At 39.1% G+C, this 72,089-nt stretch overlaps 3 protein-coding genes, 1 non-coding gene and 1 pseudogene across 4 annotated transcripts; 3 read left to right on the top strand and 2 right to left on the bottom strand.

The window, feature by feature from the left end:
• Positions 1-9,861: 9,861 nt before the first annotated feature.
• Positions 9,862-10,794, bottom strand: LOC136175272 (olfactory receptor 5AR1). Its single transcript, XM_065945589.1, has one exon. The coding sequence runs from the start codon at positions 10,792-10,794 to the stop codon at positions 9,862-9,864; it is 933 nt and encodes a 310-aa protein (XP_065801661.1).
• Positions 10,795-20,214: 9,420 nt separating this feature from the next.
• Positions 20,215-21,168, top strand: LOC136176021 (olfactory receptor 5AP2). The gene has a single exon (XM_065946196.1). The coding sequence runs from the start codon at positions 20,215-20,217 to the stop codon at positions 21,166-21,168; it is 954 nt and encodes a 317-aa protein (XP_065802268.1).
• Positions 21,169-33,269: 12,101 nt separating this feature from the next.
• Positions 33,270-34,202, top strand: LOC136175060 (olfactory receptor 5M1-like). The gene has a single exon (XM_065945376.1). The coding sequence runs from the start codon at positions 33,270-33,272 to the stop codon at positions 34,200-34,202; it is 933 nt and encodes a 310-aa protein (XP_065801448.1).
• A 16,277-nt stretch (positions 34,203-50,479) lies between these two features.
• LOC136175657 (olfactory receptor 5M5-like) lies at positions 50,480-51,243 on the top strand (annotated as a pseudogene).
• A 4,434-nt stretch (positions 51,244-55,677) lies between these two features.
• TRNAC-GCA (transfer RNA cysteine (anticodon GCA)) lies at positions 55,678-55,749 on the bottom strand. The gene has a single exon. It is a non-coding gene; the product is annotated as a tRNA-Cys (tRNA).
• Positions 55,750-72,089: the final 16,340 nt, after the last annotated feature.

Raw genomic sequence — 72,089 nt, 5'->3', positions numbered from 1 at the left:
TCTATCAAATATTTCCTCATTTAGCATTTAGTTTAACCCTACCCTTTCCCCTAAATCTTGGTGTGTGGTATTCCTCTTTACAGGGGATCAATAAGTCTGATTTTATCTGACTACAGGCTTATTCCTGGTGGTCCTAGGCTGATTGTGTGAACAGGAGGAGAGCGATGGTCAGAAGCAGAAGATTTGGTCAAATGTGAATGAGGGAATAAACTCATTCATTCACTATGCAGTATTGAATGGCTATAGAAAATAATGCTAAATAAAAGAGAAATATGTCCTTTCCTTATGTATACATAAATATTTATAGTATACATACAATATGGACTTTTACATCAGCAAATTATCATAAATGGAATAGGGTAACGACTGATCAACGGGCAGTGACAGGCCAGCTGCGTGCAGAGATTGGAAGGAGAAGCAGTCACATTGAGAAGCGTTTTCTATGTAAAGGGGGTTTGTGGCAAAGCCTGGAGACAGCTTTCTCTATCTGAGGGGATAAAGAAAACTAGTGAGAAGCAGGAGGTGTGTGGTGAGCAGACAATAGCCAGACCATGCAGGACTAAGCTGATTGTGGTAAGGAGTAGGAATTTACTCTTAGAAATACATAAGTATTATCAAGAAGGGTGATATGACACAGCTAGTTTTGAAAGGTTTTTCTGAATGCTGTATAGCAGACAGATATACATGTGTGTATCACAAATGTGTGGAAACGATTCCTGCATTTTGAAGCTTTTCAACCATTGATGTTTTTAGAAAAGAATCATTCCTTAAATTAAGAGAATAACAAAAACAAATAAACAAACAAAAGCTTAAAGTTAACCTTTGAGTACAGACGTAGTGGTTTCTAAAATTTTATCACTTGCTTATTTCACAATTTAGAATAAAATAAAAAGAAGGCAATTTCTCTTTTACAGATGCCCAATAATTAATGCAACCATTTATTTTAATTGAATACAAAGGTTGTACACAATAAAAAAAAAAAGGACTATCTCTGATTAAACAGGTAAAGGAAACATCACTGGTTTAAAGAATGTTTTAAAAAGTTAAAAGCAGGGCGTTTTTATTTAAGACTTTGCAATTCCAATGCAGGGGTCATGGGTTCAATCCCTGGTTGAGGAACTAAGATCCCACATGCTGTGCAACCAAAAATAAATAAATTTATTAAAAAAGGAAAAAAAAAATCAATGTTCTCTTTATCTTTATCTAGATATCTCTAATCTCTCTGGAAGATATTTGTTATAAAATAGTTTTAAAGTGTATATATTATAAACCTGTCAAAATTTCTTCTGAAACGGTTTTCACTTTTTGGACATGCTGCATTAATTTTAAAAACAATAATGCAATCAGTGTAGGTACAGAAACACTGCTATCATGCATCATACAACATGGTACCAGCTTTCTCAATAGGTATCTTTGCCCTGTAAGAGAACAAAATTAATTTAACATTACTGTTAGAAAGCATGAGGGTTGTAAAATGCTGAAAAGGAGAAAAGTCACAGGGAAACAAATTATTTGTTATCAGTATGTCTGTTCCAAAATCATCTGAAAGTTGAATTGCTTCTTTGACATCATCTATTTTGCTGTTTTCCTTCACTTAAGCATCAGTAGTGCCTTTCTGGCCCATTTGAACTTTCAGTGGTTCAGCTCACCATAAACCATAGGCAATGGGGGCTTTCATCAAATCTTCACAACACAACACTGTCTGAATCTTGACTTATCAATTTAACCAAAAATATCAGATTGAATACAGCCATGTACGAGATCTTCATAGAGGTCTTCTTAATTCTCAAACCTCTTCTCAAATCTAATTACACTTATCATTTTCTACAATGCTGTAATTTCCCTCTTTGCAGAATACTGGACTAGGGACCAGTTGAAGTTAGCTCTCTTCCCAGCTCTACTATGTAAGAGCACATCAGCATGCCTTTGGGCCCCCAGCTGGCTCTGGGGGTAAAGAACCTGCTTGCCAATGCAAAAACGGCATAGAAGACACCAGCTCAACCTTGTTATGTCACAGGACTTGAGTATGAAAAGAGACTACCCGAAAGTTTCACAGTCTGCCAAGAAAACTCCCCGTGCTCAGTCTTGTCTGACTCTTTGTGGTCCCCTGGACTGAAGCCCACCAGACTCCTCAGCCCATGAAATTTTCCAGGCAAGAATACTGGAGAGGGTTGCCATTCTCTACTCTAGGGGACTTTCCCCTCCTAGGGGTTGAACCTGGATCTCTTGTGTTTCCTGCATTAGCAGCTGGTTCTTTACCACTGGCACCACCTGCTTCATATAAAAACAGTATGTGTTTTAATGTTATAGAAAAATTATATGTGCAGTGCTTTTCTAGCAGAAAGGACTGCTGCCATTAATTAAGACCCAAAATGCTTAAATGCACTACTTGGGATATTTTTATATTTTAATATCTGAATTAGGGCATTTTTGAGAGTAAAAGTTTGCACAATAGATATTTACTCCAAGATAGTAGGCAAATAAATAAATAAATAAAACTCTCAAACAAAGGGACAACTGGTATTGGTAATATTATCTTGCTTTGTTCTCACAAAAACTCCATGTTGTAGGTATTATTGGTACCATTTTACAGATGGGAAAAATCTGGAAGGTGATTTCAGGAGTGAGTCCTAGAAAAAGTAATAACTGATTTGTGACATAAAACAGAAGCATGTGTTTTCTAGGTGGGTTAGTTTTATCTGATGCATAGGACTAGAAGCAAGAAATTTTAAGGTATATTCGAGTTCAATGTAACTTGTAGTTCTAAGGGGTTTCCCTGGTAGCCCAGCTGGTAAAGAATCCACCTGCATCGCAGAGGACCCCAGTTTGATTCCTGGGTCGGGTAGGTCCCTGGGAGAAGGAATAGGCTACCCACTCCCTTGTTTTTGGGCTTCCCTGGTGGCTCAGATAATAAACCACCTGCAAGGCGGGAGACCTGGATTCCTTCCCTGGGTTGGGAAGATCCCCTGGAGGAGGGCATGGCAACCCCCTTCTGTATTCTTGCCTGGAGAATCCCATGGACGGAGGGTCCTGGTGGGCTACAGTCCTCAGAGTCACAAAGAGTCAGACTCGACTGAGTGACTAACTCTTTCTCGTACTTCTGAGAGGCGGGATGTCAAAGCAAATACCTAAGATGAAGCTGAAAATGCTGAATTTCAGGTGTCATCTGTGGATGGCATTCATAGCACTGATTTCATTATGGGCTCCTATTCCTGTCTCCAGAAGCCAGGTCTGGTGAAGAGGCTTATTTCACCAGCATTGGATCTAGCAGAGTTAAACACAAAGATATCAGAACAGCTGTTTTCAGAGCACCTCAAGCGGCTGCTTAGATTCGGAGCTTGGCTGTTTGAAGCGGTCTAGGCATCAAATATGTCAACTCACTCCGTTGTTTTCATAAAGTTTCTCAGTGTCCATTATGAGGTTTCTATTGCCATGGCAACACCCAAGCACATTTTATACAGTGTTTGTGTTTCAAGGCATTTATACACATATGTGCATAACTCTCACATCCACGGGTGCAACTTATCAATTAAAGGATTTGCTATGCAGAAGAGTAGGGTTTTTTCGGAGAAGGAAATGGCATCCCACTCCAGTGCTCTTGCCTGGAGAATCCCATTGACGGAGGAGCCTGGTGGGCTGCAGTCCATGGGATCGCAGAGAGTCGGACAGGACTGAGCGACTTCACTTTCACTTTCATGCATTGGAGAAGGAAATGGCAACCCACTCCAGTGCTCTTGCCTGGAGAATCCCATGGACGGAGGAGCCTGGTGGGCTGCAGTCCATGGGATCACAGAGAGTCGGACAGGACTGAGCGACTTCACTTTCACTTTCATGCACTGGAGAAGGCAATGGCAACCCACTCCAGTGTTCTCGCCTGGAGAATCCCAGGGGCGGGAGCCTGGTGGGCTGCCGTCTATGGGGTCGCACAGAGTCGGACACGACTGAAGCGACTTAGCAGCAGCAGGGTTTTTTTTAAGCAGTTCCGCAGATCAGAGAATTATGGCTTCTTGGAGAGTGGTATGTAAGCTGGTCCTTGAAGGAAGAGACAAGTTTGAATATTCCGAGGCGTGGAGTTCAGACAACTAGAGAAGCAGGAAGTAGACATGGAAGGAGTAGAGAGCTGGGAAGAATACAGAGGTAGAAAAATGTGAAGGCCATTCAAGAAATAATTTTATAGGAGAATTTTTGCAAAAACAAGCAGGGAGAAACAATATCAGAGAAGGGGTTTAAGGAAGAGGACTTAGAATACTAAGCAAAAGACTTTGGCAGTTTTACAGTTTCCATGCTAGGGAATGGGGTAACTATGAGATAGGATGAGGAATCTTAGACCCTAATTATGCCTGGTATCCTCTCTAAGGGGCTTCCCAAGTGGCACTAGTGGTAAAGATGCAGGAGTATAAGAGACACAGGTTCGATCCCTGGGTGGGAAAGATCCCCTGGAGGAGGGCATGGCAACCCACTCCAGTATTCTTGTCTGGAGAATCCCATGGACAGAGGAACCTGGCATGTTACAGTCCATGGATTCTCAAAGAGTCAGACATGACTGAGCAACTGAACTGAACTGATGAATGTCAACTAGGTGAAGTTAGAAATGATAGATAGACAGATAGATAGATTTACGCACCAATTGTTAAAAAAAAATAATCTCACCTGAGCTTTTATAGCTTGAGAATGGATAATCTGAATTTAGCCTCAGCTTTATCTCACTCTGACATCTTCTGTATTAATCACTCCTGCATCAGTTTTTATCTTTAGTTGCTCTTAATATGGTGTTTACCAGTTCTTTGTTGATTAAAGGGAATAGCCATTCAAAAAGATTTTGTAGTCTATTGTAGATAATATGATCAAAATAAAAATACTTACCTTTATTATGATTGTATTGATGGATAAAGTTTTTAATGTATGAAAGATAATTCAAGCCTTTGTAAACACCAGACATTTATGTATACTTATTTGAGCAAACTAATAGGATAGGTGAAGTGTAAATAATGCCTTCATTTTATTGTTGAAGAGACTACAGTACAGAGACATTGCAGGATTTATCTTACATGATTATTGGTGGGACTGACTAAGACTAAGGTGATCCAACTTCTATCCACTTTTCTCTTTCCATTATAAGTTGATATAATGCTTCAGCCACCAATTACATGGAATAAATTAGTTTCCTCCTTAACTGCATCACAGTTACAGTGATATTATTCTCAGTTAAGATATAAATGAAGCAAAAATAGGAGGAATTTATGTTTTTTAAATATATTTATGGGACATATTTTTAATAGAGATCACAGCATATTTTTGGACAAATGCCAACAAAGTAAGCATTATTATTCCCATTTAGTAGGTAAAGAAATGTAGGCTTATAGAGATGTATTAAGTTGTCCAAAGTCTTAGAAAGAAATAGTAGAACCTATATGAGGACTATTTTCAAATACTACAAAGCCTGAATCTTTGCCATTGGTCAGAGTGGAAAGTAGAGCCCTTGGATCAACTTTTGACTCTGTTACTTACATTCGACAAGTTTATTGATCTTTCTGAATTTTGGTTTTATCCTCTTTAAAATGGGATTAATGCTTACCACTATTCATTGTTGTAGGAACCTAAAGAAATTTAAAGTGATTCATTTACTGACTGGATACAACTATCAATTAAGAAAGAGAAAAATGAATTCTTTTTAACGGCTGAGTAATATTCCATGGTGTATATGTACCACAGCTTCCTTATCCATTCATCTGCTGATGGGCATCTAGGTTGCTTCCATGTCCTGGCTATTATAAACAGTGCTGCGGTGAACATTGGGGTGCACGTGTCTCTTTCAGATCTGGATTCCTCAGTGTGTATGCCCAGAAGTGGGATTGCTGGGTCATATGGCAGTTCTATTTCCAGTTTTTTAAGAAATCTCCACACTGATTTCCATAGTGGCTGTACTAGTTTGCATTCCCACCAACAGTGTAAGAGGGTTCCCTTTTCTGCACACCCTCTCCAGCATTTATTGCTTGTAGACTTTTGGATAGCAGCCATCCTGACTGGCGTGTAATGGTACCTCATTGTGGTTTTGATTTGCATTTCTCTGATGATGAGTGATGTTGAGCATCTTTTCATGTGTTTGTTAGCCATCTGTATGTCTTCTTTGGAGAACACCATGGAATATTACTCAGCCGTTAAAAAGAATTCATTTGAATCAGTTCTAATGAGATGGATGAAACTGGAGCCCATTATGCAGAGTGAAGTAAGTCAGAAAGATAAGGAACATTACAGTATACTAACACATATATGCGGAATTTAGATAGATGGTGGCGATAACCCTATATGCAAAACAGAAAAAGAGACACAGAAATACAGAACAGACTTTTGAACTCTGGGGGAGAACGTGAGGGTGGGATGTTTTGAAAGAACAGCATGTATATTATCTATGGTGAAACAGACCACCAGCCCAGGTGGGATGCATGAGTCAGGTGCTCGGGCCTGGTGCACTGGGAGGACCCTGAGGAGTCGGGTGGGGAGGGAGGTGGGAGGGGGGATCGGGATGGGGAATACATGTAACTATATGGCTGATTCATGTCAATGTATGACAAAACCCACTGAAATGTTGTAAAGTGATTGGCCTCCAACTAATAAAATAATATTTAAAAAAAAAAAAAGTAAAGAAAGTACTGATAGTTAAAAAAAAAAAAAAAAAAAAAAGAAAGAGAAAAAAAAAAGGTAATCCTTTAATAGCAAAGTCACTGAATATTGATTTGAGACATAGAAATGATATTCAGAGATCTTTCTGGTGGTGAAGCTACTGTTCTTTTCTTTTTAAAAAATTATGACATATACTACTTGGTTTGTAGTTAATGGGAAAGGAAAGCCCCATTTTTTTATTTTTCACATAGCATATAGGATTATTCATTGGATTATTAAAAATAAAAGCAAAAACACTTAAAACAGAAGGCTACATCTCTGGACTGTTTCAGGACTGCCAACTCTGCTGCTGCTGCTGCTGCTGCTAAGTCGCGTCAGTCGTGTCTGATTCTGTGCGGCCCCATAGATGGCAGCCCACCAGGCTCCCACCCCTGGGATTCTCCAGGCAAGAACACTGGAGTGGGTTGCCATTTCCTTCTCCCAACTCTACATCTGTGTATTAACCCCTGTAGTTTCCTCCATAATGTGACACCAGGGATATTTTAAGAACTCATGATATGATTGAGTGATTTTGAATCAGATCAATTTCGACTCATATATAATGACACCCATTAGAAAGACTGGTAAATTCTGAGGCTTCTATCCCTAAAACTCTCTGATGCTTTTCATGATGAGTGGGGATGCTCTATATTTTAAGGCAACCATTGTGTTTCCCTGACCTTTCACTATATTGGACTGGAGGAAGAGCTGAGATAGAAACATTTTAAGTATTTGAAATGGATGATGTGATGGAATTTCAACATATCTGAGAAAAACTTAGGTGTTCTTAGATCGCAGTGTCTGTCTTTACCCGATCCTGATACCAGCACTCTTGCTTTCTAATTCAAGGTTTGTAGGCTTCCCAGGTGCTCAGTCACTCAGTTGTGTCTGACTTTTTGGGACTCCCTTGGCCTGTAGCCACCAGGCTCCTCTGTCCATGGAATTCTCCAAGCAAGAATACTGGAGTAGGTTGCCATTCCCTTCTCCACTTCCCAGGTGGCACAGTGGTAAAAAAGAATCTGCCTGCCAATGCAGGAGATGCAAGAGATGGGGCTTCGATCCCTGTGTTGGGAAGATCCCATGGAGTAGGAAATGACAACCCACTACAGTATTGTTGCTGCGATGACTCCATGGACAGAGGAACCTGGAGGGCTACAGTCCGTGGAATCACAAAGAAATGGACACACGCGTGCACCCACACCATAGCATTGGGAACACACAAAGAGAAGTTGTATCCTCCTCTATCGTCAGTCATTGATACGTCAGAGTTAATGGAACTCTTCTTTGATAAGGGCCTTGGGATGATGGTGGAAAACATGAAGACTCCTGGCCCCCCCAAGAGGCTAGAGTTTACTTACAATTAGAAGAGAGGGAAAGGGAGGCAGAGGGGAAATTAAGGATGAGAGCTGGACATTACAGTCTTGCTAAAATTAGCCTTAGGGATTGATCCAAACTGTATCCTAGAGCTTCTCTGAGTACTGAAAGGATGGAGATATGTGAGGTTGACCAAACTCAGATGTCTACCCTTTTCAATATTAAGCAGAAGAGGTCATAGGGTACCAGTGATTATTAGGTGAAACCAACCACTTGGCATCAGGGAAAACTGAGGACAGAAAAAGAAATCTTGTCAATACTCACAAACCTAGTTAGCAGAGCCTGAGTCTCCAGCTCTTATTCTTGGGCTTTGCGTTGATGTTCAGTTGCTCAGTCATGTCCAACTCTTTGGGACCCCATGGACTGAAGTGTGCAGGGCTTCCCTCCCCTTCACTGTCTCCCAGAGTTTGCTCAAACTTATGTCCATTGGGTTGATGATGCCATGCAACCATCTCACCCTGTCACCCCCTTCTCCTCCTGCCCTCAATCTTTCCCTTTGCATAGCTGCTGATTTCATTGGTGGCAGGAGTTTCAGAGAGAGAAAGCATAGTAAACTCTCTCTGGAAGCACAGCAAACTCCTGTCCTTGGCACGTCTGTGTCTCATGTTTGTATCCTCCAGAGGCACATATCTAGCATTTACAAGGTTTTGCTGAATATATGAGTGAAAGGATCCTGGGATGAGTTAAGTCATCCTTAAAATCAGCCCCATTCCTCATGTATTTAGCTAAGTTTTCTTTCACAGTAGAGAAAATCTCAACATTTGAATCTATCATTCTTCATGACTCTGAAAAAAAATATTCTTTAGAGTGGTTATTTATTTCCTCTTTCATGTCCTGTCTCCATTCCTAATCAACCTGTGAGCCAATTTCAAAAACAGGAGCAAGCAAACAAACAAAAAAACATGCATGTCAGCAGTTAATGTGAGGGAGGGATAAATTGGAAGATTGGAATTGACATACACACTGCTGCTACTAAGTCGCTTCACTTGTGTCCAACTCTGTGCGACCCCATAGACAGCGGCCCACCAGGCTCCTCTGTCCATGGGATTTTCCAGGCAAGAGTACTAGAGTGGGTTGCCATTGCCTTCTCCAGACATACACATCACTATATATAAAATAGACAATTAGCATCAGGAAGTCTGCTCAATACTCTGTAATGACCTATATGGGAAAAGAATCTAAAGAAGAGTGGATATATGTATATCAGATTCACTTTAATGTATACCTGAAACTAACACAACATTGAAAATGATCTATCTTCCAATAAGAATTAAAAAGAAACAACAATAACAACAACAACAAAAAAAACTAATGGATCTTTCTCAGCTTGATTTTCAAAAATATTAGTTTATCTTTGCTTTAGATCATAGAGTTAAAGATTACTGAAAGTCCTTCGGAACTTAAGATTGACTTGGAGGGTATAATGCTTAGTGAATTAAGTCAGACAGAGAAAGACAAATAATGCATGATATCTCTTATAGGTAGAATCTAACAAAACAAAACCAACTAGTCAATATAACAAATATACAAAATAAATAAGCTACAAGAATATCTTGTACAGTGAAAGGAATATAAGTGGTATTTTATAATAACTATAAGTGAGGTATAATATTTAAAATTTTGGAATCAGTATGCTGTACATGGAAACATACAAAATGGCACATCAACTATACATCAATTTAAAAAAAAAATAGAAAATTGTCTCAGCAAGTAGTTGGTAACTTGTAGCGCTTATGGGAAAGCTACTAGCATTTTTTACTTCCTGCCACATCCTTCTACCACTGTAATTTACCTGTGTTGCTATTTTTTTCATTTTTGTTATTAATATTATTGAGGTTTCTTTCCAGTTATTTTCCTGAGGGCAGCCTTCACATCCTTGTTCCGTAAACTGTAGATCAAGGGATTCAGCATGGGGATGATAACAGTGTAGAACACAGAGGCCCATTTGTCTTGATCCAGGGAGTAGCTGGACGTTGGCCGCAGGTACATAAACATGACTGTGCCGTAGAAAAGCGTGACGCCAGTGAGGTGAGAGCCGCAGGTGGAGAAAGCCTTCATGCGGCCTGCAGCGGAGCGCATTCTGATAATTGCGACGAGGATGAAGGCATAGGAGATAAAGATGATGAGGATGGTGCTGAGTTCAATGAAGCCACAGAGACTGAAGAGCAAGATCTCGCTGACGTGGGTGTCCGAGCAAGAGAGGGCTAAGAGCGGTGGGATTTCACAGAAGAAGTGGTTGATGATGTTGGAACCACAGTAACTCAGACTGAAAGTGAGGGAAGTGTGGGCCCCTAAACTCACCAAGCCGGCCAGGTAGGAGCCCAGCACGAGAGCCAGGCAGACCCGCTTGGACATGAGAGCGCTGTAGTGGAGGGGTCGGCAGATGGCCACGAAGCGGTCATAGGCCATGGCAGCCAGGACATAGCACTCAGCGTCCACAAAGCCTACGAAAAACGCGAACTGGGTGGCACAGCTGGAAAAAGAGATGACTTTGCGCTTTGTCAGGAGGTCAGCCAGCATCCTGGGGGCAATGGCTGAGGAGTAGCCCAGGTCGACAAAAGAGAGGTTGCAGAGGAAAAAGTACATGGCTGTGTGAAGCTGAGTGTCTGCTATGATCAGGATAATCATCCCGACATTCCCCACTACATCCACCAGGTAGACCAAGAGGAAGACCACAAAAAAGATGATCTGCAGCTGAGGGTCTTGAGTGATGCCCATAAGGATAAACTCAGTCACCACTGAGTGGTTTTCTTTATCCATCTTTTCAATTTTATGTTTCTGGATTTGGCTTATTGTTTGAGGTGATTCTTAAAAATTCTCCAGGTAATTCGATTCAGTGATCCACAGGGTAAATCAAATGACTTTGGGGAAGGTGATGGCCGTGGGTTTTCTGTAGGAACTCAGTCAACATAGGAGAAGATGTTAATGTCTTGGGGATGGCACATCTTCTCCAAAGACCTTGGTGTTCTGAGGTCATTTACCATATAGTACCAAATGTTTGACCTGATTGGTGTGAATATATGCCTAATTAATTAGTAAGAAATAGTTTTGAGTGCCCCTTCTTTCTAAAACAAAGCAGACAACAAACATTAACTCTCATTGCAGATAGGCACACAAACACACACAAAAAGATCCCAGGGTCTCAGTATATAACACATCACACCACCCCACTCCCCACACACAAACACATACACAGAAAGTGAAATACTTGGAGCAGAGGGTGAGCAATATAAGATAAAGCAGCGAATAATAATAATTTTTAAAAGGCCAGAATGCTAACTGTATGCCAGAATTTTCATTTATTCCACACATTATGTAATTTCCTCCTCATCACAGCTCTATGAAGTAGGTGTCAACATTATCTCCATCTTGCGTCTGAAAAGAGCAAGGCTAGATACTAAATAGCTTCCATACAGTCAAGAGCCAGTAAGTGGCAGAGCTGGCCCTCAGTCTAGAATCTACTTTACTTTGTCACCTTCTGTGTATATATGATTTGATGGAAGTTACAGATCTTTATGTTTGTGCCCACCTTTCTTTCTTTCCTGTCTTGCCTATTATTCATGGGCATGGAATTAGTTCTTTGGTTTCTCTGATCTTTAGAAGCACCCAGGAATTTGTCATGGAGCATAACCAGGATGAAGACACTGCTGTGTCTTTGGATGATTTTATTGCCTAGCCAACAGCTTCAACTCAGAGTTAAGATTCAAGGATTCCTCTCTTAGGAGAACGGGGAAAGTGTTATCCATCTCTATAAACACACAGGAGCATGCATTGGTAAGTTTCTTTCTGTTTTTGTGAATATCTGGTCCATTAAAGAATTCTAAGAAGGGAGTGGGCAAGAGTAAACCAAACTAAACCAAAATATGAATTTAGAAATAAGTAACACCCTCTATGTAAACCTGAAAGAAGTCAGACTGAATCTACTCTATTTAGTTTATTGCTCAAGAAAGACAAGAAAGTAGAGTAGTATAGTGCATCTTTCACTGGGGTGTGGTCATTCATAATGGACATCCCGGGTGGTGCTAGTGGTAGAAAACCTGCCTGTCAATGCAGGTAGATGTAAGAGACCCGGGTTCAATCCCTGGTTCTGGAAGATCCCCTAGAGGAGGGCATGGCCATCCACTACAGTATTCTAGCCTAGAGAATCCCTTGGACAGAGGAGCCTGGCTGGATACAGTCCATGGGGCCACAGAGAGTCAAACACAACTGGAGTGACTTAGCATACAGCATGCATACATTCGTAATAAGCTAAATCTTGGTGTGATTGCTAGTAATACATCCATCAACTAAAGTAATTGTTTGAACTTGATGGATTGCTGTGAGATGCAGCTTCCTTATCTGCAAAATGAATGGGAGTGAGAATGCAACCTCTAGGGAGATTTCCAATTCTAGCAGTTTAAATTCTGACTTAGAATGAGGCATCTAAAAGTCAAACCCGTGGTGGTCTATATCTCTCTTGTAAACTTTAAGGTGGCATGGACCTGGTGCTAAGGAAATCCATGCCCAAAGGAGCTCTGAGTGGCCCAACACTCCACTCTGAGCAGGTCATATTTCTTTTCAGCCCCAAACACACGGACATGGGACCAACGTGTGTGGTTTTGTGTTTGTTTGTTTCTTACCTTTCGGGGAGAGGTCCGATGTCTTCTCTTCTCTCACTCAGTTATGCTGAGCAAATATTCGGAGAGGAATCCCAAGATGAGCGGTCACCCTCCTGGTGCCCCTGAGCCATCTGCTCATCCCACTGTTGCTTCTACTTGCAGGAAGTATTTAAGTGTCAGAGTCATCCCTTCTCCCAGAGGAAATATGATGAAATGGTGTTTGCACTCACAGGAGACTCAAAGATTTGATGAACTGTATTTCCCTATGGAATTTCACTCTCTCTCTCTTCAACTTTAATGATAAAAGAAGGAAACACATGGGAATTTTTTTTCAGCCTCTCTAGTTGTGTTAACTGAGTCAATGATGAATACTACGTGCACTGTTTTTACAACCCCCAAATGGCCTTCATGATATTACTTTGACTGTAATTTAGAAAGCCCTGCTTACTGATGCCTGAAGTCACTTCGAAGAGGATGAGTCTTTCCATGCTCCACAAATTGGCCATATTTTGTTGCTGTTTAGTCACTCAGTCATGTCTGACTCTGGGGGCTCCTGGACTGCAGCATGCCAGGCTTCCCTGTACTTCAATATCTCGCTGAGTTTGCTCAGATTCATGTCCTTTGAGTCAGTGAAGCCATCCAACCATCTCATATTTAAACTCTATTTCTCTATTTAATTTGAAAGAATCTGCAATAAGAGATTGAAATTTAACAACAACAACAACAAAACCCAAATTTTTGAAACTGATCTTTTTTAAGAGCCTGATGCTGCCATTGCAGCTAAGTCACTTCAGTCGTATCCGACTCTGTGCAATCCCATAGACGGCAGCCTGCCAGGCTCCCCCGTCCCTGGGATTCTCCAGGCAAGAACACTGAAGTGGATTGCCATTGAGAGCCTAGTGCATAGGGAAAGGAAAAAAAAAAAAAATGGGTGGAAGAAAATTAACATGCTTTGAGAATTTATTCATCAGAGATTCTGCAGGGTAATTTCCATATTTGGTCAATTGAATCTTCTGATGGTACCACAATTGCGATCAGAAAAGTCATATGAGGAAAAGTCATACCTTCGTTAGTCAGCATTACTTCCCTTTTGTGATGAATAAATGGCAGCTGGTTTTTGGACTTGGGAGCCCCATGGGTCTCCATGAAAACTGCATTACAGCTTGTCAGTGGTTTCTCTTTTATGGTGCCAATCTCACATTCTTATTTCCAAGGTGAATTCTCAGAAAACTCCATGGAGATCTCATCGCATCCTAACTTCTGATGGTTCTCATCTTGGTAGTAGGGAGATAAAATGCTGCCTGTTTTCTAAGATATTTATTTATTTGGCTGCACCAGGTCTTAGTTGTAGCATGTGGAATCCTCGTTGCTTCACCTGGGATCTTTCTTTGCAGGCATGGAGTCCAGCTGTGGCACATCGGCTCCGTAGCTGAGGCCAGCTGGTTCCAGCAGCTGTGGTGGGTAGGCTTAGTTGCTCTGGGGCATGTATGATCCTAGGTCCCTGATCAGGAGTTGAACCCATGTCCCCTGAATTGCAAGGAGGATTTTTATCCACTGGACTGCCAGGGAAGTCCCTGTCTGGTGCCTCTTTGAATGACTCTTAAACTGGGTTTAAAAATTTATTATTTTCTCATTCTGAAGCTCCTTGAGACTTTCTGCTTCACAGCTTGGGCTGACTAGGACCTACCCCTGTCCTGTCTGTGATTAATCACTCCTGGGTTGTTCGGCGGTCTCCTTCCACCACGGTGTTCTCACCTCGGGTCCTTTCAGCCGTATATCCTTTTCCATTCATCTCTTAGTGCCATGTGATCTTCCTTCCAACTTCCATCCACACTCTTGTATGATAATAAATTCACTATTCCTTGGAGAAAGGTTATTTATTTACTTACTAAGTAAACTTCACTGTTTGCCAGTTATGTTTCAGATTCTGTGTTGATAGGAGCCTACTGTATTTTCCCTCCAAGGAAAGGCTAAGATTTAACCAAAATAATGCAAATACTGTCTGAATTGCTAGAGATAAAGCAATGTATCTTTTAATTCTTTGTGTCTCCCAGCATTTAATGCAAATTATATTGATTACATTGTACTGAGAGAAGTTAATTGGGGTATCTTCTCAAAGTGACATAGACAATATAAATGATCATCATATGTTGATCAATTTATTTCAGACTCTTTATCTTTTATATGGAAGATACATTTAGCCAATGGGAAACTTGTAAGCATCAATCTAGGCTATATATGCTGATAACTATTTCTTACCCTAGACAGTAAGGAAGAGAGTCAGAATAGGGGAATCTCTTGCTTATCTGTCAGCTGTCTGTATGTATTTGATGTAACAATTCACATGCATTCATCCACTTATCTACAGATTCAATCTATGAGGTGGGTGTCGGTATTCCTATATAGAAATGAAAAAAGCTGAGATGTAAAGAGATTTGATGGATTATCCAAAGAAACACAATCAGTAACAGACAGCCAGGACGGAAAGTCAGGTCAATCCTTGTTCTTCCCACCTCCCTTTACCTCCTTTGATTAGTCCATCACCGTGATTCAGGTAGCATAATTCCCCCTTTGTACCCAAAGCCCTTATAAAAGGCAAGATCAGAGATTGAACTAACCTGCTCTTTTGTGGATATTTTTAATGTTCCCCAGGGGACCAGACCACTAACTGCTGGGATGACAGTAAAAGAGTTTTTAATGGTGATTAGAGGTGCTTCCCTGGTGTTTCCGTGACTAGGAATCTGCCTGGCAGTGCAGGGGACATGGGTTCGATCCCTGGTCTGGGATGATCCCATATGCCCTGGAAGGGGAAGACCTGGGACTGGAGCTACTAAGCCTCAGCACTGAGCACCCTGGAGTCCCTGAGCTACAACTACTGAAGCCCACACGCCGGAGCCCATGTGCGGCAACAAGAGACCTACCATGAGAAGCCTGCCTACTGCAATGAGAGAGCAGTCCCTGCTCATGGCAACTAGTGAAAGTCTGACATAGCAATGAAGCAATGAGTAAAAAAAAGAAAAAATCAAAACAGTGGTTAGAAATCCTCATCAGAAAATTCATTCTATTTAGTCCCAGATATCCCAAGGGTAAAGGAGAGGAACATGAAAGAGACATGTGATTCCCTTAGTCGCAGAGGGGGAAAAAAAAAGTATATTAAAATGAGATGACATGAGGAACACAGTCCCCAGAGCCATAAAAACAAGAAATATATCCTATTTAAAATGTCAGGATGCTTATTCCAGACTCTGGTCTAGGGACTCCAACTGGAAATAGCTTCAACTGTATTACTAATATACTGCAGCAATGTACTCTATATGTTGAAATATATTTTACATTTTAACTTATTGGGATTCTTACCTTAAAGGAAAAGTAAAAATAAGAAGGACTCAGTATCTGCTGAATGTGAGTGATTCTCTCGTGACAGGAAAGGTATAAGTGTTTCAGTTTTCTTGTCTCTACTGGTTGGTGTCTGAAATCCTGTACAACTGTGTCTACTCCTTAACCTGGAACAATTAGAGGAAACTTTTCTAAAAAGTTTTTATGTTTTCTTGTCTCCTGATTTTCTTTTTATGGTGAATTTGGGCATTGGATAAGAATAAGCAAAGGGATCAAGTAGAAGTTAACCAATTAAAAAAGGTAAGGGAAAAAACATTAAAATTGTGTCCCATGTAATTTACTGATCTGAAGAAAAACTCACAATCTTGCTAATTTCTCCAATGACCCACAGATCCAAGGTTCCAAGAATACTGAATGGCTAAGAAAGTATGTTAGATAACTGCTCTGTCCATTTTTATCAAGACAAAATTTGTTAGTTTTAGGAGAAAACTAAGGAGAATAACTAATATGACTTGAATGCTTTTTTAAACACCAGAGATTTTAAGGAAATCTTACTATTTTCACAAACCCTTAGAAATTGAAAACCCAGATGAAGTATATCTGGACTAAATGGTTGACTGCAAAGTCTCAGCTAGGGGGAAGAGTATATTTCACAAAAACAAGAAAAGTATTTGCTAAGGAAGAAGAGAGAATGAAGCATGTAATTTGCAATGCTAGATGTAAAATGAATGGTATTTTGCTAAAACACAAATTAATGAGAGTGAGTTCTGAAAGAGACAGTTTTCAGCCTCTATAATTATATTTTCTTTTTAGGAGATATACACATTTTTTCCTACTGTAGGTAAATGGATTCTAATGTATTAATACAGTTCTGAGAATTACAATATCATCTCTATAAATTAGTGCTCACTCCTATTATTGACAAGGTCCTTATAAATGACCTCAGATGTTAAGAGGAGAACTGCATTGACTGGATATAAATTAGACATCCATAGGCTATCTCTGGGACTCTGAGCACAAGTTACCAATCTTTTGTACCTCTCATTTCTCATGTGCAAAAAGAGGACTATAATACTGCCTATCTCACAGAATTTAAATAAAATCATTCAGGAAAAGTACTTAACACAGAAGTTTTAGATCATAGGAAGTGATTAACTTAATTTAGTACTTATTATTTTTACACATCATTGCCTTTCTTTATGTGCCTAACACACACCAAGGTTTCTAGAGCATTTTATTCTTTCTGCTATTTCTGATGGAAAAGCACTCTCACAGACTCTTGTTGAAGATGAGAGGAAAATACCCATTCCTTCTTTTTAATACCTGCTGAAGATGCCTTTCTGTGACGTTCAAACAGCAAGTTTAGTCCAAGGACAAGGACCTAGGCTGAATATATGTCCAGTGAAATCAGAAGAGAGGCAGTGTAGTTTTGAGGAGCAAATAATGTGGCATCAAGAGACCTATGTTCTAGCCAGCATTCACCACTGATTAGCTGTGACATTCCTATCCTTCACTGACCTCAGCTAACAAAACATAATCTTCTTAATACTCATTGGCTTATTCTTGATTATCTCCCTCACTGAACTGTGGTGAGGCTTAGATAAGATAATGGGTGCAATGACATGCTGAAAGTACTGCATACAAATGTCAGTCTTTTTGCTTATTGGAGTATTGAGTCCCTGTCCCATTGGAAACTGAGCAGATCTGAGCATGACTAGGCACTTCTGGTATGGTGGTGTTTGTAAGAATGGAACCAGATCCTGCCACCCTTCCCCCAAGCTGTGCTCAGTAGATCTTTTAACATCAATATTAGCACATGTGTTGAGTTACTTTGATCTTCTGTTTTAAGTCTTTTTAAAAAGATTTAAATTAATTCAGTTCAGTCGCTTAGTCATGTCTGATTGTTTGCGACATGGACTGCAGCACATCGGGCTTTCCTGTCCATCATCAACTCCTGGAGCTTGCTCAAACACATGCCCATTGAGTCAGTGATGCCATCCAGCCATCTCCTCCTTTGTCATCCACTTCTCCTGCCTTCAATCTTTTCCAACCTCAGAGTCTTTTCCAATGAGTCAGTTCACATCAGGTGGCCAAAGTATTGGCATTTCAGCTTCACCATCAGCCCTTCCAATGGATAGTCAGGACTGATTTCCTTTAGGATTGACTGGTTTCATATCCTTGCAGTCCAAGGGACTCTCAAGAGTCTTCTCCAACACCACGGTTCAAAAGCATCAATTCTTCGGTGCTCAGCTTTATATATATGCTGAGTTGCTTCAGCCACATCCAACTCTGTGCAGCCCTATGGACTGTGGCATCTCCCTCATAATTCAGTTGGCAAAGAATCTGCCTGCAATGCAGGAGACCTGGTTTCAACTCCTGAGTTGGGAAGCTCCCCTGGAGAAGGAAATGGAAACCCCCTCCAGTATTTTTGCCTGGAGAATCCCAAGGAGAGAGAAGCCTGGCAGGCTACAGTATGGGGTCGCAAGAATCGGACACAGCTGAGCAGCTAGGCACACGCGGACTGTAGCCCACCAGGCTCCTCTGTCCATGGGGTTCTCTAGGCAAGAATACTGGTGTGTGTTTCCGTGACTTCCTCGAGGGGATCTTCCCTGTCTAGGGATCGAATCCCCGTCTTGTGCATCTCCTGCATTGCAGGCAGATTCTTTACCGCTGAGCCACTGGGGAAGCCCATGTGTATTTGACCATGCCACATAGTATGTGGGATCTTAGTTCCCCCAATCAGGGATCCAGCCCACACCCCTTGCAGTAGAAGCATGGAATCCTAACCATTAGACTACCAGGGAATTTCACCTCATGTTTTAATTTCAGACAGTACCAAATAGCTTGCTGCTCTAAATGATAAGGGGTTTAACACTCTGAGATATAATTGGATTACTACGTTAGGATCATGCTATCTACTGCTTTACAATCTAAGTCCATGGACCAGGTGAGAAATTGGAGTGGAAATAGAGAATTCCACTAGAGTAATTGGCCTAAACTTTTACTTTAAAACTGTAGATTGGGGATGTGTGTTGTTTTTTTTCTTTTTTCCTCTGTTCCTCCCTCTCTCCCTTCCTTCCATCCTTCCTTCCTCTCTTTCTTCTATCTTTTTCTTTCTTTCTTCTTCCTTTTGTCCTGGATTTCACTTCATTGTACATTTCAAGGGATAAATTTTACCTCCGCTTGGATGACTTCGTATGAAATCATTCCCCTGATTTAAATATGGAGGCCGGAACATTCCACATGCCGCTGATGGTAGTTTCTGCTTCCGTTGTGATCCTGTGAATCCGAGTGTCGGTAGGAGTCTTCTCTGCCCTGACTTGTTCTATTACTGTCATCTGGGATGTGAGCTTATTCTTACAACCTTCTTCTCTAAAAACTGAAGGGGATTATTCAAAATGCTCAATATTTAACTGACTTTTTTTTTTTTTTTTTCTGTAAATGCTGACACTGGAAATTTAGGGTGGACTTGGAACCATGCTGGCTATGTGAGAACATTCTGTCTCCTGGCTTGGCCTTCAACTTTAAAAATTGCCCCCACCACCACCAGAAAATTCAAATTCATTTTATTTTTTAATTAATTTTTATCATTTTCAGTACTTTTCATTCATTCCATTAGTACTGCTGAAGATCAGTCAGTGGCCTGAATTCATTTTGACATTTTTCTCCGGGAGATGTGCCTAAAAGGTATGCTAATATATCAATTAATTTATCATAATTGATGAGATACGGCTTAAGGATACATTCCTGTAGTTATCCAATAAACAGTTAATGCCAGAAGTGCTCATAATTGATGGGCATATGTCACTTGTTTACAGGTCATTTGTTAGTTGGCAGCACACCTAGAACTCAGCACAGAGCTTTCATGTTTTAATATCAAACTCAGCACACTTCTTACTGTTTTTCACATTTCGCACTGTGCTAAAATTTGCATGTGTACATGTCAGTAAAGGGGTGTTTAAGTTCTGTCATGTATTTGTTGTTGCTTAGTTGCTAAGTCATGTCCAACCCTTTGTGACCCCATGGACTATATCCTACCAGGCCCCTCTGTCCATGAAATTTTCTAGGCAAGAATACAGGAGTGGGTTGCCATTTCCTTCTCCAGAGGATCTTCCCCACCCAAGAATCGAACCTGAAGCGCCTGTATTGGCAAGCTTATTCACCAGGCAGCCGGCAGGGAAGCCCACCTGTCATGTATTCATCTGACCAAATAGCATGGTCTATCTTTTCTCTTATCGCAGCTCAAATGGCCAGATATATGAAAGAGGTGCAAACCAGGAATCAAACGGAAGTGACAGAATTTATCCTCTTAGGACTCTCAGACAATTCAGAGCTACAGGTCGTCCTCTTTGGATTGTTTCTGTTGATCTATATGGCAACCATGGTGGGTAATTTGGGGATGATTGTGCTAATTAAGATGGATCCTTGTCTCCACACCCCCATGTACTTTTTTCTCAGCAGTCTCTCCTTTGTCGATGCCTCTTACTCTTCTTCTGTCACTCCTAAGATGCTGGTGAACCTCGTGGCTGCGAGGAAGGCCATTTCTTTTAATGGATGTGCTGCCCAGTTCTATTTCTTTGGCTCCTTCCTGGGGACGGAGTGCTTCTTGTTAGCTGTGATGGCATACGACCGCTTCACAGCCATTTGGAGCCCTTTGCTGTATCCAGTTCTCATGTCTGGGAGAATTTGCTTCTTGCTAGTGGCTACCTCATTCCTAGCAGGTTTTGGAAATGCAGCCATACACACAGGAATGACTTTCAAATTGCCCTTTTGTGGCTCCAATGAGATCAATCATTTCTACTGTGATACACCACCGCTGCTCAAACTCTCTTGCTCTGATACCCACATCAACGGCACTGTGATCATGGCTTTCTCGAGTGTTAATGTCATCGGCTGTGTTATGATCGTCCTCATTTCCTACCTATGCATCCTTGTTGCCATCTTGAGGATGCCCTCATTAGAGGGCAGGCACAAAGCCTTCTCCACCTGTGCCTCTCACCTCATGGCCATCACCATATTCTTTGGGACGATTCTCTTCATGTACTTGCGTCCAACGTCTAGCTACTCAATGGAGCAGGACAAGGTTGCCTCTGTCTTTTATGTGGTAGTGATCCCTATGCTAAATCCCCTCATCTACAGTTTGAAAAATAAAGATGTGAAAGGGGCCGTAAAGAAGATCTTACAGAAACAGATACTGTGAAGCCATGTTGCATATCACCCCATTATGTGGAATAAGAATATTTTCATGTTAACTGTATTGTTTAATTGCTTGAACTGTTTTTCTGTGTTAAAATGAGATGTGTTCTTAATTTTCTGGTGTCTTAAATGTGTATTTATTAGCCTATAGTATGAATCAATAGAGTGAAGGAAAGCTGTCTGGTAAAATATCAAAATACTTGGAACTGGCTGACCTAGATTGAAATCTCAGTTTTAATATTGAGCTTTTCCACTCTATATATGACTTTGACTGGATCTTGGAAAATAGACTCTGAGACAGATATGTGTATTTAGGAAATTTATTGGAGAGTGTTCCCAGGAACAGTACTGATAAAGAAGTAAGGGAAATAGGATTGGGTAGAAGAAACTAATTTGTGATGAAATTGCATCAGAGTACTCAGCCAGTTCCATGTGCAGATCTGGAATTGAGATTATCCTTCTCAGAGATGTTTCAAATTTGAACAGGTATTTATACCTCCATAATAACCTGCTTTAGATATGAGTCACCCACTGGAAGTGGTCTAATTTTCAGAATGACAATGCCTCTCAGCAGGGATATTCCAAGACTAGAGCTCAGCTATGAGGTGTCAGCTGTCGATGCCCTAGGAAGCTGGGGAAGTAAATACTTCAATACTGAAAGTCCAATCTGGGTAGTATATCACAGCATCTATTGTAAATAGTAACACTCTTCCATTCACATGGATGTCAAGAGTACCAAATACTATAGAAGAAAGTCTTAGCTGTTTAATAATATGGGTGCTATAGCAATAATGGGGGGTATAGTTTACTGACTTTGTGAATTAACTGAAGTATTTTGGAGTGTGGTAACCTCAAAGTCAAAGTGTTTTAACTTTTTATCTGTAACCCAGCCAAAGTTTCACATAATTTTCAATAAACATTTATCAAACACAATTATCTATTTATTGCTCACTGTAATGTGGTCAGGGCTGTCAATGTTGGAATGACAGGGAAAAACTGTATTTCATGAGACGATATGTTGAAGAAGGAATCAGTAATGATTTGGAATCAGCTAAGTGTCTGTTTCCTATTTCTTTCCATCCCACTCTCCACTGCAGACCAACATTGGAATATTGGAATACCAATGTCCAAAAGGTTTGTTAGACCCCACAAAGGAGGAGAAAACTCACCCTATCCCCCTGGAACAGCCCTCAAATCTCCTGTTAGTTCCACTTTTAATTATTAACCAATGTTTCTCTCAAAGACATTAGTGGAAAAATGTATTCAGCAGGTAACACATGCTGAAGAAATACCATGTGAGAAAACAAAGTTCTTGATTTCATGAAACTTGTTTTTGAGTGAGGAAGACTTTATTGTCAACAGTAAAATGTGTATGCATGTGTGCATAGGCATTTGTTCCTGTTTGTGTGGGATGCAGTGTGTGACATGGGTAAGAGTTGTGCTTTAAAGACATTAAAGCAAGAGAATAGGGTTGCATGGGAGTAGAGCAACCTGTGGAAATAACATTTGAGCAAGTCCTGCATAGGATAACACTGCATGAATATCCATGGTGAATACAAAGGCCCTGAGGTAAGATCCTCCTTGGTTTGTTAAAAGAATAGTAAGGGAACAAGTATACGTGGAACAGAGTGAGCAAATAAAAAAGAAAAAACTGCAATCAGGAAGGTGTTTGGGGAGTGATGAATCAATTGGAGTATGTTATGGTAACTCACTCCAGTATTCTTGCCTATCAAAATAGAAATGAATTGGGGTTACATTTTTAGTGGAATTCTGAAATTTTGAGGCAAGACCTAATAAATTTTATATCATTTAATTTAATTCAATGTTATGCACAATGGAGTCTTAAGACCATAAAAGAGATTTTGTGCTTCAAATACCTAACTTATTCACGAAGGTATAAGTGACTTCCTGGGGGGAAAATAGTTCAATTATCTCAGTGAGAAATAAGTGGATGTCTTAATTTTGGGTAAGTATATTTCAGGCTTTCATTTTTTTAGTGTTTTGCAAAGATGATTAAGTCTCAAGAGCATTGTCACAGCCTTAATAATCTGACCCTCAGCCTCAAATTCAGAAGCAGCATCTTACACTCTTTGTTGAATTAATTAACCATATCTTGAGTCTGTCACAGCTGAGTTCCTTATGCCACTTCCATTTTCATCAAAGCTATAAATTTCACGCTGTAAGGAAAAAAAATTGTATTCCTGCAGAAACCAATAAATAAAACTAAAGTTACAAACACCACACTTTCAGTGAGTGTGTCTTAAGGACAGCAGGTAAGATGATTTAATTTATCTCTAAGTGGTCAGATATAGAAAGCTTCAAAGAGGATTCAAAAAGCATTCAAGAATTTAAGACAAAACCTCTCAGTGCTCTGTGACAACCTGGAGGGATAGGCCCTGCAGGGAGGGAGGCTCAGCATGGAGGGGATGCGTGTGTGCCTATGGCCGATTCATACTGATGCAGGCAAAAACCATCACAATATCATAAAGCAATTATCCTCCAGTTAAGATAAATAAATACAAATTTTAAAAACACTGTATCTCTAAATTGCAATATGTCTGAAACACTAAATTTAAGGTTAGCAACTAAACTAACACAATTTTTTTTTAGAAGAAAAGGGTTTAGGATGACTAATAAGAGATGAGGATTTTATAGAATATTCAAGCTATGCATACACATACCAACACACATGTACACATGCATCTCTCTGTGTATATATGTGTGTTTTTGTGTGTGTATGAAGCAAGGAAATTTAATTAACTTTGTGCAGAAAGAGTGCCAAAGCACTTGGAATATTTAATACATTGTAGTACATTAAGTAAAATTATTTTATGCTCTTATATGCACACTTTGAGAAACCACTGCAATTGTCAGCCTTTATCTATCTATCTATATACATAAGCATATGTAAACACATATACACATTTCAGATCATATATGTCATATAGAATATAATTTCATTTATATCAAATATATATAATGTATGCTTATATTTTTATGTATAAAGTGGACCTCTACAAAATGGCTATGAATATTTTTAAGTGGCATTTTATAAGGTGGAATTTAACTGATTTTAGAGAAAGAATGGTCAGTTAAAGGACTATTGTAGTCATCTAGGTGAAAGATGATGTTGGCTTGAGCCTTAATGGTAGAAATAAAGATGGAAGGAAGTAGTTGGTTTGTTGATGTAGATATTTTGAAAATAGAGATAGCATAATTGTCTGATAGACTAGTTACATAGTGTGTGAGAAAGAAAAGGAACAATTTTTTTCAATATTTATCTGCTTGTATTTATATTTTATTTGAAAGTATGGAAGTAGACAGTTGTCACCCACTTGAGATAAAGAATGTCATGCTTGGGAAAATTAAAGGAAGACATGAGCAAATCAGCTTTGAGTCAGGTTGAATCATTATTTGATATTAATGTGAAAATGTAAGTGCATTATAAGTCTGGTGTTTGGGAAAGAGGTCAGGGCTGAATTAAACTCAGGACTTGTAAATATATAGATAGTATTTATAGTCATGAGACTGAATACAATCATGAAGGTAGAGTGTAAATAGAAAAAAAACAAACAATAGAAGAGGATCATGAAATGAGTTCTGAGCTCCTCCAATCTTAACAGTCAGAGAACAGAGGAATAAACAAAGAAGGCTGAGAAGGAGCAACCCATATGGTAGGAGGAAAACTCAGAATGTTGTGTCCTGGAAGACAAGAGATGATAGTTTTTCAAGGAGTAGTTAGCAATTAACTCTGCCAAATATTGATAGATCAAAAAGTTGAAGACTGAGAATTTACCACTGAATTTGGCAGCATAAAGAACACTGACAACGTTGACAAGAACAATTTCTGTGGAGTGATGGAGTGAAACTTTGATTAGAGTGGGCTTAAGAGAAAACAGGAAAAAAAATGAACTGAATTCAGGAAGTATTATATATCCAACTATGTCATACATTTCATTGCCAAAGAGAATGCAAAGGAACTGGATGATAGACAGTGAAGGCAAAAAGATCAACGGAGGAGGTGAAAAGCTTTGGGAGATAGGGTAAGATATAGACAAGCAGGGGTTGATTATCAACAGCTTCACACACAGGTGGATAAATGCTCATTTTAAAATAAAAGCTGCTGAGTTTACTTAAGAAATCTTCTTGTTGTTCTGCAGTTGAAAAAATAAAAAGCCTTAATATACACATCCTTTGGACATTTTAGAAGTAATTTTACAGTAGAGAATAAACTGATTTTCTTTCTTTTTTTTTTTTGCATAATTTATATCTCTGATTTCTTTCTTATCTCAGCAAGCAAATCATCCATCCTGAGACAAAGAGATGAGCAACCATTCGACAGTGACTGAATTTATTCTCCTGGGGTTCAGCGATCATCCAGAGCTTCAGAGTCTTCTTTTTATGACGTTTCTATTCATCTACACGATCACTGTGCTTGGAAACCTTGGCATCATCCTGTTAATCAAGATTGACCCCCATCTCCACACTCCAATGTATTTTTTCCTCACTAACCTGTCCCTTGTTGACTGCTGTTACTCTTCTGTCACTGCCCCTAGAATGCTCGTAGATTTCTGGGCAGAGAAGCCAGTCATTTCATTCAACGAATGTGCCACTCGGTTCTTTTCTGGTTCTTTCTCTGGCATTGAGGGATTCCTGCTGACCGTGATGGCCTGTGACCGCCAAGTGGCCATCTGCAAACCTCTCCTTTACACGGTCACCATGCCCCCCACTTAGCGCCCTGCTGGTGTTGGCCACGTACCTCAAACCTCTCCTTTACACGGTCACCATGCCCCCCACTTAGCGCCCTGCTGGTGTCGCCACGTACCTCAAACCTCTCCTTTACACGGTCACCATGCCCCCCACTTAGCGCCCTGCTGGTGTCGCCACGTACCTCAAACCTCTCCTTTACACGGTCACCATGCCCCCCACTTAGCGCCCTGCTGGTGTTGGCCACGTACCTCAAACCTCCCCTTTACACGGTCACCATGCCCCCCACTTAGCGCCCTGCTGGTGTCGCCACGTACCTCAAACCTCTCCTTTACACGGTCACCATGCCCCCAGCTTAGCGCCCTGCTGGTGTTGGCCACGTACCTCAAACCTCTCCTTTACACGGTCACCATGCCCCCACTTAGCGCCCTGCTGGTGTCGCCACGTACCTCAAACCTCTCCTTTACACGGTCACCATGCCCCCCCACTTAGCGCCCTGCTGGTGTTGGCCACGTACCTCAAACCTCTCCTTTCACGGTCACCATGCCCCCCACTTAGCGCCCTGCTGGTGTCGCCACGTACCTCAAACCTCTCCTTTACACGGTCACCATGCCCCCCACTTAGCGCCCTGCTGGTGTCGCCACGTACCTCAAACCTCTCCTTTACAAGGTCACCATGTCCCCACTTAGCGCCCTGCTGGTGTCGCCACGTACCTCAAACCTCTCCTTTACTCGGTCACCATGCCCCCCACTTAGCGCCCTGCTGGTGTTGGCCACGTACCTCAAACCTCTCCTTTACACGGTCACCATGCCCCCCACTTAGCGCCCTGCTGGTGTCGCCACGTACCTCAAACCTCTCCTTTACAAGGTCACCATGTCCCCACTTAGCGCCCTGCTGGTGTCGCCACGTACCTCAAACCTTCCCTTTACACGGTCACCATGCCCCCCACTTAGCGCCCTGCTGGTGTCGCCACGTACCTCAAACCTCTCCTTTACAAGGTCACCATGTCCCCACTTAGCGCCCTGCTGGTGTCGCCACGTACCTCAAACCTCTCCTTTACACGGTCACCATGCCCCCCACTTAGCGCCCTGCTGGTGTCGCCGCGTACCTCAAACCTCTCCTTTACACGGTCACCATGCCCCCCACTTAGCGCCCTGCTGGTGTCGCCACGTACCTCAAACCTCTCCTTTCACGGTCACCATGCCCCCCACTTAGCGCCCTGCTGGTGTCGCCACGTACCTCGCGGCTTCACAGACGCCGCCACTCACGCGGCCTCAGCTTCCAGCTGGCTTTCTCCCCTCAGTCACCACCGCTTTTCCCGTGACTCTCCACCCTCCTGAAGGTCGCTTGCTCTGACACTCTGTCAGTGAAGCGGTCACTTCTGCTTTTGCCAGTGTTAAGGAACCGAGCTGCCTCCTGACTATCCTCGTTTCCTGTCTCTGCATCCTCACTGCCATCTGAGGCCCCGCGCTGCCGAGGGGAGGCGCAGGGCCTTCTCCGCCTGCGCGTCCCCCCGACGGCGGCCACCGTCTCCTTGGCGCAGTCCCGTCATGGACCTGCGCCCGGCTGCCGCCGCTCAACGGGCCAGGACAAAGCGCTGTCTGTGTCTCACACGGCGGTCATCCCCGGGTTAGCCCGCTCACCTGCAGTCTGAGAAACAAGGACGTCCAAGCCTCCTTTGGCAAAATTTTTAAAACATCCTCTGTGCTTCTGTACTTAGGATTGCCAAAGCGTGGGCTTTCAGGACTCAGAGGGAACTTAGAAATGTCCAAATCCACATGTGTTTACTCTGGCCTCACATCATTCTGTCATGAGGTTTCTTGTTTTGTTTCTGCTTTTTTTTTTTTTTTCCTAATAATGGAATTGGACCAAATATTCCAAGAATCCTGGGGAATATGATTGCTCTGTATAAATCCCATTTATTCCAGAGAACCTATATGCTTGAAAAAAACAATTATCATAGTTCAACTCGCAATTTAGAAACATTAAACTCAAAATAGGCATACCTAACATATATTGTAGGCTTTGTTCCAGACCACTGCAGTAAGTGAATGGCATAATGAAGCAAATTGCACAATTTTTTGGTTTCGCAGTGCATGTAACAGTTATATTTATATTATATTGTAGTGTATTAAGTAGGCAACAGCATTATGTCTAAAGTGTATGTATTTTAATTAAAATACTTTATTAAAATCTAGCCTTCAGTTAATTACTATCATTTGACTGGTGAAGGGTATTGCCTTACTGCTGATGACTGCTGACTGATCAGGATGACAGTTGCTCAAAATTTGGGTTGTGGTGACAGTTCCTTAAAATGCAGCAATGAAGTTTGTGACATCAATTGACCTTGTTACAAAAGATTTGCCTGTAGCATGTAATGCCTTTCCACGGCATTCTACCCATAGCAGAACTTTGAAAGCTCGAATTGATACTCTCAAAAGCTGCCACTGCTTTATCAACTAAGTTTATGTAATATTCTAAATCCTTTGTTGTCAGGTCAACAATCTGTACATTTTTCACCAGAAGTGATTCCATCTCAAGAAACGATTTGCTTTGCGCATCCACAAGAAGCAAGTCCTCATCCATCAAAGTTTTATCCTGAGATTGCAGCAATTCAGTCACACCTTCAGTCTCTACTTCTAATCAAGTTCTCTTACTATTTCCATTACATCTGCAGCTAATCTCTCCACCGAAATTTTGAACTCCTCAAAGTCATTCATGAAGGTGGCATACAACTTTCCCCAAATCCTGTTAATGTTAGTATCTTCCAAATGGATCATGAATGTTCTTAATGTCATTCACATCAATGAATTCATTCTGGAAGCTTTCAATTTCCTTTGCACAGGCATCAAAGAAATCACTATGTACAGCAGCCATAGACTTACAAGACATATTTTTAAAATAATAACATCGGAAAGTTGAAATGATGCCTTGGTCTATAGGCTGCAGAATGGAAGGGGAATGTGATTGCTCTGTTGTGTTAGCAAGCTTAAAACCAGCACATATCTTGCTGTGCATCTCCACTAGAACTCTTGGGTGAACAGGTGCATTGTCAATAAGTTAATAATACTTTAAAAAGAAATATTTTTTTCATTTTATGTTTTCTGAGCAGTAGATCTCAACAGTGAGCTTAAAATATTTAGTGAACCATGCTTCTCAGGTGGCACGAGTGGTAAAGAACCCGCCTGTCAATGCAGGAGATATAAGAGACATGGGTTCGATCCCTGGGTCGAGAAGATTCCCCTGGAGCAGGCATGGCCACCCACTCCAGTATTCCTGCCTGGAGAATCCCATGGACAGAGGAAGCCTGGCAGGTGACAGTCCATTGTGTAGCACAGAGTTGGGCATGACTGAAGCAGCAGCATGTTGTAAACAGATGTGCTATCATCTACACTGCTGTTTCATTTATAGAGAGGAGACAGAGTAGATTAGCACACTTCCTAAGGGCCCTGGAATGTTCAAAGCGGTAAATGAGCGTTGGCTTCAATTGAAGCCTCGAGCTACATTAGCCCCTAACAAGAGAATCAGTCAATCCTTTGAAGGTTTGAAGTGAGGCAAACCCTGTCCTTTGAAACTTTGACTTCTCTTTAGCTATGGAAGTCCTAGATCACATCTCTTTCTAATATAAGGCTATTTCACCCATATTGAAAATACGTTGTTCAGTGCAGCTACATTTATTGTTCTGAGTGCTGTTGTTCCTTACTAACTCTTAAATTAGATAGTGTAAATCATCTAATGATTTTTCTTCTGTCTCAAAATTGTTTTGGCTAATTTAAGACTTTTCTTCTTAGCAATCTCTATATAACTTATAATCAGTTTGTCTATTAAAAATAAGCCAGCTGAACTGGCATTAAAACTATTGATCAATTTTAGACAAATTGGTAACTTAAAAATACTGGACTTAAAACTACTGAATATTACAATCCACAAGGAAGATATATCTCTCCATTGTTTAAGTCTCCTTTAATTTCTGTCTGCATGCACTGTTTTGTGGTTATCAGTATGTAACTCTTGTAGTTTTATAAAAAAAATCATTTTTAAGTGTCTTACTCTTTTGATGTTATTATAATTGATATACAGAAACATTTATTTTCCAGTTATGGTTGGTTTTTACATTATAATATAAATAATCTATGTATATTGATCTCTACCATGTGACCTTCCACTATATACTCTTAGCATATTAAAATATGGGATGTACAACTTAATGATCACCATAATAAATCTACTTAACATTTTATCTGTGTATCTTAAAAGGAGATTCTATATAAACTATTAAGTGATCTGTGAATAGGACTCTTTTTTTTTCCCCTTTCAATCAGTACAATTTTATTCATAGATTAGAACTTCCAGTATATTATTGAATCTGCCATAACCAAAAATATAGTGAATTAAATAATCACAGTCACACAAATAGCAGTGTCAGTGGGATGGTTTCAATTATCTGACTGTTTGACATTTGTGTAGCTAAAGCAATTATGTGTTCTTTTAGCAGACACATGTCAACTGGTCTTTGCAATTGAAGCAGAGTGATATTAACTAAGGAATTCGTGTCTTCAAATATAAATTAAATACCGCCTCCTGAATGCTTTCTAGGAAAATGAAATAAGAATGCTTAAAACTCTTCTTTTAGATAGTATCAAAGGTAGATAGGTAAATTCTGTGCCCTCCAGTATTATTTGTTGTTATATATGTAAAAAAAAATAAGCATTTACTCTTATGTGTGAACTTCTGATCAAGTGACCCCATACTGAAAAGTATTGTTACTTTTCCTTTCAAGAATTAATTCACTACTTTTTATCTACTTGTTCAATTGCTATTGAGTTAGTCCTACCTCTTCTTTGAAGAAATCTGTTTGTAAATATTAGGATTATGACACTGCTATTCTATATCAAAGCATATCAGGATATAGTGTGGGTGGTGGTTTAATCACTGAGTCGTGTCTAACTCTTGTGTGCCCATGGACGGTAGCCCACCAGGCTCCTCTGTCCACGGGATTCTCCAAGCAAGAATATTGGAGTGAGTTGCCATTTCCTTCTCCAGGGGATCTTCTTGACTCAGGGATTGAGCCAGTGTTTCCTACTTGGCAGGCGAATTCTTTCTTGTCTGAGCCACCAGGGAAGCCCTTATCAGAATGTACTTACATAAGTACTTTGGGAAACCAATGCTGGCATTCAGCTTAAAGAAGGGTCAAATCTTCAAGTATCTTTATGCAAAATAAGAAATCTTTACATTAAGGGATCAGGAAATAAGAGCTCTACTATCCTACAATTAGCTTTACAATCATATAAGAAACTTTTATTTCAAGGGAATATTTAGGATTTTACACTTTAAATTTTTATTTAATTTGTTCAAGGAATCAAGGTAAAACAGAAAATGTTGGGATAAATAAATATTTTCTACCCCAATCTGGAAAATACATGATTATGCTCAAATCTCCCCCAATGTACTAAGTTGCTGACAATATATGTTTTTATAATGATATATAGATTTATTTCACTGAGTGATTTCTCAGACTGTAAGCCAGTATTTGGAAATCTAAAACAATCAGAGATGCCTCTCTTGTCTTAATGAGACTCTACTTTAATTCCTTTGATTGTGTTGGCTGGAGTTATCAATGCCTTGGAAAATAGAGGCTACTGAGACCATCTCTAGATCCCTTTATTCTCTAACAAATGCAGTGTCAAACAATATTCAGATATTCTTTACTCATATTTGACCTCTCCCCCTAAATCACCAATTTTGTGATATATCAATTTTATGAATGATCCTGGTTCTCAGTCATTTTTATACATGAAAAATGCAAAATTCATCCAACCACATTTTTGTCTTTTCATAGTATTAAAAGTGATGGTGAACTTCTTAATTATTGCCAAAGATCTCAGCCACATAGTATAAAACAGGGAACAAAGATGTTATGTAGAGATTTTGGTCTCGAAGGAAAATTAAAGATCTCAAAGCATGAAATTAAGGTTATTCCCTTGAGGGAACAAAGTCTATCTTAATTGGATTATAAGAATAAAAAAAAAAAATTCTCTAGGGAATAATCCTAAGAAACATATTATAAATCTTCACACCTCATTTTAGAAAATATAAGTCAATTTTACAGGTAAGTCATTCTCTACATTTGTTCACTAAAAATATGATTTTTATTTTGTATGAAGATTAACATTCTCACTGATATTGAAAACATTATTTTCATCATTTATACTTGTTTTTTTCTGTTCAAATGTTAATATTTCATGTAATTTCTGAAAAATCAAGTATTATATACAGGCTCTTCTGATGTGTATGTGAAAACTAAATTTAAAAAGCCTTAAGGTGAAATTCTTGAGGCATAATTTTCCAGTCATATCTTAATTTCACACACACACACACACGCACACACACACACACACACACACACACAAAATGATAATTCCAGCTGCGAAGTAAGTCTGCATTTAAATATTATCCTAATGTGCTTTCCTAAACAAATATATTCAGAGGTGTGCCAGTTTTAAAAATAACAGAAAAAAATTCCCCTTCAGATATTTGAATTCTTTATTTACTATTCAAATTCTGCCTTCTCAGATTTTCTCTGAATGGCCATCTAAAAGCACTCCATCTTTATTTTCTCCGTAGTGTTTTCTTCTAAGTGACATACTGCTGTAAACATTTGTCTATGTGCTCAATATCTGTTACCTCTCTTACAATATATGGTTCACAAGGATAGGTAATTTGCTCACTCCTGTAACCCCAGGAGCGAGAACAACAACAAAAAATGCTTCAGTAAATAATGAGTGGGTGGATTTAAAGAGCAGAAAGATCAATTCTTCATTCTGTACCTTCTTAGCCATATGTCAAGAGATGCATCTACTCATTAAATGTCTTCTGAATGAATTTAAGCCAGACAAGTATGGGTTTCAGGAGAAAATGCTGGACTGAACATATCTTCTAATTTGTGTCTAAAACAGTAGGGTATCAGAGGTGCAGGGGCCACAGAAACTCTGCATCCTTCATTTGTCCATTTGAATGATGCCATGGACCTGCTGCTTTCCAGACCTGACTTTCATTCTTTTGGCTTTCTTTTTCACAGGATTTGAAAAAAAAATAGTGAATATGGAGTTTTCCCAGAAACAGGTTTAATTGTATATGTGTCTACACAATTTACAAACAAGAAAGGGAAAGGGAACGTGTGAGTTTGTGTGTACGTTTCCAGTATATATATAGAAAAATATATTGCAAAGAGATAAGGTGCAAATATTTACATAGATGTTCTGATGCATTGGTTGAGAAGAGTAATTTATTTATAGAGAGATAGATCAAACGTAAATGACAAAAGAATGGAATAAATGCAGAATCAGGATCAGATAGAATTCTTCACTTTACCACTCTCAGTTTTTAAGGGATGAGAGTATGCCTTCCCCTAACCACACTGTAGGGACTGAATTCATTCTCCTGGGGCTCACAGGTGACCCGGTGCTACAGAAGGCCCTGTTTGGGGTGTTCCTGGCGATCTACCTAGTCACACTGGCAGGGAATCTGGGCCTGACCATGCTGATCAGGACCAACCCCCACCTCCAGACTCCCATGTATTTCTTCCTCAGCCACCTCTCCTTTGTAGACCTTTGCTATTCCTCCAACGTTACTCCAAATATGCTGCACAACTTCCTCTCAGACCGGAAGACCATCTCCTATGCTGGATGCTTCACGCAGTGTCTTCTCTTCATTGCCCTGGTGATCGCTGAGTTTTATCTCCTTGCTTCCATGGCCTTGGACCGCTATGCTGCCATCTGCAGCCCTCTACATTACAGCGCCAGGATGTCCAGGGACGTGTGCCTCTTTCTAGTCACAGTCCCGTATACCTGTGGATTCCTCAGTGATCTCTCTCAGGCACTGCTGACCTTTCACTTGTCCTTCTGTGCCTCCCTTGAGATCAACCATTTCTACTGTGCTGATCCTCCTCTGATAATGTTGGCCTGCTCTGACACCTATGTCAAAAAGATGGCGATGTTTGTGGTTGCTGGTTTCACTCTCTCAAGCTCTTTCTTCATCATTCTCCTCTCTTATGTTTTCATCGCTGCATCTATCTTGGCGATCCGTTCTGTGGAAGGCAGGTACAAAGCCTTTTCTACCTGTGGCTCCCACCTGACAACAGTCACTCTATTTTATGGAACCCTCTTCTGCATGTACTTGAGGCCTCCAACTGAGAAGTCTGTGAAGGAGTCCAAAATATTTGCAGTCTTTTATAGTTTTTTGAGCCCAATGTTGAACCCTTTGATCTACAGTATGAGGAACAAGGATGTGATCCAAGCCATGCAGCAAATGATTAAGAGAAATCTTTCATAATATTGCAGTTTAACCATCTGTTCCTTTGATATAACTAAATATCCATAACGGCCTTGTATTTTAGAGCTTAGAAATGAGTAACACAGAACTCTAACTGTGATAGAATTCCAGGTTTCTTTATTTTTTATGTTTTTTGCTTGTTTGTTTGTTTTTTCATTTATTTTTATTAGTTGGAGGCTAATTACTTTACAATATTGTAGTGGGTTGGCTGATTCAGGTTTCTTTATTATTATTCTTATTACTATTATTTGAGGATCAGGATCATTTAGTCATTGGGACAAGCCGGATAGCAATCTCTTCTTTTGATTAAGCAAAGAGCTGTGTTTCACTCTTAACCAACAGAATATTCTGATGTCAAGATTTATATCCAGTTTGAAAATGTGTTTTAAAATCATTGTAAACTACTTAACATTTTGTCTAAATTTTATAGTCTTGAAAACCACTGTGGCTTTCAGGACCCAAATGAAAACCCAGTCTTTGCACCTCTTAATCCAATGGTTGACCTACCTGGAGTTTCTCATTTTTTAATATTCTACTTATTGACGTCTATTTGTGATTTACGTTTCTGTACTCTGTAAGTCTTTGGGTGAAATTCACCTCAGAAATTCGTGAGAGTATACATCAACCTGTGTGGAAAAGTCATAAGTAACACAACTACAGATGAGTTCTCACTTTTATGTCATGCATTCAGTTCAGTTCAGTTCAATCGCTCAGTCATGTCTGACTCTTTGTGACCCCATGAATCGCAACATGCCAGACCTCCCTGTCCATCACCAACTCCCGGAGTTTACTCCAACGCATGTCCATCGAGTCGGTGATGCCATCCAGCCATCTCATCCTCTGTCGTCCCCTTCACCTGACCCCAATCCTTCCCAGCATTAGGGTTTTTTCCAGTGAGTCAATCCTTCTCAAGAGATGGCCAAAATATTGGAGTTTCAGCTTCAACATCAGTCCTACTAATAAACACCCAGGACTGATCTCCTCTAGGAAGGACTGGTTGAATCTTCTTGCAGTCCAAGGAACTCTCAAGAGTCTTCTCCAACACCACAGTTTAAAACCATCAATCCTTCAGCACTCAGCTTTCTGCAGCGTCCAACTCTCACATCCATACATGACTACTTGAAAAACCATAGTCTTGACTAGACGGACCTTTGTTGGCAAAGTAATGTCACTGCTTTTAAATATGCTATCTATGTTGATTACAACTTTCCTTTCAAGGAGTCAATGTATTTTATTTTCATCTCTGCAATCACCATCTGCAGTGATTTTGAAGCCCCAAAAAATAAAGTCTGATACTATTTTCACTGTTTCCCTATCTATTTTCCATGAAGTGATGGGACCAGATGCCATGATCTAAGTTTTCTGAATGTTAAGCTTTAAGCCTACTTTTTCACTCTCCTCTTTCACTTTCATCAAGAGGCTCTTTAGTTCTTCTTCACTTTCTGCCACAAGGGTGGTGTCATTTGCATATCTAAGGTTATTGATATTTGTCCTGGCAATCTTGATTCCAGTTTGTGCTTCCTCCAGCCCAGTGTTTCTCATGATGCATATAAGTTAAATAAGCAGGGTGACAATATACAGTCTTGACGTATTCCTTCTCCTATTTGGAACCAGTCTGTTGCTCCATGTCCAGTTCTAACTTGTTTCCTGACCTGCATACAAGTTTCTCAAGAGACATTATGCATTAAATTCTAATAAATGAACTAGTGAGGAAATGATCATCTCCACTTATAAGCTTTACTTTTTTAGGCACGAAGGGACTAAATGACCTGCCCAAAGTCATTCAGTCACTTAGTAGCACAAAGGGACTTTTATTCCAAATTTTCTCTCTTTCCAATTCATATTGAAGTGGCTAAACCTCTTTTATGTGCATGATAAGTTACTTCAGTCGTGTCTGACTCTTTGTGACCTTATGGACTGTAGCCCATCAGGCTCCTCTGTCCATGGGGTTCTCCAGGCAAGAATACTGGAGTGGGTTACCATGCCACCTCCAGAGGACCTTCCTAACCCAGGATCGAAGCCGCACCTCTTGCTTCTCCTGCTTTGGCTGGTGGGTTCTTTAGGACTAGCACCACCTTAGAAACTCAGCTAAATCCCTTATTATACAACAAACACTGGATGGGATGTTGGGGGTGATGAAGTGACCAGGTTATTGCTATAAATGATCATGGTGGTTGTAATGAGCAAAATAACTAATAACAGCTAATGTGAATTTCTTCTACATGTCCTAATGATAATTAGTGGGTAATATAATAGAACTGTCTTGTTGTTCCATGTAGCAGGCAATTTTGATATGTGGAAGGTTTATTTTGACTGTATTTTATGAATATATGTTTCAGATTGTAAAATACACATATTCATTATAAATGACTAGAAAATAAAAAACAGATGTGAAGAAATAACTTTTATGAGGTATGTGTTCTAAAGCAATGAATGAATTCTCTTTGTGTTTTTAAATACCTCTTCTCAATAATTTTATGTACATATATTATTATAATTGATAAAGCAAAATTGGAATCATGTGCTATATATAAATTTTGAGTTTCATTTGATAGTATAAGGCTTACATTTCAAAGATACTAGTTTTGATGAGCACCACTTTTAATGCAGTTCATAGTAACAATTAAATCACACTAACTTAGTTACAAAAATAATTGAACATATTAATTGTAGAAAAACAAAGAAATACCAAAAATGTGTAAAACATAATGTTTTCCCTGTTTTTTTAAATTAATTAATTTATTTTAACTGGAGGCTAATTACTTTATAATATTATAGTGAGTTTTGCCATACATTGACATGAATCAGCCATGGGTGTATATGTGTTCCCCATCCTGAACTCACCTCCCATCTCCCTCCCCATCCTATCCCTCGGGGTCATCCCAGTACACCAACCCTGAGCACCCTGTCTCATGCATTGAACCTGGACTGGAGATCTCTTTCATATATGATAATATACATATTTCAAAAAATATTTCAGAAAACCAAATGTACAGTAACCGTTACCAAGGGAACAAGGGATTAATAAGGGTCACAAGGTCAGGAGGCAATCCATATCTCAAGAAAGAGGATCGAAACTAAGCAGTTTTGTCATAAAGAGAATGTTTACTGAAGCAGACCCAAGCCTGCCTCACTCAATGACCTCAGTCCTGGGAGCAGCTTGATGCTCCCCTGATGAGGAACAGAGGGTTTATGAGAAACAGCACGTAGGAATCCTCCTGTTAAACATCCCCTGACAATTCTCCCTTATTTATTTATAATATTTTACAAAGAGTTCTGACCATTTGAGTTTGTTTAGTTTTAACAACTTTTGCATGAAGGCAATGATAAACGACACATATAATTGTCAAGATAATCACCAAAATTACAATTCCAGGTCCTTTGCTGTGAGTAATGCTTTGAAACCATCTGCATGGTCTAGCCCAGATAATTGATCAGCTAGTTGTTCAGCTAAAGTTTCCAAATTAGTGGAAGAGGGCAGATTTTTCAAAAAGGTATCAAAGATTTCTTTCTGTAATAATTGTACATCCAGAGAGGCATTATCATATATGTTTTGTAAATGAAATTTGATTTGTTCCCAGTTGTAGGCACTATTATTGAATTGAACAGGAGTAACGCAAAATTGAGTAGAATTCCAAACACATTTTAGAATCACCTGTTTTAGTGCATCTGTTAATTGATCTCCAACCCATTTGAAGGCTGTTTTTAGTTCCTGTATTTCATCTTGAATATCTCCATCTATCTGAGCCTGAGTGGCCCACATAGCATGGGCATCTTTACTCCAATTTTGGATAAAAATATGGGTTTGAACTGAGGTTTGTAAGGCAACACCAGTGACAGCAGCAGTGGTGCAAATAGCTATTAATCCAAAAATGCTAAAAATCAGCCATCCGATGAATCGTTTAGCTCGCTGGAGCAATTTAGTAAGTAACCGGGAAGCAGGTCCAGCCATGGGACCTTCTTCTCAGGGCCACTGGAGATTTATTGGTAACCACGGATTATATCAAGATTGAAGAATCAAAAGCGAGTCATTTCTCAAGGAAATGGAGGAGTTAAGACAAGTATATAATTTGCAATTTATGCAAGTTACAGAACGTAAAATCTTATTGAATTGTAGATTTCCTATAGCTACAACAAAAGGAAGTGGAACACAGGCTTGTATAAAATATGATTGATTAGAGCGAAACAAATAATTGCTACGACTACGACTGGTCCCTGTGAAATGTCCGGTCCAAGGCCCAGGTTCTTCAGTGCTTGCAGCAAGCTTCCAGATGCCCCATTGCTCAGGACCAACCTGTTTATCGAAGAGCATTCGGGGACAAAGGGGGGCCATTCCACCCTCAGGCCACCCAAGAAGTCCTTTGTGGTGGCAATGCTCCTCTGTGATATTAGTAACCTTCCATACTACTTGAGTAACATAATCACACACAGTGCTGTTAATATCACCTGAGCAGTTAGATAACCACACCCCATGGGGTCCCCAATCGACAGCTGTTTGATTAGCCATAAACATTAATTTTCCTGATTTGGCCTGACATTTGTCCCAATGAACAGGAGTATATTTAAAGTTCTGATTAGTAAACCCTTTGCATAGTGTTTTTTGTTCTTTCCCTAACTCGTTCCCTAAAGTTTCAGTAGTATAAACATGGTTCACAGACAAAGAAAGGGCAGTAAATAATCCAAGCAAAGTTCAAAAGTCCTCTTTTGGAGGCAGGGAGATAGCCCAAGTTTGTCGGCTAACGTTTATGCATAGTTCTGCTGGGCCCATACACAAAGGAAGGACTTCATAACCTAGAGAGAGATGAGTTAGTTCCCCTTCTTCTTCAGGGTGTGAGGGTCCTTGAAGGCCCCAGGGAGAAGGCATATGTATGGAGTCATTGGTTAATACGATTGGTCCTCTCTCTATCCATTCTACAACCTGAAGTAAAGGGGGGGTGGGTATGTGAGCCCAATAAGTGTGATTAATTAGTTCGGTTCCAGCAGGGGAGGCACAAGCAAGCAGAGCAAGCAGGGCAGCGAAAATATTTTCAGGCTTCCGAGGCATTCCCTGTTGAGAAATGAGATGTTCTGCTTGGTTAGTAAGGGTTTTTATTTGTCCCCGAGAGGGGAGATCATAAGGTTGATGCCGCCGAGCGCAATGCCTTCTGGAGAGCTTTAGAGCCGCCGTAGCCCGTATTGGAATTTCTTCCTCCTGGGGTTTTGTTGTCTCCTCTCTATCTTGAAGGCCGGGGCCCCCTTGGCTCGGATCTTCTGAAGATGAAGCCATGTGAGTTCGTTGGATCCATCTGGGGAAATACAAGCATACCCCTTTCCCTCTAAGATTAACTTTCCAGATTTCCGTTGTTTATTTAACCCGTCTTGGTACCAGACAGGCAGAGGAAGAGAAAGTGAAGTCGCTCAGTCGTGTCCGACTCTTTGCGACCCCGTGGACTGTAGCCTACCAGGCTTCTCCGTCCATGGGATTCTCCAGGCAAGAGCACTGGAGTGGGTTGCCATGAGGAAGTGAAGAGTCCTTCAATTCCTTGAAATGCTTTTCTGCTCTTGTCAAGATATCCCCTTGTGGTGTTTAAAAAAATTAAAACAAATAAAGCTGTATTAACCAAAGTTACAGGTTTAGAAAATATCATGTTGGAATTTGGTAAAGTCTGCTTTAGATAAGGAAGACAGCAGTGATCTTGTGTATTTCCCCTTTTTAAACTTTTTTATTTGTAATTTTAGTGTGTGATGTGCTCGTTCGACTATGCCTTGTGCCTGTGGGTTACAAGGAATGCCTGTAATATGTTTAATGGAAAAGGACTGTAGAAATTGTGTGAAATATCTAGAAGTGTAGGCAGAGCCATTGTGTGTATTAATAGAAATAGCAGTTCCCATTATAGCAAAGCAGGCTAATAAGTGAGTTATAACGTGTTGTGTAGCTTCACCATGAAGAGGTGTGGCCCATAGAAAAGAAGAATTGGTGTCAATACAGACATGTAGGAAGGAAGATGGAGAAAGTTCAGGGCAGTGAGTTACATCCATCTGCCATAGTTCATTAGGTTGCAATCCCCGAGGATTAATACCTTGTGCAAAGGGTCGAAGATGTAGGGGTGTACAAGTAGAGGAATTATTAGTAATTTCTCTAGCCTGGTAGTATGGGATTTTCCATAGCTGGTGTAGGGAGCCAGCATTGTTGTGCAACAGAGCATGTTGTTCTTCCCAAGTAGCAAAAGAAACAAGTTTATCAGTCTGTTCATTACCATGAGTCATAGGACCAGGAAGGGAAGAATGTGCCCGAATATGGGTAATATAATCAGGCGAAGTGCAGTTTCTAATAATGGATTGTAATTTTAAAAAAAAAGTTTGTTGTATAATAGGCATATTGGAGTTTATGGTAGAGATTTCTATATTTTTCAATACAAAAACTGAATATAAGGAATCAGAGACTATTAATGGGGTAAGGATGTAGGCAAATAACTTGAATAAGAGCATATAATTCATTTTGCTGAGCAGAATGGAATTTAGTGTAAAAGACTTTATATTCTTTGAGAGACCAGAATGAGGCTTTGGCATTTTTAGTCACATCTATATAGAAAACTTCAGCTTGTGGTATAGTGTGAGCTGACAATGTGGGAAATGATACATTCAGTACTTTTGAAGAAATTCCATAGCTTGTTAGATGGATAATGAAGTGAAATTTCTTCAAAATATTCCAGAAAGTCTATTTGAAAATCGGTGGAATTTTGTAATGCGTTCTCAAATTGAGATTTACTGATAGGTATTATTACAATTTTATGAGGATCAGAGCCAATTAGAGTTTTACTTCTATTTATTCCACTGATAATGATGAGAGCAATTAAATCAAGGTAGGGCGTAAGTGACTTTATTCCTCTAAAATGAGTATAAATCCATTCTGCTGGGTGTTCTTGTTGGGCAAGAAGTCCTGTGGGAGAATGAAGAGAGGGGGGTATAAATAATTCTAAAGGTAGATTTAGTCTGATGCGAGTAAGAAACTGTTTTTGTAATTTATTTTGCACTAAATAGAGTTCCTCTCGTGCCTCTTGAGAAAGTGAACGAGAGCTATCTAAAGTAGAATCTCCTTTCAAAATATTAAATAGATTAGTCAGTTGATAATTAGCAATGTGTAATGAGGGTCTAATCCAATTTATATCATCTAAGAGTTTTTGAAAATCATTTAAAGTTGATAATTTATCATCATGAATCTGAGTTAATTGAGGAATAATATGTTATCTATTAACAATAAATCCTAAGTAATGGTGAGGTAGAGGTTTGAATTTTTTCAAGGGCAATGATTAACCCAGAGTTTTTTAAGTATTGTTAAGCTATATCAAACACGTGTTGCATTTCTAAAACAGATGGAGCCGAAAACAATATATCATTCATATAATGAATAACAAGAAAGTCAGGAAATTGTTTTCTCACAGGCTCAAGGGCTTTAGCCACGTAGTATTGGCACATGGTGGGAGAATTCATCATTCCTTGAGGCAGTAAAGTTCATTGATATCGTTTATGAGGTCCAATGTGATTAGGAAAAAGGAGAGAGAAAGCCAATCTCTCTCGGTCTGAAGGGTGTAAAGGTATATATATAAAAAGCAATCTTGTAAATCAATAATAATAATGTGCCAATTTTGAGGAATAGTAGTAGGTGATGGGATTCCTGGTTATAATGCACTCATAGGTTTCATAGATGCATTAACTTTTCTAAGGTCTGTTAAGAGGTGCCATTTCCCGGTCAGGGAAGATATTCAATTTATAATGTCATCTCAGATTCTATGGCAGTTCAAAAAGCGGGACAAAATTGCTCAATTACTTCTTTTGCCTTACACGTCTGTTAACTCCTCTAATAATGTATGGACAGGCAGATTTGGCAGTACAGATTAAAAACAATCCTCATGGACATCATTGGTATCTGAATATGCCTGACCAAATATAAATATCACAATTAACGGTAAAAGATTTTCTGGTCTCCTCGACACTGGATCTGATATTACTATTATTTCCAAACACTTATGGCCCAAATCCTGGCCTATACAAAAAGTCTCTTGCCAAATTACAGGAATTTCTCAAACTAAAGTACAAGAAGCCTATCAAAGTGCTCAAATATACCCATGTGAGGGACCAGAATGCCAACCTGCAACATTAAGACCTTATGTGATAAATGCAGCCCTTAATCTTATAGGAAAGGGCTTACTTATGCAATGGCAGACTCAGATATACATTCCACATTTTTCCTAGAGGCCACTGCTCATTTAACAAACAAAGCAATTATTAAAATAACTTGGAAGAATGACTAGCCTATTTGGACAGAGCAGTGGCCCCTTATGGAAGAAAACTTACAGGCTGCTAAAGAACTTATAGACATACAATTAGAATTGAAACATATTGAGGAATCTTGCTCTCCTTGGAACTCTCCTATTTTTGTTATAAAAAAGAAATCTAACACTTCCTCTGCAATTTTCTGGAAGAGTTTGAGGAGGATAGGTGTTAGCTCTTCTCTAAATGGTAGAATGGTAAAATTTTTTTGCTAGAATTCAGCTGTGAAGCCATCTGGTCCTGGGCTTTTGTTTGTTGGAAGATTTCTGATTATAGTTTCAATGTCTGTGCTTGTGATGGGTCTGTTAAGATTTTCTATTTCTTCCTTGGTCAGTTTTGGAAAGCTATGCTTTTCTAAGAATTCATCCATTTCTTCCAAGTTGTCGATTTTATTGTCATATAGCTGCTGATAGTAGTCTCTTATGATCCTTTGTATTTCTGTGTTGTCTGTTGTGATGTCTCCATTTTCATTTCTAATTTTGTTGATTTTATTCTTCTCCCTTTTTTTCTTGATGAGTCTGGCTAATGGTTTGTCTATTTTATTTATCTTCTCAAAGAACCAGCTTTTAGTTTTGTGGATTTTTGCTATAGTCTCCTTTGTTTCTTTTTTTCATTTATTTCTGCCCTAATTTTTATGATTTCTTTCCTTCTACTAACCCTGGGGTTCTTCATTTCTTCTTTTTCTAGTTGCTCTAGGTGTAGAGTCAGTTTTTTTTTTTTTTTATTTGATTTTATTCTTATTTCTTGAGGTAAGCTTGTATTGCTATGAACCTTCCCCTTAGAACTGCTTTTACTGAATCCCATAGGTTTTGGGTTGTGTTTTCATTTTCATTCGTTTCTATGCATATTTTGATTTTTTTTTCCTATTTCTTCTGTGATTTGTTGGTTATTTAGAAGTGTGTTGTTTAGCCTCTATATATGTTTGCATTTTTAATAGGTTTTTATTTTCCCCTGTAGTTGACGTCTAATCTTACCACACTGTGCTCAAAAAAGAGGCTTGAAGTGATTTCCTTTTTTTTTTTTTTAATTTCCCAAGGCTAGATTTATGGCCCAGGATGTTGTCAATCCTAGAGAAGGTTCCCTGTGCCCTTGACAAAAAGGTGAAATTTATTTTCTTTTTTTTGGGGGTGGGGGGGGAGGGGTGGCGGTGAAACGTCCTATCAACATCAATTAGGTCCAACTGGTTCATTAAATCATTTAAAGTTTGTGTTTCCTTGCCAGTGTTCTGTTTAGTTGATCTATCCATTGGTGTGAGTGGGGTATTAAAGTCTCCCACTATTATTGTTACTGTTAATTTCCCCTTTCATTCTTGTTAGCATTTGCCTTACATATTGTGGTGCTCCTATGTTGGGTGCATATATATTTATAATTGCTATGTTTTCTTCTTGGATTGATCCTTTGATCATTATGTAGTGTCCTTCTTTGTCTCTTTTCACAGCCTTTATTTGAAAGTCTATTTTAGCTGATATGAATATTGCTACTTCTGCTTTCTTTTGGTCTCCATTTGCATGAAATAACGTTTTCCAGCCCTTCACCTTCAGTCTGTATGTGTTCCTTGTTTTGAGGTGGGTCTCTTGTAGACAGTATATATAGGGGTCGTATTTTTGTATCCATTCAGCCAGTCTTTGTCTTTTGGTTGGGACATTCAAACCATTTACATTTAAGGTAATTATTGATAAGTATGATCCCATTGCCATTTACTTTGGTGTTTTGGGTTTGAGTTTATGCACCCTTTCTGTGTTTCCTGTCTAGAGTAGATCCTTTAGCATTAGTTGAAGAGCTGGTTTGGTGGTGCTGAATTCTCTCAGCTTTTTCTTGCTGTAAAGCTTTTGATTTCTCCTTCATCTTTGAATGAGATCCTCGCTGGGTACAGTAATCTGGGTTGTAGGCTTTTCTCTTTCATCACTTTAAGTATGTCCTGCCATTCCCTTCTGGCCTGAAGAGTTTCTATTGAAAGATAATAATGGTTCTTTGTGTTTGATCTCTATTAATTTGATTAATATGTGCCTTGGGAAGTTTCTCCTTGGGTTTATCCTGTTTGGGACTCTTTGGGCTTCTTGGACTTGGATGGCTATTTCCATCACCATTTTAGGGAACTTTTCAACTATTATCTCCTCAAGTTTTTTCTCATGGCCTTTCTTTTTGTCTTCTTCTTCTGGGACTCCTATGATTTGAATGTTGGGGCATTTGACACTGTCCCAGAGATCTCTGAAGTTGTCCTCATTCCTTTTAATCTTTTTTTTTTTCTTTTTTCCTCTCTGCTTCATTTACTTCCACCATTCTATCTTCCACCTACTAATCTTATCTTCTGTTTCAGTTACTCTACTGTTGATTCCCTCCAGAGTGCTTTTGATCTCAGTTATTGCATTATTCATTACTGATTCATTTATTTCTTCTAGATGCTTGTTAAACATTTCTTGCATCTTCTCAATCCTTGTCTCCAGACTATCTATCTGTAACTCCATTTTGCTATCAAGATTTTAGGGTCATTTTACTATCCTTATTCTGAATTCTTTTCCTCTTTTATTTGGTTTGGTGGGCATTTATCATGTTCTTTTACCTGCTGAATATTTCTCTGCCTTTTCATCTTGTTTAGATTGCTGTGTTTGGGGTGGCCTTTCTGTATATGCTGGAAGTCTGTGGTTCTTCTTCATCGTGGAGGATTCCCCCTGTGGGTGGGATTGGACGAGTGGCTCGTCATGGTTTCCTAGTTAATGAAGCTTGTGTCAGTGTTCTGGTGAGTGGAGCTGGATCTCCTCTCTCTGGAGTGCAATGAAGTGTCCAGTAGTGAGGTCTGAGGTGTCTGTGGGTTTGGTGTGACTTTTGGCCGCCTGTATTTTAATTCTTAGGGTTATGTTCCTGCATTGTGGAGGATTAGCTTGGTATGTCTTGCTCTGAAACTTGTTGGCTTTTAGATGGGGCTTGGTTTCAGTGTAGGTATGGAGGCTTTTGGATTAGTCCTTGTCAATTAATGTTCCCTGGAGTCAGGAGTTTTCTGGTGTTCTCAAGTTTTGGATTTAAGCCTCCTGCCTCTAGTTTTCAGTCTTATTCTTACAGTAGCCTCAATACTTCTCCATCCATGTCACACTGATGATAAAACATCTCCTTTCAAAGAGATTGGGCTGCCTTTCTGTGTGCTTGGTGTCCTCTGCCAGCATTCAGAAGTTGTTTTGTGGAATTTGCTCAGCATCCAAATGATCTTTTGATGAAATTGTGGGGGAGAAAGTGGCCTCCCCATCTTATTCCTCTGCCACCTTAGGACCTCCATCCTTGTTTAGTGAAAGATTTTTTAAATTCTGCAATGCTTTAAAATTTTCAAGAATTTCATACACATGATTTTACATATTCTTATAATAACTCAATTTCCCCCTAACCCTATATTGCCTTTCCCCACTTCCCTCTCCCCACTGGTAGCCAAAATTTGGTTTCTATATTTGTGAGTTTGCTTCCTTTTTGTTTACTTCACAATTTATTATATTTTTGATATTCCACATATATGTCATATCATACAACATTTGTGTGTTTTCTCTTTCTGCATTATTTTAGCAGTTTAATGCCCTCCAAGTGAATCCATGTTCTCACAAACAGCAAAACTGCATTCATATACAATAAGTCCTTTACATATGAACCTTCAAGCTCTGAATTTTCAAAGATGTGAACGTGTTGCTCACATGTCAAATCACATAAGTTAGTTCTCGTGACGGGTGTACATTCTGTGTGTAAATCCTCTACATGTGGGTGCACTTTTGTGTATTCTACTGTACAGTAGTGTTCAGTATCTTTTTTGAAAAGACATCCAGAGGCAAGTGTAAACACAGTGTTGATTTTGAAGGACACTTCAGATCCTCTCTATAGATTTCCACTTAACTACACTGGTTTGATGAGTGAAAATATATGGCATGATGAAAAAGATCATTGCAGGTGCCTCGTCATCAATAGCAATGTCCTTTTCTGCTCTGTGTAGTTGACACCCTTGTCCATCTCAATCAGAGATGCTGCTTGGTTATGTCAAAGGGGAGGAGGGAGCAAGAATTATCTCACTATTCTGCTTGCCCAGGTGGCTCTAATTCTCAAGAAAGGGATAGAGAAGCATGTCTAAGCCTCATTCTCATAACCAGTTTTATCTGCAATAATGCTGGTATTTTAGCTGATACAGAATCCACCTGCAATGCAGGAGACCCCGGTTCAATTACTGGGTCAGGAAGTTCCCCTGCGGAAGGAGTAGGCTACCTACTCCAGTGTTCTTGGGCTTTCCTCATGACTCAGAGAGTAAAGAATCTGCCTGCAATGCAAAGATCTGGGTACAACCCCTGGATTGGAAAGATCCACTGAAGGAGGCCATGGCAACCCACTCTAGCATTCTTGCCTGGAGAATCCCCATGGACAGAGGTGCCTGGTAGGCGACAGTCCATGAAGTCACAAAGAGTCAGACCCAAACATAGAGTCCTTGACAGGGTGCTTGGCACCTTATTAAAAAAAAAAAAAAAAAAAAAAGGGTCAGGCCTATTGAGTGAATAAGCACAGCACAATGCTAATAATGTTAACCTCTGACTCCTGTGTGTGGTCTACAAGTGGTCCAGGACCCAGAAGGATGATGATTCAATGGCCCTTTTAGTATCCAGCAATGGTTAAGCCAGAAATATCACTTTAGTCATTTGGTCTGAGTCAGGGATGTGAGACAAAAATAAAATCCTACTCAGATGTTTTAACTGAAGAGAATTTAATGGAAATAATTTAATTTAATAAGGAGAATACTGGCAGTGTTAAATAAATCAGCCCAAGAACTTGAAGTATCTGGAGGCTAAGTTCATAAGGCAATTTTTGTACGAGTCCTGAAGCAGTCAACACAAAGGCCTCTGTCAGGATTCTAGTGTCATGAGATCCAGGAAGAGCATGCCAGGTCACCTTTTCAACACACACCTTAGCAGGAATTTTCCTTGAAAAGATGCAGCCACCTTAACACTTCATTGTGAAACTGGGAGAAAATCAAATTTGGATACTTTTCTCTTCTTCTTATTTCTGTTATGCTCCTGGTTTCTCCCATTGACCTAACTCAGATGGAAACTAGACACTCAAGGAGCCCTATGGATGGAATTTAAGGATTAAGCTCCAGGTAGACACTTCCCAAATAAATAAATAAATAAATAAATAATAAAACCTGTAAGGATGGTCTAGACTGATAAAAGAAGCATCATTAGCACATTTATATTATCTATATATCCATGGTGTTCCCTTTGCTAGGTATTTATTATTATAACAATTTAAAATATAAAGAGCAAGGTTCAGAATCAATAAATAAGTAGTTCAAATGCAGCAAAATTATCTGACTGATGGTTTTCCTATATCATTCAGTCTTCTATCTGCATGAGAATTTATTAACTTCCCCAAGCCAAGTCTCAAAATAGCAATACATTTATTCATAAGTTAAAAAAAATTGAGTCCCATTAGTATACCATTTCAGAAGATTTAATTCCCTGAAGATACTGGGAAGAGGCAAAAATCATGTCCTCAGTGGGCTTAACATTCTAAAAAGAGTAAATCACTCATGGTGGTTTAAAGTCTAGATGATTTTCTGTGAGAAATAATTGAGCCCTAGGGTGCTGATCCCTCTGTGGCAATTCTGGTATAAATTCCTCAGCTTGTTCATATCGGTGCTGTCACTGGGAAATCACTCTTCTTTCACCGGCAGGACTAGGTACTGAACAGTTTGCTGTGCTGTATGCTTAGTCACACACTCGTGTTTGACTCTTTGTGACCCCATGGACGGTAGCCCACCGGACTTCTCTGTCCATGAGGATGCTCCAGGCAGGAATACTGGAGTGGGCTGCCATGGCCTCCTCCAGGGGATTTTCCCAATCCAGGGGTCAAATCCAGGTCTTCTGCACTGCAGGCATATTCTTTACCATCTGAGCCGCCAGGAAAGCCCAAGAACACTGGAGTGGGTAGCCTATCCCCTCTCCAGGGGATCTTCTGAACCCTGCAATCAAAATGGGATCTCCTGAGTTGCAGGCATATCCTTTACCAGCTAAGCAATATTTTATTTTTCTCATAGTACAAATATTTATAAATATACCATGGAGTGGTATCACAATGGCCAAAGAAATACATCAAAGGCCACAAAACAGAGCCTCAGGTTGAGAGTGTCTGTCAAGAATACAAAGCTCTATAGTGCCCAGAGCCATTTCTGTCCACTTCTCTCTAAGATTACCTTGCCAAGTCAATTTTTCTCATCAGATGGCCAAAATATTGGAGGTTCAGCTTCAGCATCAGTCCTTCCAATGATTTTTCAGTACTGATTTCTTTTAGGATGAACTGGTTGGATCTCCTTGCAGTCCAAGGGACTCTCAAGAGTCTTCTCCAACACCACAGTTCAAAAACACCAATTCTTAGGTGCTCAACTTTCTTTATGGTCCAACTCTTATATCCATACCTGACTACTGGAAAACCCATACCTTGGACTAGACAGACCTTTATCAGCAAAAGAATGTTTCTACTTTTTAATATGGTGTCTAGGATCATCAGATTTTCTTCCAAGGATATGGTCTCTTTATCATGTACAAAAGTTGAGAAATACACTTTATGATTTCTTACATACTGTCTCAGTTTTATAAAAAATATGATTATTATTATCAGTGTGACCTTTACAGATCTCAAATTGAATCCCTGTCATACAGTTTATTCTTACTTTTTGATAGAGTTAAAATGAGGTAAAGTTGCAAAAAAATTTTTACAGTTTGGGGATGGATGTGTCAAGCATTTTTTTAAAAATTGTCTTTTCCTCAAAGGGAAATTTTTAATACATAATTTTATCCTGATTATTCCCTCATTTAATATTTAATACCACTAATAAATATGGATATATAAAAATAATCACCTATTGTTTATGTACTATATTTTTACCTGCATTTATACAAAAACACCATTTACTTTTGTGTCCCATGAGCCAATTGCTGCTCCTGCCAAGTCAATTATTGTCCTAAATAATTGGCTGAAATATACAGAGCTAAGGATAGCCTGGGATATCTTACTGAAGTAAGATTTGGTTATGTGAGGGCAACCTGAGGTAGGCAAGTGTGGATAAAATGAACATGCATCACAGGACTGCCTAGAAAATAACCTCGAGGTTAGAGTGGCAAGTAGACAGACACTGGTTCTATAAAGATCTATCTGTTCCATTTCCCTAAATCAATCACCCGTGGGGGAAAAACAATGAATTTCAATTGTTGACACTTCAGACACTGCATCATAATTATTCTGAAAACAAAGAATCATAGTTCTAAAGAAAAGCAATATTTAAAGGGTGTGTAAGTGACCAATTCATGATAATGATTTGTAGAAAAGATTTCAGCTTCTTAACTATTAAGAGACTTGCAGAAAAGCATTTGAAATTATGTAAATGTGTTCTATATTAAGTTAAATATTGAAACATCTAGTGCATGATTACTAGGTTATTTCTGGATATTTAAAGACAAATTTGATGAGGAACATTTTAAAAAACTACTGAATTTCTTATAGTATTGTTTCTGTTTTCTGTTTTGTTTTGTTTTGGCCATGAGGCATGTGGGATCATAGCTCCCTAAAAGGGGATCACATCTTTGTTCCCTGCATTGGAAAATGCAGTTTTAACTACTGGATCACCTGGAAAGTCCCCTATGTAACTTCTTTATGTCACATGTATTTAGAAGTTTAAAAGGAGCAGGCATTGATGAAATGATGTTATTAATGGAAAATGATTAAAAAAATACATTTTTATTTCATTTACTTTAGACATCATTGGAAGCTGAGCAAACACAATGTTAAAGGAAAACTACACATAAGTGACTGAGTTTATTCTCCTGGGACTGACAGATCGAGTTGAGTTGCAGCCTTTCCTTTTTGCGATCTTCCTAGTCATCTACCTGATCACAGTCATCGGCAATGTGAGCATGATTTTGTTAATCAGAACTGACTCAAAGCTTCAGACTCCAATGTACTTCTTCCTCAGTCATCTCTCCTTTGTAGATCTCTGTTATGCCACCAATGTCATGCCTCAGATGCTGGTCAATCTCTTATCCAGGAGAAAAACCATTTCCTTCCTTGGTTGCTTTATACAGTTTGACTTTTTCATTTCCTTGGGGCTCACAGATAGCTATATGCTCACAGCAATGGCTTATGACCGTTACATGGCCATCTGCAAACCCTTGTTATATGGCATCAAAATGTCCCGATGTGTCTGCCTCTCTCTCGTTGCTGCATCTTATATTTATGGCTTTGCAATGGTCTTGCACAGACCATCTTGATGCTCCGCCTCACCTTCTGTGGACCTAATGAAATCAACCACTTCTACTGTGCAGACCCACCTCTCCTAGTCCTGGCCTGCTCAGACACTTATGTCAATGAAACTGCCATGTTCGTGGTGGCTGGTTCCAACCTCATGTTTTCTCTCACCATCATCCTCGTCTCCTATATTTTCATATTTACAGCCATTCTGCAAATGCGTTCTCCAGAAGGGAGGCGCAAGGCCTTCTCCACCTGTGGGTCTCATCTGACAGTTGTCACCATGTTTTATGGGACACTGTTCTGGATGTATCTGAGGCCGCCTTCTGAGGCATCTGTAGAACAGACCAAAATTGCAGCTGTGTTTTATATCTTTCTGAGTGCTATGCTAAACCCTTTGATCTACAGCCTTCGGAACAAAGATGTTAAGAGAGCAATAAGGAGAGTGATTCAAGAGAAATTGTTTGTCAATTAAGTACACATTTGGCCAGAGGTATGTAATATATCTGTATTCTCTGACCGATTAGAAAGAATTTTAAATTAATAAGTCACTTTTTGTCATTGACTTATTTTTACCTTTTGCAATTCACTTACGAAATGTGGAAGAATGTGTCAGATCATTAGCTTGTGTCACTTCAGTGTATTTGAAATGAATACCACATGGGAATCCAATGACAAGACCAGACAGCATTATTATTTTTGTAATATTAATAAATGACAGATAATTCTGTGCACAATATTCAGAAAGGTAGAAAGTTATAAAAGACAGAATTACCAATGATGCTAAGACAATGCCAATTTGTTTGATTTGAGGGGTTTAAAAATTTCCAAATTATTTTCCAAAACTTGTCAATCATATAAGGAGGAACGTTTTTGGTTTAGTTGGTTGGTTCTTTCCTTTGTTCACATCATATGACCAAGAAGATTTTTGGGTATCTTAAATCATTACTCTAAGGACTATATTTAGATATTAGTACTGGTCTAACAGAATCCTCATTGATTAAATGTTTGACAGAAAGGCCAAATTTCCTTTAGTTTTTTTTTAAAATATTTCTTTTGATTTTTTTTTTTTTACCAATATACCTCCAGCACTAACTTATTATTGGCTTTCACTTTTTTTGTGTGTGTATGCACTGTTAACAGCTCACAGACAAAAATAGTGAATAGTATAAAGAGCACTTTTCAAAGCATAGCTAATCATCATTAAGTTTTCACACAATGACACTTTGTTTCAAATTTGCACAAATCTCCATGTCGTAGACCTGACTGCTCACCTTGGCATCTCCCCCTGGGACATACAGGTTGGGGAAGCTCACGATGCTGGAAAACTCAGAAGAGACGAGAGTTGAGCAGAACTTGGTTCTGTTAGGTCAATCGAGTTGATTTTTCTTTAACTGATTTATAACTGCTTTGTAATTTTAAGTTTCAGGAATGCACCATTTGAAAGTCACCCAGTTGTGTCCGACTCTTTGTGATCCCGTGGACTGTAGCCTGCCAGGCTCTTCTGTCCATGGGGATTCTCCAGGCAAGAATACTCAAGTGGGTTGACATGCCCCTCTCTAGGGGATCTTCCAAACCCAGGGATCGAACCCAGGTCTCCCGCATTGCGGGCAGATTCTTTAGTGTCTGAGCCACCAGAGAAGCCTGGTGTTCAGCATAGTAATTTACAATTTTTAGAACTGTTAAAGAGGCTTTTCTGGTTGGCTCAGTGGTAAAGGATCTGCTTGCAGTGCAGGCGACTCAGAAAATACAGGTTTCAGAACTGGGTTGGTAAGATCCACTGGCGGAGGAAATGTTTAAAAAACAGTAAGAGTGATTCAAGAGAAGTTATTTGCCAAATAGCATAGACATTTTGGTCACAGGTATGTAACATATCCATATTCTCTGATCAGTCAGTGAGCACTTTAAATTAACAAATCATTTTGGCTATTGACTATTCTTTTCCTTTTATAATTCACCTATGAGACTTAGAAGAATGTTACCAAATTGTTAGTTTTGACTCAGTATATTAAAATAATACCACACATATATTAAGACACAAGACCAAACAGCATTGTCACTGCTCTATAAAATTAGCAAAAGGCAGATCATTCTGTCTACATTACCCATAGTCACCAAACATGTGAACTTGCTTGTTGGATTGTTTCTTTTGTATTTTTTATTCAAATTATATAGAAATGAAGATCTTTAGGAATCTCAGGTTATGGCTCCAAGATATATCCTTAGATAATAGTACTGGTTCAATAGAATCCTCATTCATAAGATTGCTGAGTAAATCCTAAATATCCTACAGAATATTTTCATTATGTATTTTAAGTGTTTTAATCTATTTATATCCCTATCATAAACTAGTTTTCAGGTTTCATTTTTTTGGTTTTTTTATGAACCATTTCCAGTACACACCCAAAATATGAAGCAACATAAAGACTACCAGTGTCAGGAGAACTAGCAATTAATATATCACACAATGCCACAGTTTTCATCTTTTAGATTTTTATTTTCTCTTGGGGCGTAGTTGATTAACTCAGTTATACCTATTCACGGATCTACACTTTTCCCATTGCTCACCCATTTAGATTACTGTAGAGTACTGAACAGTCTTCCCTGTGTTAACAGCAGAAACTCAGGTCCCGCACCTCTGCATGTCACGGACACGAGTGCTCACCTCTGGCATCGCCTCCTGAAGCGTACCTGGGGAAAGGCTATGACACTGAAGCATGCTTAGAAGAGATGGGGCCTGAGCAGAGCAGGGTCCTATGAAGTCTCTCCAGTGAATTTTCTTTTATGAGATCTTCAGTGTCCTTCCAGATGTTTGAATTTTCATACATGAAAATCTAGAATGATGCTGTAGATTTGTAGTTTTTAAAACTATTGAGACTATATTACTAGGTCTTCTCAAGTACTGAACTGGTAGTATTCCTTTTACCATTTATACTTTCTATCCCTTCTGTGATGTGTAAAGTCTAAAGGTTTGATTTGTCTGATATTCACATATATTTAGCTGTTTATTTTTTGTTTGTTTTTATTTGGTTATGTCCAGTATGCTTTATTTTACTTTTTTATTTTGAGAGTCCTTTTGATCACTATTTCTTATTTTATTGTGGATATTGACACTTTTGAATATTTCTGACAACTTAGTTTGTGCTTTTCACAAAGTTCTTTATGCTTTTTCTCCTTTTTATCTACTGTGAATTAAATCATATTTTGCTACTTTCCTTCCTTTTTAATCCTTGTTTGACTATGACACATTCTATTTTCTGCTATTAACAAGCTCCCTTAAATTGTGTGTGCATGCTTGCCTTGACTTAGTCTTGCTTAATCAGTACATCTACTTTGCTATTAAATAATAAGAAGAATGTACAATATTTTAATTATGAATTCATCCTGCTTCTAGCTTATAAACTGTCATTTGTAGGTATAGAATAAATCATTAATAGTAAATTATTTATTAATGAACTTTAAATATTATCTACATTGTATATGATTACAGTTATTATTATATTAAATGGTGATTCAACGTTCATGTTCCTTTAACTTTTGTGACATTTATCAATTTTTCTCTGACTATATGGCACCCACTCTTCATTTATATATCACATTTATATATCACTCTTCATATATATCACACAGTTTTCCCCTGTGTGATATATATCCTTAATCAGTTCTTTCAGTAAGAGTCCCTCTCTATCCATTTATCTGAGAATATGACTTGTCTATTCTCAAAGGACAATTTATTTGGATATGAATGTAGAAAGACAGATACTTGCTTTCAGTATATAAAATATCTTATATTATGGCTTCTTTTTGTTTGACTACTCAGATCGATATATTACCAGATTATTTGTTATTTCTCTGTAGGTGAGATACTATCTTTTTCATTTTCTAATATTGTTTCAGTGTTTGTTGGGATTTAGTTATATTGATACTTTTGCATTTTCATTGCCTCTTTGCTGATCTCTTAACGTCATATCCTCTTAGGATATATTCTCACAATATCATATAACTTTAGTTCATAGAAATTTTAAAACTGCATTTTTAATATTATTATTGTGATTGACTCATGATTATATTATCCCCAGTATTCTCAGCATCATGAGGGCCAGGTCGAAGGTCCTTGTCTAGCTTTGCTCACTGATTTAAAGTCAGAATTTATCACAAAACCTAGAATAGAGATATTCTGAATACATATCACTTGAGTTAATAAACTATCACTATGACCTTAGCATTATAGTTTTTTGAGTAGTGAAAGATCTACTCCCTTTCACTTTCTAACAAAATTTTTGTTCAATCTGAATCATTTAGAATCTGACTGAACAGTTTCTAAGCCTCATGCCTCCTACCATGAAACAGAAACATTTGAAAAACAGAAACCATCTTTGTCCTTTTCTTACATTCTCCATTGACTGCACAGTGGCAAACAGATCTTCTCTGAATATTTGACAACTATGTGGATGGATGAATGAGCAGATTAACTGATAAGTAAATGCCTTTGTACCCAGAGAATGTGCAGCGCGATGTGGACGTGCTGTGTTTCTATTCTAAGCAATACCATATCAAAGACTCATAATCTGTTTGATCTCGGCCTCACAATGTGTTAACTGTAGGTTGCAGGAAAGTCAATTACCCTATACTTGTTCCAGTTTCCTATCTGTAAAATGAAGGTACTTACACTAAGAGCCTACACCATTTGTAAGTTTATCTGAGCTAATGCTTGTGTAGCTATTAAGCCTAAGGCTGGCACATATTGCATACTCAATGCCTACTGAGTGAGTGAGTGAGTGAGTGAAGTCGCTCAGTCGTGTCCGACTCTTTGCGACCCCATGGACTGTAGCCTACCAGGATCCTCCCTCCATGGGATTCTCCAAGCAAGAATACTGGAGTGGGTTGCCATTTCCTTCTCCACGGAATCTTCCCTACTCAGGAATCGAACCTGGGTCCCCTGCATTGCAGGCAGATGCTTTAACCTCTGAGCCACCAGGGAAGCCTATAACTAATTACTCCCATCGTGGTTTCTTTCCTGTGACCTTCAAACAAGTTTGTCATTATCCCAAATCCTCTCTCTGTAGACTTTCAGTTTGAGGGCTGAGATTATGCATTCAATGAAATGCAGATTTACCTGAGAGTGGGAAAACTAAGAGGTTTTACAGTCCTCAATAAATACACACTGCACACTCCTTGAAGTATTTAGGACACATTGGTTCATAACTGTTATCCCCAGGGACCATGCTAGCTATGGGAATGACACATCTGCTCACAGAGGTTTGAATTCCAGCAGTGACGCTAGAAATCTAAGTGAGTAATGAAAGCAGAGTGTGTTAATCAAGGGTAGAGCAGAGAGGTAGACACCATGGGGAATGGAGGTCAAACTCTGTGGAGGCAAAGCAAAATTATACTCATTAACAGAAGAGAACTTAATGGAAAGAATTTAACTTAATAAAGAGAACACAGACAGTGTTAGAGACATCAGTCCAAGTGGTTGAAGCACCTCGAGGCTATGTTCAGAAGGTAAATAAATCCCAGTCTTGAAGCAGCTAACACAAAGCCACTGTCAGAAGTCAGTGAAACTAGATTCAGGAAGAACAACCCAGGCTGCATCTCAGCACACGCCTCAGCAGGAATTTTCCTTGGAAGAATGCAGCCACCTTAGCACTTCATTGTGAAACTGGGGGGAAATGAGAAAGACATTTGGATACTTTTCTCTTATGCTCTCACCACTGTTATGCTTCTGGTTTCTCCCACTGGCCAAACTTGGAAATTCGAAACCAAAGGAGCTCTAGAGATGGAATCTAAGGATTAAATTTCAGGTGGGCAAAAAAAAAAAAAAAAAAAAAAATGTAGAGAAAAAAAAAACATTAGGTCTAGATGGGCTAGGCTGACAAAGGAAGAATCACCAGCCCATTTATGTTATTTGTATTTCCACCATATTCTCTTTGCTAAATATTTATTATTATAACTGTTTAAAATATAAAGAACAAGGTTTAGATTCAGAATATAAGTAGTCCAACTAACTAAAGTTGCCTGATTTTCCAGTGGTTTTCCTATATCATGCACTCTTCTATCTTGTATGTTGAAAATTTAAACACAATAAAATGAACTGCTGAAGATTTGTGAATATCAGAAACAGCTTTTAGATTTTATGTATTAGAGATGGGATAGAAACTATGAATTATATTAGGGAAAAAAACTAGTTTATTGCTTCACATAATCTAATAATATAAAGTCAATGTTTAGATAAATACAGAAAGAAAGTGAAAAATCCACAAACATCTCTCTCATGTTCTACATGTGAAATAATAAAACATGTATGGGGATATTGAAGATCTGAATAAAGCAGAACAATCAACTAGATTGATGTAACCGAACCATGTTCTACTCAACTCCCACATCTTCTGAGAGCTTTCCAACACTATAATCTTCCCCAGCCTCAGGAGGAGGTGCCAAAGGTGAGCAATGGGGGCCAAGAGAAGGAGAGATGTGCAACTGAGACAAAAGTGTCACTATGAGAAAACGTAAAGATGACTTGTTATGCTTAGACAAGTGCTTTTAATTATTTTCTATTTCTGTCTGTGAGATGCTAGCAGTTCATGATAAAAAGTAATAAATGAAAGCAAAATATCACTTTTAAAGTGGGAGGAATATTGGTAACAAAACCAAAAGAAATATTTTTTAAAAAATCTAAAGGAAAATTGACATTTCTGTCAAAAGTTTTATGAATTAGGATACCATTGGACCAGTATGCATATCGAATTTAGTATAACTTAATATCTACACAATATGGAGAGCTTAATATATCCCCCAATCAGCTCAAAATAGCAAGACATTTAGGCTTAAGTTAAACAAACAATGAGTCCCATTGCTTTACCCTTTCAAGAGGTTTGATTCCCTGATGAAATTGGGGTGTGGCATGAAGTCATGTCTGCAATGAACTTAAGATTTAAAAAAAAGTGAAACACTCATGTTTGTTTATAGCTTAAATGGTTTTCTATGAAAAATAATTGAAACTTAGGGAGCTGGTCCACCTGTGACATTCTGTTGTACACTTCTCAGGTTCTTCTTCCCAGTGCTGTCCCTGGGAAATCGCTCTCCTCTCACAGGTAGAACTTGGTATTGTTAAAATATATTTGGGAAATTAGAAATAGATACTTTAAGCAATAAAAATAAAATTATGGCCTGAAATCTATTCTCATAAATTAGCAAATGCTTTTATAAACAATTCTAAAGTGAATCAATTAAAAAAATCTGAGTTTGCATTAAAAAATAGCACCACATATTTAGAGTAAGTACAATGTGAGAAACATTCTTCATTGAAAGCTGTATGAAAACCATTATTATTTTATAATTTAGGCAAAGTTCTTCTTTAACAGTTAGTTTTCTTCTCTTTCTCTGTAATGTGGGTAAAAAAATATTAGTGGTACCTAGATCATCAGCTAAGTAATTACTGTTATTGAGTCCTTGCTACTATGAAAGTGAAAAAAAAGTGAATGTGCTCGTCACTCAGTCATGTCCAAATCTTTGCATGGACCATAGCTTACCAGGCTCCTCTGTCCATGGGCTTCTCAAGGTAAGAGTACTGGAGTGGGTAGCCATTCCCTACTCCGGAGAGTCTTCCCGAATCAGGGATTGAACCCATATCTCCTCCTTTGCAGGCATTTCTTAACCATCTGGGCAACCAGCGAATTCCACTTTCTCCTATATTGCCCCCTCTAACTGCCACCAACTTTCACCTGATGCAAGTGATATATGTTTCCCCCCACAAAAGAGGGTGAACTGTATAGTTCATTTGGTCACAAAGAGTTGGACATGACTGAGTGACTTTCACTTTCACTTGCATTTTACCACCCTGGCCAACAAATTCAAGTATCTCAGTAGGATAATGAAGTAGTGTGAATGGGTGAGAAAGCAGGGGTGGGTCTTCATTCACAAAGTGCTGTAAACGTGATCTGTGTCCATCCCAGTATTGTAGCTTTTAGTGAGTCGCTGTAACAATGACGTAGTTGGTCATTTCCTGCTATTAAACAAAAGTATAGATCTTTCCAGCATTGCCTTTATGGTCTCCTTTATCATTCACAAAAGTTGAGAAGTGCACCTTATGATTTTTCACATAATATCAGTCTTATAGGTAATATGATTTTTATTACCAGTGTGACCATTTACATGTTTTAAAGAACTTGAATCAAATTTCTATCATAGAGTTTATTCTTACCCTCTGCAAGAGTTAAAATGAGGGACAGTTTCAGCAAAATCATTATGCTTTGGGGATGTGTCTGATACTCATTTTAAAATAAATGTCTCCTCCCCTAAGAGGAAACTTTTAATACATTATTTTTCCCTATTACTCCCTCCTTTAATATTTAATATCAATGATATATATGTGTGTGTTTGTATAAAAATATACACACATTATTGTGTAATGTATGCTTATCTGTCTTTATAGAAAAAAGAATTGACTTAATTTTGTGTCCCATTAACCAATGTATGCTCTCAATAATTGGCTATAATATACAAAGCTAAGGATATCCTGAGATGTCTTAAAAGTGAAACAAGCTTTGGTGATGTGAGGGTCGCTTGAGGCAGGCAAGAGTAGATAAAGTGAACAGGCATCACTTTCTGTTGTGATGGGAGGGATTAACTTAAAACGACCCTGAGGTTAGAGTGGCAGGTAGACAGACACTGGTTATGCAAGTATCCATCTGTTCTACTTCCTTAAGTCCATCCAGCTGAGAAAATGCATGAGCTTCATTGACTTTTTAGACACTGCACCAAAATTATACTGAAAACAAGGAATCATAATTTCAAAGAAAATCAATGCTTAAAGAGAAATGTCAGTGACCAATTCATGAGAATGAATTGCAGAAGAGGTAAAATATTTTCATATAGGAAAAGACTTGTGGAAAAGCATTTGAAAATATGACTATTTATATAAAGGAACTCTACATTAAGTTAGCTATTGAAAACACCAAATGCTTGCTAGGATATTTCTGTGTGTGTGTGTGTGTTTAAGAATTTTTCAGTGTGGACAATTTTTTTTTTTTTTTTTTTTTTTTTTTTTTTTTTATCCAAGGGTCATTTTATTTCTCAGTGGCAGAGCCAGACTTTCTTCTTAGTTTTTTTTTTTTTTTTTTTTTAATATTATTTTATTAGTTGGAGGCCAATCACTTTACAACATTTCAGTGGGTTTTGTCATACATTGACATGAATCAGCCATATAGTTACATGTATTCCCCATCCCGATCCCCCCTCCCACCTCCCTCCCCACCCGACTCCTCAGGGTCCTCCCAGTGCACCAGGCCCGAGCACCTGACTCATGTATCCCACCTGGGCTGGTGGTCCGTTTCACCATAGATAATATACATGCTGTTCTTTCAAAACATCCCACCCTCACGTTCTCCCCCAGAGTTCAAAAGTCTGTTCTGTATTTCTGTGTCTCTTTTTCTGTTTTGCATATAGGGTTATCGCCACCATCTATCTAAATTCCGTATATATGTGTTAGTATACTGTAATGTTCTTTATCTTTCTGGCTCACTTCACTCTGTATAATGGGCTCCAGTTTCATCCATCTCATTAGAACTGATTCAAATGAATTCTTTTTAAGGGCAACCTAGATGCCCATCAGCAGATGAATGGATAAGGAAGCTGTGGTACATATACACCATGGAATATTACTCAGCCCTTAAAAAGTGTGGACAATTTTTTAAAGTATTTACTAAATTTCTTACAATGTGGCTTCTGTTTTATATTTTGTTTTTTTGTCAATGAGTCATGTGGGATCTTAGCTTCCTATTTGGGGATCAAACCCTCACCCCTTGCATTGTAGGACCACTGGATTGCCAGAGAAGTCTCCTAGGTTATTTGTTTAAATCAGTTCACTTATTTTAATTGGATGCTAGTTATTTTACAATATTATAGTGGTTTTTGACATGAATCAGCCCTTTATACAGCATGTATTTACAAGTTTGAGAGAGGTAGGCATCAGATAACAACATGTGAATTGGTGGGGGGGGAAAACAAGGACCAATTAATTTTTATTTCCTTTATTTTAGAAATCTTTGGAAGTTGAGCAAACACAATGTTAAAGGAAAATTGTACAGGGGTGACTGAGTTTATTCTCCTGGGACTGACAGATTGAACTGAGTTGCAACCTGTCCTTTGTGTGGTCTTCCTAGTCATCTACCTGATCACAGTCATCGGCAATGTGAGCATGACTTTGTTAATCAGAACTGACTCAAAGCTTCATATGCCAATGTACTTCCTCCTCAGCCACCTCTCCTTTGTAGATCTCTGTTGTGATACCACTGTCACAATTCTGATGCTGGTCAATCTCTCATTTAAGGAAAAAAAAATTTCCTTCCTTGGTTGCTTTATACAGTTTGACTTTTTCATTTCTTTGGGGCTCACAGACAGATATATTCTCACAGCAATGGCTTATGACTGTTACATAGTCATCTGCAAAACCTTGGCAGCAAAATGTCCCAAGGCGTCTGCCTCTCTCGTTGTTACTTACATTTATAGCTTTACAAATAGTCTTACCTAGACCATCCTGATGCTCCATCTCTCCTACTGTGGACCCAATGAAATGAACAACTTTTACTGTGCAGACCCACCACTCTTAGTCCTAGCCTGCTCAGACACTTATGTCAGTGAAACTGCCATGGTCGTGGTGGCTGGTTCCAACCTCATGTTTTCTCTCACCATCATCCGCATCTCCAACATTTTCATCTTTACAGCCATCCTGCAAATGCGTTCTCCAGAAGGGAGGTACAAGACCTTCTCCACCTGTGGGTCTCAACTGACAGATGTCACTATGTTTTATGGGACACTGTTCTGGATGTATCTGAGGCTGCCTTCTGAGGCATCTGTAGAACAGACCAAAATTGCCGCTGTTTTTTTTTTGTCTTTGTGAGTCCTATGCTAAACCCTTTGATATACAGCCTTCAGGACAAAGATGTTAAAAGAGCAATAAGGGAAGTGTTTCAAGAGAAATCGTTTGTCAAATCGGGTACATATTTAGTCAGAGGTATGTAATATAATTGTATTCTCTGACCAATTAGAGAAAATTTTCAACTAATTTTCTCATTGACTTGTCATTTTCTTCTGTAATTCACCTATGAGACTTGAAAGAATTTGTCCAGTCACTAGCTTGTGTTACTTTACTGTATTTAAAATGACTACAACATTGGGTGGAAAAGGAAATGGCAAACCACTTCAGTATTCTTGCCTGGAGAATCGCATGGACAGAGGATCCGCATCAGTCCTTCCAATGAACACCCAGGACTTATCTCCTTCAGGTTGGATTGGTTGGATCTCCTTGCAGTCCAAGGGACTCTCAAGAGTCTTCTCCAACACCACAGGTCAAAAGCATCAATTTTTCGGCGCTCAGCTTTCTTCACAGTCCAACTCTCACATCCATACGTGACCACTGGAAAAACCATAGCTTTGATTAGACAGACCTTTGTTGGCAAAGTAATGTCTCTGCTTTTTAATATGCTCTCTAGGTTGGTCATAACTTTCCTTCCAAGGAGTAAGTGTCTTTTAATTTCATGGCTGCAGTCATCATCCGCAGTGATTTTGGAGGCCAAAAAAATAAAGTCTGACACTATTTCCACTCTCTCCCCATCTATTTCCCACGAGTGATGGGACCAGATGCCATGATCTTAGTTTTCTGAATGTTGAACTTTAAGCCAACTTTTCACTCTCCTCCTTCACTTTCATCAAGAGGCTTTTTAGTTCCTCTTCACTTTCTGCCATAAAGTTGGTATCATCTGCATATCTGAGGTTATTGATATTTCTCCCGGGAATCTTGATTCCAGCTTGTGCTTCTTCCAGCCCAGGGTTTATCATGATGTACTCCGCATATAAGTTAAATAAACAGAGTGGCAATATACAACCTTGATGTACTACTTTTCCTATTTGGAACTAGTCCTGTTCCATGTCCAGTTCTAACTGTTGCTTCCTGACCTGCATACAGGTTTCTCAAGAGGCAGGTCAGGTGGCCTGGTATTTCCATCTTCTTCAGAATTTTCCACAGTTTATAGTGATCCACACAGTCAAAGGCTTTGGTGTAGTCAATAAAGCAGAAACGGATGTTTTTCTGGAACTCTCTTGCTTTTTCGATGATCCAGAGGATATTGGCAATTTGATCTCTGGTTCCCCTGCCATTTCTAAAACCAGCTTGAAGATCTGGAAGTTCTTGGTTCACGTATTGCTGAAACCTGGCTTGGAGAATTTTGAGCATTACTTTACTAGCGTGTGAGAAGAGTGCAATTGTGCGGTAGTTTGAGCATTCTTTGGGATTGCCTTTCTTAGAGATTGGAATGAAAACAGACCTTTTCCAGTCCTGTGGCCACTACTGAGTTTTCCAAATTTGCTGGCATATGGAGTGCACCACTTTCACAACATCATCTTTCAGGATTTGAAATAGCTCAACTGGAATTCCATCACCTTCACTAGCTTTGTTTGTAGTGATGCTTCCTAAGGCCCACTTGACTTCACATTCCAGAATGTCTGACTCTAGGTGAGTGACACAACATTGTGATTATCTCGGTCATGAAGATCTTTTCTGTACAGTTCTTCTGTGTATTCTTGCCACCTCTTCTTAATACCTTATGCTTCTGTTAGGTCTATACAATTTCTGTCCCTTATTGAGCCCATTTTTGCATGAAATGTTCCCTTGTTATCTCTAATTTTCTTGAAGAGATCTCTAGTCTTTCCCATTCTGTTGTTTTCTTCTATTTCTTTGCACTGATCACTGAGGAAGGCTTTCTTATCTCTCCTGGCTATTCTTTGGAACTCTGCATTCAAATGGGAATATCTTTTCTTTTCTGCTTTGCTTTTTTTCTTTTCTTTTCACAGCTATTTGTAAGGCCTCCTCAGACAACCATTGTGCCTTTTTGCATTTCTTTTCCATGGGAATGGTCTTGATCCCTGTCTCCTGTACAACGTCATGGACCTCCATCCATAGTTCATCAGGCCCTCTGTCTATCAGATCTAGTCCCTTAAATCTATTTCTCACTTCCACTGTATATTCATAAGGAATTTGATTTAGGTCATACCTAAATGGTCTAGTGGTTATCCCTACTCTCTTCAGTTTAAGTCTGAATTTGGCAATAAGGAGTTCATGATCTGAGTCATAGTCATCTCCAGGTCTTGCTTTTACTGACTGTATAGAGCTTCTCTGTCTTTGGCTGCAAAGAAGGAGAAATGGCTACCCATTTCAATATTCTTGCCAGTGAAATTTCCATGGACAGAGAAGCCTGCTGGCTACATCCATGGGGCTTCAAAGAGTGAGAATCAACTTAGTGAATGAGCACACACACTACACAAGTATTTAGCACTTGATTTGGGGTGCAATTTTCCTTTCTATTTTCCATTTAAAAAATAGTTTTGTAGGTTTTAGGATACTTTCCTTTTTCCCTTCATACTTCATTGGCAGCTCTGCTTACAAACTGTGCTGCAGAAATGGCAAGCTTCATGCAGATCCAACTTGTGCAGTTAGCATGCTTCTGTTTTAAGAAGCCCATTAATTACATTTCATGCTCTACTCTCATTGTCTTGAAATGCTTGATAGTTTTTAAGCAATGATTGAGAACATTTTCCTTTGTATTGGATCTTGTCTACGGTGTACACTATCCTAGTTCTAATTTTAATAATTTGTAGATTTCTAATTATACAGTGGAAGTGACAAATAGATTCAAGGGACAAGATCTGATAGACAGAGTGTCTGGAGAATTATTGACAGAGGTTCCATAGTACAGGAGGCAGTTTTTCCTTTTCCCCAAGAAAAAGAAATGCAACAAGGCAAAAGTTTTAGGAGGCTTTACAAATAGGTCAGAAGAGAAGTAAAAGACAAAGGAGAAAAGGAACGATTTACCCATGTGAAAGTAGAGTTCCAGAGAACTGCAAGGAGAGATACGAAAGTCTTCCTAAGTACACAAGGCAAAGAAATAGAGGAAACCAATAGATTGGGAAAGAGTAGAGAGAGCTTCAAGAAAACTAGAGACACCAAGGGGACATTTTATGCAAAGATGAGCACAAAAAAGGACAGAAATGTTAAGGACCTAACAGAATCAACAGATTTGAAGAAGAGGGGCAAAAATACACAGAAGAACTGTACAAAAAAGTTCTTATGACTCAGATAGCCATCATGGTGTGATCACTCACCTGGAGTTAGATCCTGGAGTGTGAAGTCAAGTGGGTCCTAAGAAGCATTATCATGAACAAAGCTAGTGGAGGTGAAGAAATTCCAGCTGAACAGTCTCATTCCTAAGAGATGATATTGTTAAAATGCTGCACCTAAAAGGCCAGCAAATTGGGAAAACTCAGCAGTGGTCACAGGACTGGAAAAGGTCAGATTCAATTCCAATCCCAAAGACGGCCAATGCCAAGCAATGTTCAAAATGCCACACAGTTACACTCATTTCACATGCTAGCAACCTAATGTTTAAAATCCTGCAAGCTAAGTTTCAGGAGTATATGGACTGAGAACTTCCACAAGCACAAGCTGAATTTAGAAAAAGTAGAGGAACCAGAGATCAAATTGCCAACATCCATCAGATCATAGAAAAACAAAGGCAATTCGAGAAAAAAACGTAACTTCTGCTTCATTGACTATGCCTAAGCCTTTGACTGTGTAGTTACAACAAGCTGTTGAAAGCTTTCAAAGAGATGAGAATACCAGAAAAATACCAGAACACCTTACCTGCCTCCTGAGACAGATGTTTGCAGGTCAAGAAGCAACAGAACTGACATGGAACAGCAAACAGGTTCAACATTTGGAAAGGAGTATGATAAAGCTGTGATAAAGTTGTGTATTGTCACCCTGCTTATTTAACTTATTTGCAGAGCACATCACGAAAAATGCTGGACTGGCTGAAGCACCAGCTGAAATCAGGATTGCCCAGAGAAATAACAATACCCTCAGATATGCAGGTGACACCACCCTTATGGCAGAAGGCAACGAGAAACTGAAGACCTTCTTGATGAAGGTTAAAGAGAAGAGTGAAAAAACTGGCTTAAAAATCATATTCAAAAGCTAAGATCATGTGGTCAGGTCCCATCACTTCATAGCAAATAGTTGGGGATACAATAGAAATGATGACATCTTATTTTCTTGGACTCCAAAACCACTGTTGACAGTCAGTGACTGTAGCCATGAAACTAAAAGACCCTTGCTCCTTGCAAGAGAAGTTTTGAGAAACCTAGACAACATATTTAAAAGCAGCAGCATCACTTTGTCAACAAAGATCCGTATTGACAATGCTATGGTTTGTCCAGCAGTCATTTACGGACGTTTGAGCTAGACCATAAAGGAGACTGAGTGCTGCAGAGCTGACGCTTCTGACCTGCGGCGCTGAGAACACTTTTGCAGAGTCCCTTGGACAGCCAGGAGATCAAACCAGTCAATCTTAAAATAAATAAATCTTGGATATCCATTGGAAAGACTGATGTTGAACTCAAGGTTCTAAACTTCGGTCTCCTAATATGAAGACCCTGATGCTGGGAAAGATTGAGGTCAGGAAGAGAAGGGGGTGACAGAGGATAAGATGGTTGGGTGACATTGCACACTCAATGGACATGAGTTTGAGCAAACTCAGGGAGATAGTGAAGGACAGGGAAGCCAGGCATGATGCAGTCCATGGGGTCACAGAGTCAGACGTGAATGAGCCACTGAATAGTAACTATTAATACATGCAAACATTTTACGTTATGATTTTTTATTATTTTTATTGGCTGAACCATTCTTTAAAATCTGTAGTGCTTTGAATTTTTCTAAAGCGTCAGACACGTGACTTTATATATGCTCATAACAGCTTCTTTTCCCCCTAATTCTATATTGCATCCCCCTCCTTTCTTCTCCCACTGGTAGCCACTAATTGGCTCTATATCTCTGACTCTGGTTCTTTTCTGTTTACTTCACAACATTGCTGTATTTTTTTTATAATCCACCTATTTGTGATATCGTGCATCATTTCTTTTGGTCTCTTTCTGCCTTCTTTTAGTACCCCAATGCCCTCCAAGTACATCCATGTTGCCACAAACAGCAAAACTGCATTGACATACAATGGGTCCTCTACATGTGAACTTTCAAGTTGTGAACTTTCAAAGATGCAGATGTGTGTTCATAGGGCCAGTCACAACCGACTGTGCTTTTGTGTACTCTGCTGTACCGTCCTGCAGAGAGTGCACTGGCACCTCATGTTTATTCCAAGTCAAACACGTCTGGAAACAACTGTAAACACACTGTCATGTGAAGTACACTTCAGATACTCTCCACTTACAACGACTTACTTACAGGCGATGGGTAACAAAGTCCCATCTCAGTCAGACACCCTGCGTGGTCTTGGCTCTGGAAAGGGGAGGAGGGAGCAGTAGTTATCTCACTGCTCTGCTGTGCCTGGGTGATTCCAGTTGTCAAAAAAAAGGGGGACAGAAAAACATGTCAAAGATACATTGTCAAATTCAATTTTATATGTGATAATCCCAGTAATGTTAATCTCTGATTCCTGTGTTTAGTCTGCAAGTGATGCGTGATCCAGAAGGATGGTGATTCAATGGCCCTTTTAGGACTCAGTAATACTGAAGCCAGAAATGCATATTCTACTGCACCATTTATTGAATAACTAGTGTGTGCCACCCTGGTGTGGGTAAGGATGAGAGACAAAATTCTACTCAGATGTGTCAACTAAAGAGAATTTAATGGAACAAATTTATAAAGAGAATGCAGTCAGAGTTAAAGAAATCAGTCCAAGAAGTTGAAGTCTCTGGAGGCTAAGTCTAGAATGCAGTTTTCTTCCCAGACCTGACGAGGCCAACACAAGTGCTACTGTCAGGAGTCCAGTGTAACTAGATCCAGGAAGAATGCCCAGCCCACCTTCTCAACCCACACCTCAGCAGGAATTTTCCTTGGAAGGATGCAGCCACCCTAGCGTTTCATTATAAAACTGGGAGAAAAATGGAAAAGAAATTTGGATATTTTTCTCTTATTCTCCCCTGTGTTATGCTCTTGATTTCTCCTATTGGCCAAACTCAGAACTAGTTACCCTAGGGGCTCTTCTGATGGAATCTAAGGAATAAACTACAAGGGAACAACAACAGCAGCAACAATGTAGAGATAAAAGACAATAGATCTAGATGGGCTGGGCTGAAAAAGAAAGAATCAGCAGCGCATTTATATTATGTCTACCCACAGTGTTCCCATCACTAAGTGTTTATTATTATAGCTATCTAAAATACTAAGAACAAGATTCAGAATCAGGAAACAGGTAGTCCAAATGCAACAAAAGTTGTCTGATCATCTGATGGTTCACCTATTTCATGAACTCTTCCATCTTTCTTCTTGTAAACAGGAGAACTTAACGTGTTCCCCAACTCAAGTCTCAAAATATCAAGACATTTAGGCATAAGTTAAAACAAATAATGAATCCCATTGCTTCAGCATTTCAGGAGATTTTATTCCCTGATCATATTAGGGAGTGGCAAGAAGTTATGTCCTCAATGGACTTAACATTATTAAATAAGTAAAACACTTGTTTATAGTCTAAATGATTTAAGGTGAGAAATAATTGAACCCTAGGGAGTTTTTTCCTCTGTAACAATACTGGTATAAAATCCTAAGGTTTTTCATTTCCATGCTGTCACTGGGAAATCACTCTTCTTTCACAGGAAGGACTAGTCATCACTAAAATAGTGTGGAATCTAGAAATAAATACTTTAATTAAAAAAATCATTACCTGAAGCCTCTTCTCTTAAAATAGCAAATGCCTTTGTTGACAATTATTAAATGAATTTTAATAAAATTTCTGCATTAACATAGAAAATATCCGTATATATTTAGAATAAATACAGTGGAAAAACATTCTTCACTGAATGTTGCATGAAAGTCATTATTATTGTATAAACTAGGCAAAGTTCATTTAAAAGTTATTTTTCTTTATAAAGAACATTACAGCATACTAACACATGTATATGGAATTTAGAAAGATGGTAATGATATCCCTATATGCAAAACAGAAAAAGAGACCCAGATGTACAGAACAGACTTTTGGACTCTGCAGGAGAAGGTGAGGGTGGGATGTTTCGAGAGAACAGCATCGAAACATGTATATTATCTAGGGTGAAACAGATCACCAGCCCAGGTTGGATGCATGACAAGTGCTCAGGGCTGGTGCACTGGGAAGATCCAGAGGAATCGGGTGGAGAGGGAGGTGGGAGGGGGGATTGGGATGGGGAACACATGTAAATCCATGGCTAATTCATATCAATGTATGACGATTACAAGGTTGTGAAGTGATTGGCCTCCAGCTAGTGAGAATAAATGAAAGAAAAAAAAGTTATTTTTCTTCTTTTTCTCTATAATGGATGTAAAAGAAGAACTAGCTGTGCCTGGATCATTAGCTAAGTAATTACTGCTTATTGAGTACTTTCTGTTGTTAAAATGAAAAACAAAGTGAAAGTGTTAGTCAGCCAATCATGTTTAACCCTTTGCTAGCTCATGGACTGTAACCCACTCGACTCCTCTGTCTAAGGAATTCTCCAGGCCAGAATACTAGAGTGTGTAGCCACTCCTTTAGGTAGAGGATCTTCCCAACACAGGGATTGAACCTGTGTCTGCTGTTGCAGGTATTCTTTACCATCTGAACCACCAGGGAAGCCCCCTTTCTGCTACCCTGCCCTTCTAATTGCTATCTTTCACCTGATGAAGGTGATATGTTTCCCCCCAAAAGAAAAAGGCTGTCATAAATGCATGCATCAAGTATAAGACACAATTCAGTCTGTGAAATGCTATCAGTTCAGCTCAGTTCAGTTCAGTTGTTCAGTCTTGTCTGACTCTTTGTGACCCCATGGACTGCAGCACGTCAGACCGCCCTGTCCATCACCAACTCCCAGAGTTTACTCAAACTCATGTCCATTGAGTAAGTGATGCCATCTCTGTTTGTGCCATTTCAGCTGGTGAAACGCTATAATGTAACTCAAATTCAGGCCTCATTTCTAAATACTGGGCTAGTTGTTTTGAACTCTTGCCTCATGGACAGGTAAGTGCAAGATCACGTTAGGTGAAAATTACCACCCTCATGAACATACACATGCAAAAAACTGAGCAGGTTTATATTCTGGCACTTTTCTACTCCTGAAAATGTTTATAAATATACTGTGGAGTAGCATCTTAATGGTGAAAACATATATCAATGGTCACATCATGACACAGCCTCAGAGCGAGGGTGTTTGTCGAGAGTACAGAGATTGCCATTCCTCAGAGCCATTTCTTCCGCTTCTCTCTGAGTTTTTCTTGCCCAGTCTTCTAAGATACCGTGTTCTGTATTTGAAATCAAAGGTCATGACCATAGAGTACTCAGGTAACTGATCTGGAATGTGCATTGCTTGCACTGTCTCATTTCCGCCCAGTGAGAATCGATGGAGATGCTAATTATTTGTAGTTTTGACTGACGAGTCAATAAATACATAGTAAAGACACAATCCTTACTCTAAAATTTGTTTTACTTACTACAAGAAGAACTATAATGTTCAGTTCAGTACCTCAGTCGTGTCTGACAATTTGCACCCTTGGACTGCAGCGCACCAGGCCTCCCTGTCCATTATCAGCTCCCGGAGTTTACTCAAACTGATGCCTATCAAGTAGGTGATGCCATCCAACCATCTCATTCTCTGTCATCTCCTTCTCCTACTTTCAATTTTTCCCAGAATCAGGGTCTTTTCCAACGAGTCAGTTCTTTGCATCAGGTGGCCAAAGGAATGGAGTTTCCATTTCAGTATCAGTCCTTCCAATGAAGAACTATAATCTTAGAAACTTATAAAAGGAAAACCAAATGATTGTCATCTTAATTGATTTTGATGACTTCTCTTTCATTTTCCGACCCTAGTCAATAAGTTCACATATCTCAGGAGGGTAGTGAAGTAGTATAAATGGCAAAAAAGGAGGGCTGGTTCATGTACAAAGTGATTTAAATGTGACCCATATCCATTCTTGGCACTGGAGCTGTTAATAAGTGTCATTATAACAGTGACATACCTGGCTTTGTGCTATTGAAAGAAAGTATAGTTTTTTTAGCATGGCCTTCATGGTCTCCCTTAGCATGCATGAATTTTGAGAAATGTACTTTATGCTTTCTTACATACTTTCTCAATTTTATGGGCAATATAATTATTATTATCAGTGTTATCTTTTACATGTTTAAAGAACTTAGAATTCCTATTGTAGGAATTCTCTGAAAAGAATTCCTTATTCTCTGAAAGAGTTAAAATGTGGTAGAGTTGCAATAAAATCATTACAGGTTGGGGATGTGTCTGTCAATCACCTTATAATAATTGTCTCTTCTCCTAAGAGGAAACTTTTCAGGCATTACTTTCCCCCAATAACACATTTAATGCATTATTACTTCTCCAACAATACATTTGATGCATTTAATACATTTTTGATTCCCAAATAATATGTTTAAGACATTATTACTCCATCAGTTAATACCACTGATACATGTGCATGTATAAAAATATACACATATCATTTATGTACTATATGCTCACCTGCTTTTACACAAAAATACTGGCTTATCTGTGCCCCAGGAACCAACTTTTGCCCTCGATAATTGGATGTAATATAGTTCAGTTCAGTTCAGTTCAGTTCAGGGGCTCAGTCGTGTCTGACTCTTTGCGACCCATGAACCCCACCACACTGTAATAGAGAAAGACAAGCATATCCTGAGATGTCTTAAAAGTTAAGTAAGATTTGGGAAAGGCCACCAGAGAGAGGCAAGAGTGGATAAAATGAGCATACATCGAAAGGTTGAGGGGCTATTTCTAAAATGACCCTGAGGTTAGAGTGGCAGGTAGACAGAAACTGGTCCTTTAAAGATATGTCTACTCCACTTACCTAAGCCCATTCACCTGTTAAACAAGTGAGTTTCATGTACTGATGCTTTAGACACCATATCAAAATTATACCAAAAACAAGGGATCATAATTTCAAAGGGAAACAATATTTAAAGGAATTATCAGTGGTCAATTCAAGCTAATGTTTTGCAGAAAAGATAAAAGCTTTTCAACTAGGAGAAGAATAGCACAGATCATTTGAAAATATGATTGCCTTTCTTTTTTTTTTTTTTTTGTCTTTTTTTAAATTTATTTTTATTAGTTGGAGGCTAATTACTTTGCAATATCATAGTGGTTTTTGCCATACATTGACATGAATCAGCCATGGATTTAATTGTATTCCCCATCCTGATCCCCCCCCCACCTCCCTCTCTACCCGATCCCTCTGGATCTTCCCAGGGCACCAGGCCAATTTGCCTTTCTGTAAAGAAACTATAATAA

Source organism: Muntiacus reevesi, chromosome 9 (genome assembly GCF_963930625.1).
Source record: "Muntiacus reevesi chromosome 9, mMunRee1.1, whole genome shotgun sequence".
Classification (NCBI taxonomy): domain Eukaryota; kingdom Metazoa; phylum Chordata; class Mammalia; order Artiodactyla; family Cervidae; genus Muntiacus; species Muntiacus reevesi.
This window is presented reverse-complemented; position numbering and strand designations above follow the sequence as displayed.

Excerpts from the sequence above, each read along its gene's own strand:
- LOC136175272 (XM_065945589.1), bottom strand. The coding sequence starts at position 10,794 with ATGGATAAAGAAAACCACTCAGTGGTGACTGAGTTTATCCTTATGGGC.
- LOC136176021 (XM_065946196.1), top strand. The coding sequence starts at position 20,215 with ATGGCCAGATATATGAAAGAGGTGCAAACCAGGAATCAAACGGAAGTG.
- LOC136175060 (XM_065945376.1), top strand. The coding sequence starts at position 33,270 with ATGCCTTCCCCTAACCACACTGTAGGGACTGAATTCATTCTCCTGGGG.